This window comes from Hordeum vulgare, chromosome 4H (genome assembly GCF_904849725.1).
Source record: "Hordeum vulgare subsp. vulgare chromosome 4H, MorexV3_pseudomolecules_assembly, whole genome shotgun sequence".
Classification (NCBI taxonomy): domain Eukaryota; kingdom Viridiplantae; phylum Streptophyta; class Magnoliopsida; order Poales; family Poaceae; genus Hordeum; species Hordeum vulgare.
This window is the reverse complement of record NC_058521.1, coordinates 463,505,171-463,577,259: the sequence shown is the minus strand read 5'-3', so window position 1 is coordinate 463,577,259 and position 72,089 is coordinate 463,505,171. Positions and strand designations below refer to the sequence as shown.

Below are 72,089 nucleotides of genomic sequence, written 5' to 3'. Positions count from 1 at the left end.
TAGACTTTGGAAGAACTACTTGATGGTCATAGGACTATTGAGTAAAGATGGATCTTTAAAAGGAAGACAGACGATGATGGTGATAAGTCACTATTAAGAAAAGCTCGACTTGTTGCAAAGATGTTTCCGACAAGATCAAACAGTTGACTATGATGAGACTTTCTCACTCGTAGCAATGCTAAAAGTCTGTTGGAATTATGTTAGTAGTTGTTGCATTATTTATGAAATATTGCACATAGGATGTCAAAACATTGTTTCCTCGACGGTTTCCTTGAGCAAACATTGTATGTGATACAACCAGGAGGTTTTGTCGATCCTAAAGATACTAGCAAGTATGCAAGCTCCAGCGATCCTTCAATGGACTGGTGCAAGCATCTCGGAGTTGGAATATACACTTTGATGAGATGATCAAAGATTTTGGGTTTGTACAAGGTTTATGAGAAACTTGTATTTCCAAAGAAGTGAGTGGGAGCACTATAGAATTTCTGATAAGTATATGTGGTTGACATATTATGGATCAGAAGTAATGTAGAATTTCTGTAAAGCATACAAGGTTGTTTGAAAGGAGTTTTCAAAGGAATACCTGGATTGCGCTACTTGAACATTGAGCATCAAAGATCTATGGAGATAGATCGAAAGCGCTTAATAGAAGTTTCAACAAGATGCATGCCTTGACAAGTTTTTGAAGGAGTTCAAAATAGATCAGCAAAGAAGGAGTTCTTGGTTGCGTTGTGAGGTGTGAATTTGAGTTAGACTCAAAACCCGACCACGGCAGAATAAAGAGAATAGACGAAGGTCGTCTTCTATGCCTTAGTCGTAGACTCTAAAGTATGCCATGCTGAGTACCGCACCTGATGTGTGCCTTGCAGCAAGTCTGTTAAGAGGAACACAGAGTGATCCAGGATTGAATCACTCATCAGCGGTCAAAGTTATCCTTAGTAACTAAATAGACTAGGGAAAAAATCTCGATTATGGAGGTGGTTAAAGAGTTCGTCGTAAAGGGTTACGTCGATGCAAGCTTTGACACTAATCCGAATAACTATGAGTAGTGAAACGGATTTGTATAGTAGAGTAGATATTTGGAGCATTTCCGAATAGCACGTAGTAGCAGCATCTATAAGATGACATAAAGATTTGTAAACAACGCATGGATCTGAAAGTTTCAGAACCGTAGACTAAAACCTCTCTCACGAGCAAGACGTGATCAGACCCCAGAACTATATGGGTGTTGGATTCGTTGAAATCACATGGTGATGTGAACTAGATTATTGACTCTAGTGCAAGTGGGAGACTGTTGGAAATATGCCCTAGAGGCAATAATAATTAGTTATTATTATATATTTTTGTTCATGATAATTGTTTATTATCCATGCTATAATTGTATTGATTGGAAACACAATACTTGTGTGGATACATAGACAAAACACTGTCCCTAGTAAGCCTCTAGTTGACTAGCTCGTTGATCAAAGATGGTCAAGGTTTCCTGGCCATAGGCAAGTGTTGTTACTTGATAACGGGATCACATCATTAGGAGAATCATGTGATGGACTAGACCCAAACTAATAGACGTAGCATGTTGATCGTGTCATTTTGTTGCTACTGTTTTCTGCGTGTCAAGTATTTGTTCCTATGACCATGAGATCATATAACTCACTGACACCGGAGGAATTCTTTGTGTGTATCAAACGTCGCAACGTAACTGGGTGACTATAAAGATGCTCTACAGGTATCTTCGAAGGTGTTCGTTGAGTTAGTATGGATCAAGACTGGGATTTGTCACTCCGTATGACGGAGAGGTATCTCGGGGCCCACTCGGTAATACAATATCACGCACAAGCCTTGCAAGCAATGTAACTTAGTGTAAGTTGCGGGATCTTGTATTACGGAACGAGTAAAGAGACTTGCCGGTAAACGAGATTGAAATAGGTATGCGGATACTGACGATCGAATCTCGGGCAAGTAACATACCGAAGGACAAAGGGAATGACATACGGGATTATATGAATCCCTGGCACTGAGGTTCAAACGATAAGATCTTCGTAGAATATGTGGGATCCAATATGGGCATCCAGGTCCCGCTATTGGATATTGACCGAGGAGTCACTCGGGTCATGTCTACATAGTTCTTGAACCCGCAGGGTCTGCACACTTAAGGTTCGACGTTGTTTTATGCGTATTTGAGTTATATGGTTGGTTACCGAATGTTGTTCGGAGTCCCGGATGAGATCACGGACATCACGAGGGTTTCTGGAATGGTCCGGAAATGAAAATTGATATATAGGATGACCTCATTTGATTACCGGAAGGTTTTCGGAGTTACCGGGAATGTACCGGGAATGACGAATGGATTCCGGGTGTTCACCGGGGAGGGGCAGCCCACCACGGGGAAGCCCATAGGCCTTGGGGGTGGCGCACCAGCCCTTGGTGGGCTGGTGGGACAGCCCAAGAAGGCCCTATGCACCATAGATAGAAAATCGAAGAGAAAAGAAAAAAAAGGGAGGTGGGAAAGGAGAGAAGGACTCCACCTTCCAATCCTAGTTGAACTAGGATTGGAGGAGGACTCCTCCTCCCTTGGTGGCACAGCCCTTGGGGCTCCTTGAGCCTCAAGGCAAGCCTCCCCTCCCCTCCTCCTATATATATGGAGCTATTAGGACTGATTTGAGACAACTTTTGCCACGGCAGCCCGACCACATACCTCCACGGTTTTTTCCTCTAGATCGCGTTTCTGCGGAGCTCGGGCAGAGCCCTGCTGAGATTAGATCACCACCAACCTCCAGAGCGCAGTCATGCTGCCGGAGAACTCGTCTACCTCTCCGTCTCTCTTGCTGGATCAAGAAGGCCGAGATCATCGTCGAGCTGTACGTGTGTTGAAAGCGGAGGTGCCGTCCGTTCGGCACTAGATCGTGGGACGGATCGCGGGACGGTTCGTGGGACGGTTCGCGGGGCGGATCGAGGGATGTGAGGACGTTCCACTACATCAACCGCATTTGTTAACGCTTCTGTTGTGCGATCTACAAGGGTACGTAGATCGGAAATCCCCTCTCATAGATGGACATCACCATGATAGGTCTTCGTGCGCGTAGGAAACTTTTTGTTTCCCATGCGACGTTCCCAACAGTAGCTAGATGGCTTCTTCTCTCTCTTGGATCTTCTATACAAAGTTCTCCATGATCTTCATGGAGATCTATCTGATGTAATCCTCTTTGGCGGTGTGTTTGTCGAGATCCGATGAATTGTGGATTTGTGATCAGATTATCTATGCATTATATTTGAGTCTTTGCTGATTTCTTATATGCATGATTTGATATCCTTGTAAGTCTCTCCGAGTCTTGGGTTTTTTTTTGGCCAACAAGATCTATGATTCTTGCAATGGGAGAAGTGCTTGGTTTTGGGTTCATACCGTGCGGTGACCTTTCCCAGTGACAGAAGGGGCAGCAAGGCACGCATCTTGTTGTTGCCATCAAGGGTAACAAGATGGGCTTTCATCATAGATTTGAGATTGTCCATCTACATCATGTCATCTTGCTTAAGGCGTTACTCTGTTCTTATGAACTCAATACACTAGATGCATGATGGATAGCGGTCGACGTGTGGAGTAATAGTAGTAGATGCAGAAAGTATCGGTCTACTTGTTTTGGACGTGATGCCTATATGTATGATCATTGCCATAGATAACGTCATGACTTTGCGCGGTTCTATCAATTGCTCGACAGTAATTCGTTCACCCACCGTCTACTTGCTTTCATGAGAGAAGCCACTAGTGAACACTACGGCCCCCGGGTCTACTCACAATTATCATCTCCGCTTTCACTTTTAGTTTTCTTTGTTTACTTTTTGCTGTCAGTTCTCACTTTGCAAACAATCTATAAGGGATTGACAACCCCTTCATAGCGTTGGGTGCAAGCTCTTTGTGTTTGTGCAGGTACTTGTGACTTGACGCGATCCTCCTACTGGATTGATACCTTGGTTCTCAAACTGAGGGAAATACTTACCACCGTTGTGCTACATCACCCTTTCCTCTTCAAGGGAACACCATCGCAAGGATCCAAGGCCGCGGGGGAATCCTTTGCATATTTGCCAAGGAAATCCCTATAGGCGTAGCCAGCAGGAGAAGGATTTCTGGCGCCGTTGCCGGGGAGAGATCAAGTGAAGATCTATCCAAGTAAGTGTCACAAACTCATCTCTTGCATTTACCTTTTTTGCGAGTTGCCTCTCGCTTTCCTCTCCCCCACTTCACATTTGTCGTTTTCATTTGCCTTTCTCCTTTGCCGTTTCCATTTGCCTTTTGCCGTTTTCCTTTGCCAGTTTTCTTGCTTGCTTGTGTTCTTGTTTGTTTGTTGAAATCATCATGGCTGAAAACACCAAACTTTGCGACTTCTCGAATACTAATAATAATGATTTTATTAGTACTCCGATTGCTCCCGCCACTAGTGCGGAATCATATGAAATCAACGCTGCCTTGCTGAATCTTGTTATGAAAGAGCAATTTTCTAGCCTTCCTAGTGAAGATGCCGCATCCCATCTTAATACTTTCATTGAACTTTGCGATATGCAAAAGAAGAAAGATGTGGATAATGATGTTGTTAAATTGAAGTTTTTTCCGTTCTCTTTGCGAGATCGTGCAAAAACTTGGTTTTCTTCTTTGCCTAAAAATAGTATCGATTCTTGGAATAAGTGCAAAGATGCTTACATATCCAAGTATTTTCTGCCGGCTAAGATTATCTCTCTCCGTAACGATATCATGAATTTCAGGCAACTTGACCATGAACACGTTGCACAATCTTGGGAGAGGATGAAATTAATGATTAGAAATTGTCCCGCTCATGGCTTGAGTTTGTGGATGATTATACATATCTTTTATGCTGGTTTGAATTTTGCTTTTTGAAATATCTTGGACTCCACCTCAGGTGGAACGTTCATGGAAATCACGTTAGGAGAAGCTACAAAACTCCTAGACAGTATCATGACCAACTACTATCAGTGGCACACTGAAAGGTCACCTGCTAGCAAAAAGGTACACGCTATAGAAGAAATTAACTCGCTTAGTGCTAAGATGGATGAGTTGATGAATTTGGTTGCTAGTAGAAATGCTCCTTTAGATCCTAATGACATGCCACTATCTTCCTTGATTGAGATTAGCAACACTAGTTTGGACGTTAATTTTGTTGGTAGGAACAATTTTGGCAACAACAATGCTTTTAGAGGAAACTATATTCCTAGGCCTTTTCCTAGTAACTCCTCTATCAACTATGGCAATTCCTACAATAACACTTATGGAAATCATAATAAATTACCCTCTGATTTAGAGAGTAATATCAAAGGGTTCATCAACTCTCAAAAGATTTTCAATGCGTCCATAGAGGAAAAACTACTAAAAATAGACGATTTGGCTAAGAGCGTTGATAGGATGTCTTGTGATATTGATGCTTTGAAAGTTAGATGTGCTCCTCCCAAGGTCAACTTGGAGGAAACTTTAAAAGCTATGCGTGTCTCCATGAATGAGAGCAAAGAAATAACCGCCCAAATCCGCGCTAGGCATGAATGGTTTAAAAGGGTGCGTTCTAGTGATGCAAATCACGAAGATCTTAAAGTGCTTGGTGTGACTCCTCATGAATATTTGTTTTCGCGTGTCAAACCTATTGATGAAGGGGCTGGATATGAATCCACTTTGGTTGAAAAACGCCCCAATGATTCGGAGTCCACCTCTCTTGATGATAAAGGTGTGGAGAGTGGAGTAGAAGAAATCAAAATATTGGGTAGTAATGAAACTCCCACTTTGGATTTCAAGGGATTCAATTATGATAGTTGCTCCTTGTTTGAATGCATTTCCTTGATGCAATCCATTGCAAACTCTCCACATGCTTATAGCCAAAGCAAAGCATTTACCGCACATATCATAGATGCTATGATGAAATCTCTTGAAGAGAAACTCGAATTGGAAGTCTCTATACTTAGAAAACTTAATGATGAGTGGGAACCTACTATCAAAATCAAAATAAAAATCAAAAACTATGAATGCAATGCTTTGTGTGATTTGGGTGCTAGTGTTTTCGTGATTCCAAAGTCTTTATGTGATATTCTTGGTTTTCATGAGATTGAAGAGCCTTCTCTTAATTTGCATCTTGCGGATTCTACTGTCAAGAAACCCATGGGAAGGATCAATGATGTTCTTATTGTTGCAAATAAGAACTATGTACCCGTGGATTTCATTGTACTTGACATAGATTGCAATCCTTCATGTCCCATTATTCTTGGTAGACCTTTCCTAAGGACTATTGGTGCTATCATTGATATGAAGGAAGGGAATATTAGATTTCAATTTCCTCTAAATAAGGGCATGGAGCATTTTCCAAGAAAGAAATTAAGATTGCCTTATGAATCTATGATGAGGGCTACTTATGGTTTGAGCACCAAAGATGACTATACGTGATTCCATCACCTTATGCCTAGCTAGGGGCGTTAAACAATAGCGCTTGTTGGGAGGCAACCCAACGAATCTATCCTTTTTCTTTCTGTTTTGTGTTTTCCACACTTTCATAATTCTGTTACGATTGTGTTTTTTGTGTTTCTTTTGCGTTTGTGCCAAGTAAAACCGTTATGATTAGTCTAGGGGATGATCGTTTAATCATGCTGGAAAAGACAGAAACATTCTGCTCACAAAACGAATTTTCATTTTTTTTTCTATGAGATATTTTGAGTTGATTCTTTTTTCTGCTGATTTCTAAGCAAATTTTTCAGACTGTCGTAATTTTTCAGAATTTTTGAAGTAACATAAGTATAAGAAGTATACAGATTGCTATAGACTGGTCTGCTGTTAACAGATTCTGTTTTTGTTGAGTTGGTTGCTTATTTTGATGAAACTATGGATAGTATCGGGGGGTATTATCCATGGAAGATTGAAAATTCAGTAACCCAACATCAACATAAGTAGAATTTAAGTTTTCTACAGTACCTAAGGAAGTGGTGATTTGCTTTCTTATACTAATGATATCACGAGTTTCTGTTTAAGTTTCTTGTTGTGAAGTTTTCAAGTTTTGGGTGAAGTTCTTATGGACAAAGAGATAAAGAGTGGCAAAAGCTCAAGCTTGGGGATGCCCAAGGCACCCCAAGTTGATTCATGGATGCTGAAAAAGCCTAAGCTTGGGGATGCCCCGGGAAGGCATCCCCTCTTTCGTCTTCAATCCATCGGTAACGTTACTTGGGGTTATATTTTTATTCACCACATATTATGTGTTTTGCTTGGAGCGTCTTGTATCGTAGGAGTCTTTTATTTTTGTTGTGTCACAATCTTCCTTGCTGCACACCTAGAGAGAGAGACATGCACTCACCATGATTTTGTCGAGCTTCACTTATATCCTTTGGTTAGGCAATTCAGCTCACATGTGTTTCACTTATATCTTTTGAGCTAGTTGATTTTGCTCCATGTGCTTCACTTCTATCTTTTGGAGCACGGCAGTGCGTGGCGTGGTAGTTGATCTATGATATGAAAGTAGTCTCAAAAGGGGTAGTTATCCAAAGGGATATTAAAACTTCCACCTTCATGTGCATTGAGTAGTTAGAGAATTTTGATTCATCTCAATTAGTTTTGAGTTGCGGTTGTGGTAATATTGAAGTTATACTAGTAAGGTGTTGTGGATCTAGAAATACTTGTGTCGAAGTCGGTGATTCCCGTAGCATGCACGTATGGCGAACCGCTATGTGATGAAGTCTGAGCATGATTAGTTTATCGATTGTCATCCTTTGTGTAGCGGTCGGGATCGCGCGATAATTTATACCTGCCAACCCTTCCCCTAGGAGTATGCATTGAATGCTTTATTTCGATTACTACTAAAACTTTTGCAACAAGTATATGAGTAATTCATGACTAATGTTGAGTCCATGGTTTAGATGCACTTTCACCTTCCACCATCACTATCTTCTTTAGTGTCGTGCAACTTTAGCCGGTGCATAAAACCACCATTAGCCTCCCTCAAAACAGCCACCATACCTACCTACTATGGATTTTTTGAAGCCATTCCGAGATATATTGCCATGCAAATACCACCATGACATGTGCCACAGCTTCTACATTGCCATTGCATGATCATAAGATAGCTAGCATGATGTTTCCATTGATGTCTATGTCATGCTAGATCATTGTCACGGTACACTACCGAAGGCATTTCATATAGAGTCATCATTGCTCTAAGTTTTGAGTTGTAAGTGTGATGATCATCATTGATGGAGCATTGTCCCATGTGAGGAAATAAAAGAGGCCAACGAAGCCCATTTACAAAAAGAGGCCAAATATGCCCACCAAAAAAAAGAGGCCAAAGAGCCCACCAAAAAAAAGAGAAGGGACAATGCTACTATCTCCTTTCCACACTTGTGCTTCATATTAAGCACCATGATCTTCATGATTGAGAGTTTCTCGTTTTGTCACCACCATATAGCTAGTGGGAAATTTTCATTATGTAACTTGGCTTGTATATTCCAATGATGGGCTTCCTCAAAATTGCCTTAGGTCTTCGTGAGCAAGCAAGTTGGATGCACACCCACTAGTTTTCTTTAAGAGCTTTCACGTACTCCTAGCTCAAGTGCATCATTTGTATGACAATCCCTACTCATTCACATTGATATCTATTGATGAACATCTCCATATCTCATTGATATGCCTAGTCAATGTGACCATCTTCTCCTTGTTTGCCTTGCAACCTCCACCACACTCCATTCCACTTATAGTGCTAAAACCATGGCTCACACTCATGTATTGCGTGAGAGTTGAAAAAGTTTGAGAAAGTAAAGGTGTGAAAACAATTACTTGGCCAATACCGAGGTTGTGCATGACTTAAATTCATTGTGCAAGGATGATAGAGCATAGCCAAACTATATGATTTTGTAGGGATAACTTTCTTTTGGCCTTGTTATTTTGAAAGTTCATGATTACCTTGCTAGTTTGCTTGAAGTATTATTGTCTCCACGTCAATAGCAAACTATTGTTTTGAATCTGACGGATCTGAACATTCATGTCACATAAGAGGAGTTACAAAGGACATCTATGCTAGGTAGCATGAAAGCATCAAAAATTCATTCTTTATCACTTCCCTACTCGAGGACGAGCAGGAGTTAAGCTTGGGGATGCTTGATACGTCTCAAACGTATCTATATTTTTTTTATGGTTTCATGCTGTTATCTTGTCAACTTTGGATGTTTTATATACCTTTTATATCTTTTTTGGGACTAACTTATTATTCAGTGCCAAGTGTCAGTTCCTGTTTTTCTGCGTTTTTGACTCTTTTCAGATCTGATTTTGGAACGGAGTCCAAACGGAATAAAATCCCTGAAATGAATTTTTCCAGAACAGAAGAAGATCGGGGGACTTGAGGGCCAAGGCAGGAGGCCCACACGGAGCCCACAAGCCCTGTAGCCGTGGCTAGGGGGGCCCGCGGCTACCAGGCTTGTGCCCCCCTTGGAGCTCCCCTGCCCTAGCTCTTTGGCCTATATATTCCCTAAAATCCCAGAAAAAATCAGTGCGTCGACGAAACCACTTTTCCGCCGCCGCAATCTTCCGTTTCCGCGAGATCTCATCTGGAGACCCTTCCCGGTGTCCTGCCGGAGGGGACTTTGGAGCTGGAGGGCTTCTACATCAACATCATTGCCTCTCCAATGACTCGTGAGTAGTCTACTTTAGACCTACGGGTCCGTAGTTAGTAGCTAGATGGCTTCTTCTCTCTCTTGGATCTTCAATACAAAGTTCTCCATGATCTTCATGGAGATCTATCCGATGTAATCCTCTTTGGCGGTGTGTTTGTCGAGATCCGATGAATTGTGGATTTGTGATCAGATTATCTATGAATTATATTTGAGTCTTTGCTGATTTCTTATATGCATGATTTGATATCCTTGTAAGTCTCTCCGAGTCTTGGGTTTTGTTTGGCCAACTAGATCTATGATTCTTGCAATGGGAGAAATGCTTGGTTTTGGGTTCATACCGTGCGGTGACCTTTCCAAGTGACAGAAGGGGCAGCAAGGCACGCATCATGTTGTTGCCATCAAGGGTAACAAGATGGGATTTCATCATAGATTTGAGATTGTCCATCTACATCATGTCATCTTGCTTAAGGCGTTACTCTGTTCTTATGGACTCAATACACTAGATGCATGATGGATAGCGGTCGACGTGTGGAGTAATAGTAGTAGATGCAGAAATTATCGGTCTACTTGTTTTGGACGTGATGCCTATATGTATGATCATTGCCATAGATAACGTCATGACTTTACGCGGTTCTATCAATTGCTCGATAGTAATGTTGGGTAACGTAGCATAAATTCAAAATTTTCCTACGCATATTCAGATCTTCCTATGGAGAGACTAGCAACGACAGAGGGGTAAGAGCATCTTCATACCTTTGAAGATCGCTGAGCGGAAGCGTTGCTAGAACGCGGTTGATGGAGTCGTACTCGCAGCGATTCTGATCTAGTGCCGAACTACGGCACCTCCGCGTTCAACACACGTGCAGCCCGGTGACGTCTCCCGCACCTTGATCCAGCAAGGAGGAGGGAGAGGTTGGGGAAGAACTCCAGCAGCACGACGGCGTGGTGTCGATGGATAGACGAGGTCTCCCGGCAGGGCTTCGCCAAGCACCGGCAGAGAGGAGGAGGGAGAGGAACGGGGCTGCGCCGAGAGATAGGAAAAACCGTGTGTCTCAATGGCCAAAAGTGCCCGATATATATAGGGGGAGGGGAGAGGGGGTGCCACCCCTAGGGTTCCCACCCTAAGGGGTGCGGAAGCCCCCCCAGATGGGAGGTGCGGCGGCCAGAAGGGGGAGGAGGGGGTGGCGCACCATCTGGTGGGCCTTAGGCCCACCTGGCCTAGGGTTTGCCCCCCCCCTTTTCTCTCCCTTGCGCTATGGGCTGAGTGGGGAGGTGCACCAGGCCACCTAGGGGCTGGTTCCCACCCCCACTTGGCCCACCTTATCTCCTGGGGTCGTTGCCCCCTTCGGTGGTCCCCCGGGGCCACCTCCGTTGGTCCCGGTGGTCCCGGTACGTTACCGGTGATGCCCGAAACACTTCCGGTATCCGAAACCATCCGTCCTATATATCAATCTTTACCTCCGGACCATTCCGGAGCTCCTCGTGATGTCCGGGATCTCATCCGGGACTCCGAACAACTTTCGCTAACCTCGTATAACAATTCCCTATAACCCTAGCATCATCGAACCTTAAGTGTGTAGACCCTACGGGTTCGGGAGACTCGCAGACATGACCGAGACACCTCTCTGGCCAATAACCATCAGCGGGGTCTGGATACCCATGGTGTCTCCCACTAGCTCCACGATGATCTCATCGGATGAACCACGATGTCAAGGATTCAATCAATCCCGTATACGATTCCCTTTGTTTGTCGGTATAGAACTTGCCCGAGATTCGATCGTCGGTATACCTATACCTTGTTCAATCTCGTTACCGGTAAGTCTCTTTACTCGTTCCGTAGCACGTCATCGTGTGACTAACTCCTTAGTCACATTGAGCTCATGATGATGTTCTACCGAGTGGGCCCAGAGATACCTCTCCGTCACACGGAGTGACAAATCCCGATCTTGATTCGTACCAACCCAACAGACACTTTCGGAGGTACCCGTAGTGCACCTTTATAGTCACCCAATTACGTTGTGACGTTTGATACACCCAAAGCACTCCTACGGTATCCGGGAGTTGCACAATCTCACGGTCGAAGGAAAAGATACTTGACATTAGAAAAGCATTAGCATACGAACAATACGATCTAGTGCTAGGCTTAGGATTGGGTCTTGTCCATCACATCATTCTCCCAATGATGTGATCCCGTTATCAATGACATCTAATGCCCATGATCAGGAAACCATGATCATCTATTGACTAACGAGCTAGCCAACTAGAGGCTTGCTAGGGACACATTGTGATCTATTTATTCACACATGTATTATTGTTTCCTGTTAATACAATTATAGCATGAACAATAGACGATTATCATGAACAAGGAAATATGATAATAACCATTTTATTATTGCCTCTATGGCATATTTCCAACAGTCTCCCACTTGCACTAGAGTCAATAATCTAGTTACATTATGATGTATCGAACACCCATAGCATCATGGTGTTGATCATGTTTTGCTCGTGGAACAGGTTTAGTCAACGGGTCTGCAATATTCAGATCCGTGTGTACTTTACAAATATCTATCACTCCACTCTGGACATGGTCCTGGATGGAGTTGTAGCAGCGCTTGATGTGCTTCGTCTTCCGGTGAAACCTGGGCTCCTTGGCTATGGCAATGGCTCCAGTGTTATCACAGAAGAGTGTCATAGGACCCGACGCGCTTGGAACCACTCCAAGGTCGGTGATGAGCTCCTTCATCCAAATTCCTTCATGAGCCACTTCTGAAGCAGCTATGTACTCCGCTTCACATGTAGATGCTGCCATGACTTCTTGCTTGCTGCTGCACCAGCTCACTGCCCCACCATTCAACACATATACGTATCCGGTCTGTGACTTAGAGTCATCCGGATCTGTGACGAAACTAGCGTTGACGTAACCCTTTACGACGAGCTCTTCGTCACCTCCATAAACGAGAAACATTTCCTTAGTCCTTTTCAGGTACTTAAGGATATTCTTGACCGCTGTCCAGTGTTCTGTACCGGGATTACTTTGGTACCTCCCTGCCAAGCTTATGGCAAGGTTTATATCAGGTCTGGTATACAGCATGGCATACATTAGAGAGCCCACGGCTGAAGCGTAGGGGACAGAACTCATCTTCTCTCTATCTGCTGCCGTGGTCGGCGACTGAGTCTGACTCAATCTCATACCTTGCAAAACTGGCAAGAACCCTTTCCTTGAGTTTTCCATATTGAACTTCTTCAATATCTTGTCAAGGTATGTACTTTGCGAAAGACCTATGAGGCGTCTCGATCTATCTCTATAGATCTTGATGCCTAATATGTATGCAGCTTCTCCAAGGTCCTTCATTGAAAAACTCTTGTTCAAATAGGCCTTTATGCTCTCCAACATCTCTATATTATTCCCCATCAATAATATGTCATCCACATATAGTATGAGGAAAGCTACAGAGCTCCCACTCACTTTCTTGTACAGACAGGCTTCTTCGTAAACCTGTATGAACCCAAACGCTTTAATCACCTCATTAAAGCGAATGTTCCAACTCCGAGATGCTTGCACCAGCCCATAGATGGAGCGTTGGAGCTTGCATACTTTGTTAGCACCCTTAGGGTCGACAAAACCTTCTGGTTGCATCATATACAACTCTTCCTTAAGGTTCCCGTTAAGGAACGCTGTTTTGACGTCCATTTGCCAAATTTCATAATCATAAAAGGCGGCAATTGCTAACATGATTCGGACTGATTTCAGCTTCGCTACGGGAGAGAAAGTCTCTTCGTAGTCAACTCCTTGAATTTGTCAAAAACCCTTTGCGACAAGTCGAGCTTTGTAAACGGTTACATTACCGTTTGCATCAGTATTCTTCTTGAAGATCCATTTATTTTCTATGGCTCGCCGGTCATCGGGCAAGTCCACCAAAGTCCATACTTTGTTCTCATACATGGATCCTATCTCGGATTTCATAGCCTCAAGCCATTTGTTGGAATCCGGGCCCGCCATTGCTTCTTCATAGTTTGAAGGTTCACCGTTGTCTAAGAACATGATTTCCATCACAGGGTTGTCGTACCACTCTGGTGCGGAGCGTGCCCTTGTGGACCTTCGCGGTTCAGTAGCAACTTGATCCGAAGCTTCATGATCATCATCATTAACTTCCTCTTCAGTCGGTGTAGGCGCCACAGGAACAACTTCCCGCGCTGCGCTACTTTCCTGTTCGAGAGGGGGTGTAATTACCTCATCAAGTTCTACCTTCCTTCCACTTACTTCTTTCGAGAGAAACTCTTTCTCTAGAAAGGATCCGTTCTTGGCAACAAAGGTTTTACCTTCGGATCTAAGATAGAAGGTATACCCAATAGTTTCCTTAGGGTATCCTATGAATACGCATTTCTCCGCTTTGGGTTCGAGCTTTTCTGGTTGAAGTTTCTTCACATAAGCATCGCAGCCCCAAACTGTAAGAAACGACAACTTAGGTTTCTTGCCAAACCATAGTTCATACGGTGTTGTCTCAACGGATTTAGACGGTGCCCTATTTAAAGTGAACGCTGCAGTTTCTAATGCGTATCCCCAAAATGATAGAGGCAAGTCGGTGAGAGACATCATAGATCGTACCATATCTAATAAAGTGCGATTACGATGTTCAGACACTCCGTTGCGCTGCGGTGTGCCAGGCGGCGTCAGTTGTGAAACGATTCCACACTTCCTTAGGTGTGTGCCAAACTCGTGACTCAAATATTCTCCTCCACGATCAGATCGTAGACATTTAATTTTTTTGTCACGTTGATTCTCAACCTCACTCTGAAATTCCTTGAACTTTTCAAACGTCTCAGATTTGTGCTTCATCAAGTAGATATACCCATACCTACTCAAATCATCGGTGAGAGTGAGAACATAACGATAACCACCGCGAGCTTCAACGTTCATTGGACCACACACATCAGTATGTATTATTCCCAATAAGTCGGTTGCTCTCTCCATTATTCCTGAGAATGGAGTCTTAGTCATCTTGCCCATGAGGCACGGTTCGCATGTGTCAAATGATTCAAAAGTCAAGAGACTCTAATAGTCCATCAGTATGGAGCTTCTTCATGCGCTTAACGCCGATATGACCAAGGCGGCAGTGCCACAAGTATGTGGGACTATCATTATCAACTTTGCATCTTTTGGTACTCACACTATGAATATGTGTAACATCACGATCGAGATTCATCAAGAATAAACCATTCACCAGCGGAGCATGACCATAAAACATATCACTCATATAAATAGAACAACCATTATTCTCTAACTTAAATGAGTAGCCGTCTCGCATTAAGCAAGACCCTTATACAATGTTCATGCTTAAAGCTGGTACTAAATAACAATTATTAAGGTTTAAAACTAATCCCGACGGTAGATGTAGAGGTAGCGTGCCGACGGCGATCACATCGACCTTTGAACCATTCCCGACGCGCATCGTCACCTCGTCCTTGGCCAGTCTCCGCTTATTCCGCAGTTCCTGCTTTGAGTTGCAAATGTGAGCAACAGCACCGGTATCAAATACCCAGGAGCTACTACGAGCGCTGGTAAGGTACACATCAATAACATGTATATCACATATACCTTTAACGTTGCCGGCCTTCTTGTCCGCTAAGTATTTGGGGCAGTTCCGCTTCCAGTGACCCTTTCCCTTGCAATAGAAGCACTCAGTCTCAGGCTTGGGTCCGTTCTTTTTCTTCTTCCCGGCATCTGGCTTACCGGGCGCGGCAACAGCTTTGCCGTCTTTCTTGAAGTTCTTCTTGCCCCTGCCTTTCTTGAAACTAGTGGTCTTGTTGACCATCAACACTTGATGCTCCTTCTTGATTTCTACTTCTGCAGACTTGAGCATCGAGTACAACTCGGGAATGGTCTTCTCCATCCCTTGCATGTTGTAGTTAAGCACAAAGCCTTTGTAGCTTGGTGGGAGAGACTGGAGGATTCTGTCAATTATAGCATCATCCGTAAGTTCGACTCCAAGTGAAGTCAGACGACCGTGTAACCCAAACATTTTGAGTATGTGCTCACTGACAGAACTGTTCTCCTCCATCTTACAGCTAAAGAACTTGTCAGAGACTTCATATCTCTCGACACGGGCATGAGCTTGAAAAACTAGCTTCAGCTCCTGGAACATCTCATATGCCCCGTGTTGCTCAAAACGCATTTGGAGCCCCGTTTCTAAACTGTATAACATGCCACACCTGACCAGAGAGTAGTCATCACTCCGCGTTTGCCAGACGCTCAGAATGTCCTGGGCTGCTACGGGAGCGGGAGGGTCACCTAGCGGTGCATTAAGGACATAAGCCTTTTTAGCTGCTTCAAGGATGATCTTCAAGTTGCGAACCCAGACCGCATAGTTGCTACCATCATCTTTCAGCTTGTTTTTCTCTAGGAATGCGTTGAAATTGAGGTTGACGTTGGACATCTACAATATTTATAAAGACAACTTTTAGACTAAGTTCATGACAATTAAGTTCATTTAATCAAATTAAGTATGAACTCCCACTTAAATCGACATCCCTCTAGTCATCTAAGTGATACATGATCCATGTTGACTAACTCGTGTCCGATCATCACGTGAGACGGACTAGTCACCATGGTGAGCAACTTCATGCTGATCGTATTCAACCATACGACTCATGTTCGACCTTTCGGTCTCTTGTATTCGAGGTCATGTCTGTACATGCTAAGCTCGTCGAGTCAACCTAGGTGTTTCGCGTGTGTAAATCTGGCTTACACCCGTTGTATGCTAACGTTAGAATCTATCACACCCAATCATCACGTGGTGCTTCGAGACAACGAACCTTCGCAACTGTGCACACTTAGGGGAATACGTTCTCGAAATTTTAAGAGGGATCATCTTATTATGCTACCGTCATTCTAAGCAATAAGATGTAAAACATGATAAACATCACAATGCAATCATATAGTGACATGATATGGCCATTATCATCTTTGCTCTTTTGATCTCCATCTTCAGGCATCGCGTGATCATCATCGTCACCGGCGTGACACCATGATCTCCATCATCATGATCTCCGTCATCGTGTCTCCGTGAAGTCGTCACGCCAACTACTACTATCGCTACTACTATAGCTAACCGTTAGCAATGAAGTAAAAGTAGTAAGCACATGGCGTTGCATCTCATACAATAAATTAAGACAACTCCTATGGCTCCTGCCGGTTGTCATACTCATCGACATGCAAGTCGTGAAACCTATTACAATAACATGATCATCTCATACATCATACATGCAACATCACAACTTTGGCCATATCACATCACATGTCAAACCCTGCAAAAACAAGTTAGACGTCCTCTAATTGTTGTTGCAAGTTTTACGTGGCTGATTTGGGTTTCTAGCAAGAACGCCTTCATACCTACGTGACAGCCACAACGATGATATGCCAAAGCTATTTACCCTTCATAAGGACCCTTTTCATCAAATCCAATCCGACTAGAGTAGGAGAGACAGACACCCGCTAGCCACCTTTATGCACGATGTGCATGTCTGTCGGTGGAACCAGTCTCACGTAAGTGTACGTGTAAAGTCGGTCCGGGCCGCTTCATCCCACAATACCGCCGGAAAAGAATAAGACTAGTAGCGGCAAGCAAATTGACAAATCATCGCCCACAACTTTTGTGTTCTACTCGTGCATAGAATCTACGCATAGAAAACCTGGCTCGGATGCCACTGTTGGGTAACGTAGCATAAATTCAAAATTTTCCTACGCATATTCAGATCTTCCTATGGAGAGACCAGAAACGAGAGAGGGGTAAGAGAATCTTCATACCTTTGAAGATCGCTGAGCGGAAGCGTTGCTAGAACGCGGTTGATGGAGTCGTACTCGCAGCGATTCTGATCTAGTGCCGAACTACGGCACCTCCGCGTTCAACACACGTGCAGCCCGGTGACGTCTCCCGCACCTTGATCCAGCAAGGAGGAGGGAGAGGTTGGGGAAGAACTCCAGCAGCACGACGGCGTGGTGTCGATGGAGAGACGAGGTCTCCCGGCAGGGCTTCGCCAAGCACCGGCAGAGAGGAGGAGGGAGAGGAACGGGGCTGCGCCGAGAGATAGGAAAAACCGTGTGTCTCAATGGCCAAAAGTGCCCGATATATATAGGGAGAGGGGGTGCCACCCCTAGGGTTCCCACCCTAAGGGGTGCGGAAGCCCCCCCAGATGGGAGGTGCGGCGGCCAGAAGGGGGAGGAGGGGGTGGCGCACCATCTGGTGGGCCTTAGGCCCACCTGACCTAGGGTTTCCCGCCCCCCTTTTCTCTCCCTTGCGCTATGGGCTGAGTGGGGAGGTGCACCAGCCCACCTAGGGGCTGGTTCCCACCCCCACTTGGCCCACCTTATCTCCCGGGGTCGTTGCCCCCCTTCGGTGGTCCCGGTACGTTACCGGTGATGCCCGAAACACTTCCGGTATCCGAAACCATCCGTCCTATATATCAATCTTTACCTCCGGACCATTCCGGAGCTCCTCGTGACGTCCGGGATCTCATCCGGGACTCCGAACAACTTTCGGTAACCTCGTATAACAATTCCCTATAACCCTAGCGTCATCGAACCTTAAGTGTGTAGACCCTACGGGTTCGGGAGACTCGCAGACATGACCGAGACACCTCTCTGGCCAATAACCATCAGCGGGGTCTGGATACCCATGGTGGCTCCCACTAGCTCCACGATGATCTCATCGGATGAACCACGATGTCAAGGATTCAATCAATCCCGTATACAATTCCCTTTGTCTGTCGGTATAGAACTTGCCCGAGATTCGATCGTCGGTATACCTATACCTTGTTCAATCTCGTTACCGGTAAGTCTCTTTACTCGTTCCATAGCACGTCATCGTGTGAATAACTCCTTAGTCACATTGAGCTCATGATGATGTTCTACCAAGTGGGCCCAGAGATACCTCTCCGTCACACGGAGTGACAAATCCCGATCTTGATTCGTACCAACCCAACAGACACTTTCGGAGGTACCCGTAGTGCACCTTTATAGTCACCCAATTACGTTGTGACGTTTGATACACCCAAAGCACTCCTACGGTATCCGGGAGTTGCACAATCTCACGGTCGAAGGAAAAGATACTTGACATTAGAAAAGCATTAGCATACGAACAATACGATCTAGTGCTAGGCTTAGGATTGGGTCTTGTCCATCACATCATTCTCCCAATGATGTGATCCCGTTATCAATGACATCTAATGCCCATGATCAGGAAACCATGATCATCTATTGACTAACGAGCTAGCCAACTAGAGGCTTGCTAGGGACACATTGTGATCTATTTATTCACACATGTATTACTGTTTCCTGTTAATACAATTATAGCATGAACAATAGACGATTATCATGAACAAGGAAATATGATAATAACCATTTTATTATTGCCTCTAGGGCATATTTCCAACAAGTAATTCGTTCACCCACCGTCTACTTGCTTTCATGAGAGAAGCCACTAGTGAACACTACGACCCCCGGGTCTACTCACAATTATCATCTCCGCTTTCACTTTTACTTTGCTTTGTTTACTTTTTGCTTTCAGTTCTCACTTTTCCAACAATCCATAAGGGATTGACAACCCCTTCATAGCGTTGGGTGCAAGCTCTTTGTGTTTGTGCAGGTACTTGTGAGTTGACGCGATCCTCCTACTGGATTGATAACTTGGTTCTCAAACTGAGGGAAATACTTACCGCCGCTGTGCTAGATCACCCTTTCCTCTTCAAGGGAACACCAACGCAAGGCTCCAAGGCCGTGGGGGAATCCTTTGCATATTTGCCAAGGAAATCCCTATAGGCGTAGCCAGCAGCAGAAGGATTTCTGGCACCGTTGCCGGGGAGAGATCAAGTCAAGATCTATCCAAGTAAGTGTCACAAACTCATCTCTTGCATTTACCTTTTTTGCTAGTTGCCTCTTGTTTTCCTCTCCCCCACTTCACATTTTCCGTTTTCATTTGCCTTTCTCCTTTGCCGTTTTCATTTGCCTTTTTCCGTTTTCCGTTGTCAGTTTTCTTGCTTGCTTGTGTTCTTGTTTGTTTGTTGAAATCATCATGGCTGAAAACACCAAACTTTGCGACTTCTCGAATACTAATAATAATGATTTTATTAGTACTCCGATTGCTCCCGCCACTAGTGTGGAATCTTATGAAATCAACGCTGCCTTGCTGAATCTTGTTATGAAAGAGCAATTTTCTGGCCTTCCTAGTGAAGATGTCGCATCCCATCTTAATACTCTCATTGAAGTTTGTGATATGCAAAAGAAGAAAGATGTGGATAATGATGTTGTTAAATTGAAGATTTTTCCGTTCTCTTTGCGAGGTCGTGCAAAAACTTGGTTTTCTTCTTTGCCTAAAAATAGTATCGATTCTTGGAATAAGTGCAAAAATGCTTACATATCCAAGTATTTTCCGCCGGCTAAGATTATCTCTCTCCGTAACGATATCATGAATTTCAAGCAACTTCATCATGAACACGTTGCACAATCTTGGGAGAGGATGAAATTAATGATTAGAAATTGTCCCGCTCAAGGCACCCATCGTGTTGTTGCCATCAAGGGTAACAAGATGGGCTTTCATCATAGATTTTAGATTGTCCATCTACATCATGTCATCTTGCTTAAGGCGTTACTCTGTTCTTATGAACTCAATACACTAGATGCATGCTGGATAGCGGTCGACGTGTGGAGTAATAGTAGTAGATGCAGAAAGTATCGGTCTACTTGTTTTGGATGTGATGCCTATATGTATGATCATTGCCATAGATAACGTCACGACTTTGCGTGGTTCTATCAATTGCTCGACAGTAATTCGTTCAGCCACCGTCTACTTGCTTTCATGAGAGAAGCCACTAGTGAACACTACGGCCCCCGGGTCTACTCACAATTTAGAGTTGCTCAAATTTGGATCTGGACAGATAAGGTTTTAGAATAATTAGGGGAATCAAATCAACTTGTATTGAGATGAAATTTGGCAAGATCATCACATATATCATAGGTGACATGCTGGAATTTTACAGGAATTTATTGAGAACATTTCTTATAGAAATATTCGAAAAGCTTAAAATAGGCAGGAAGGGTTTTGAAGGGGTTTGCCCAATATTTTGAACATAACCATGTGTTGAAACTCATGTATATGACATAAATATGTCCAATGAGTTTCCCTAAATTTTCTTAAATATTTTGAAAGCAATAAAAATAATTTTCCTTCATAAGATACCATTTCTATCCTCACAGGAAGGCATTTAAATAAAATAGTAAAATAACTTTTAAAATAATAATATTGTGGTTTTGGGAAGTCATTTTGATAATGGGTTTTAAATAAAATAATTGGTGCAAAATAAATTCCCTAATTTGAGGACTTGTAGTACAAATCCCATCACGCGGGTTTTGAAGGCTTAATCCAAAGAAATGCTTTTTGGTGAAAATAATATTTGGTAAAAAATAGTTTCTGGTCCTAAACACATGGCATGAACAAGGTAATTAATGCATATTTGGACATCGTCCCATTTTTGTTTCACTCCATATCCATAGATATTCTTGCATATGTTCCTCATGCTTTGGGACTAACCCATGTAGGTGAGAAGAGTATGAAAACAACAAGGATTGCTCCCAACTCAAGATGATCTTCATCAACATTGAGCATCCACCACTACTTCACCTACTTGAAGTCTTCTACGACAAAACCCAAGGTTAGTTGATCCCTCTTAGTGGGGATATCATATCAAGGGGGAGCTTTACTCTAAGACTTGAGTATAAGAATCTCCTAAGTATATCAACGCATTAATGCTTATGTAAAACTGGTAACCCCGCTTGTGCTTAACGATAAGTATGATCTATGATCAAGTATTCTTACTTGGCTCCTATTCTAGTATACTCATATATAGATGACTTTGTCATCGCCCAAGTGCTTGATAGATGCTAGGATGTTTGTGCATGTTCATCATGTTTTTCTCTATCATTCTTATTGTGTGAGCATGTTCGTCTGCATGTGTTTGATCATTCGAGGCCATCCAATTGTTGTTATTTGCCTCTTGATTTATCTTTTGCCAATTGTATGGACAATTATGCCTAGGGCCCTTCTCTAGCTATCTATGCTATCTCAACTCAAGTTCTATTCATGCTTCATCACAAAACTTGAACAAGAACTTGTCGATCCCTGTGTGTGAAGGTGCACTCGGAGTTCCGTATCGTCAATGTCTGACCTCCAAAACCTCTCTCTTAATGAAGTCAGTGAAACCAACTTTTCACAAACCCGGTTCCACCAAATTCTAGAGTTGATCTAGGTTTTCCATCTAGGTACCACCGGAACCACAAACTTGGCTCCACTGAGTTTCTGTGTCAACTAATAGTAGAGGAACTCGGTGACACCAATTTCGTAATCTCGGTGACACCGACAGCGAATGGGTATATATTCCAGCGGATCGAATCTTTGATTTCACTTCGTCAAAGCCGTTTCGACCCAAAACCCTACGCTGCCTCTGGACCCCTAGTCATCGCCCTTGAATCCCAGTGCTTCTTCGCCGCTGGGAATCGCCGCACCGACGAATTCCTCACTGCTGTCGCCGCTGTAGCCGGACCACCGCCGAGTTAGGGTATGGTTTGGATCCCGTGTGCGTTCCTCCATCTAATTCTTACGCAATGGGATGATATCCATAAGCCACCATGTGCATCCTCTCCATCCACCAGATGAATCCATAGATTATAGAACTACGGAATTTTTAGGGTTAACCCTCTGCACACCCCATCTCGGTGCCTCCGAGTTGCAAAACTCGGTGCTACCAATTTTGGACCTAGGGTTACAGAGAATGAACTCGGTGAGACCGAGTTATCATTTTCGTTTCTACCGAAATGATGACCATGTTTCCGTTAAGGTGCTCATGTGTCTCGGTGACTCCGAAAGTTCAAACTTGGTTCCATCGATATGTTTTCTGCAGAAAGATAAAACTAAGGATTTATCTGTTCAAATTTTCAAAAACATCTAAATTATGTGATGATCATCTTTTCGGTCTTACTTATATCCACTTCAGAGGTTTTGTTGCTTGGTGCTGAGTTTCTGCTTGTGTGTCAGATATGTCTCATTCAAAAGATAGTCGAAATGACTTCAGAGAGAGTATCATAGAGATGGACTCAGGCACTAGTCCACAGAAGTCCACCTCTGACCCAAGTTCTCCTAGCTCCCATGGTTTGCCCAAGGCAGCCACCAGGCAAAGGAAGAAGCTAGATTCTGATGACGAGGACCCAGAGAAGCTAGATTCTGATAGAGAGGTCCACTGTTTAGGTTGCAGCATCCTAAGCATTTATGGTGGCTAATTTACTTAGAGCAGGTTATATATGTGGTCTATGCTAGCGGTCGAAGACTAGCTGATCACTAAGTGATCCTGAACACCTACCTACGTCAAACATAACCCCACTGTGTTCCCGATCGAAGAGAGGTCTTCGAAGGGGACAATCACGGTTACGCACATAGTTGGCAGTTTTATTAGATAAGTTCAAGTTATGTATAAACGGATGTTAACAAATATTCCAAGTTGCCACATAACCGCGGGCACGGCTTTCCGAAAGATTAAACCCTGCAGGGGTGCTCCAACTAGTCCATCACAAACGGTCACGGGCCGCAAAGTAATCCTCTATCACAGATCTCATGATCTCGTTGGATTCCTTAGAGGAAAACCTCAACTCTGGGGAGAACCAAAGCTTCACCGGGATTCCTATACGCAAGATATATCACTAAGGTAAGACAAGACTAGCAGGACCTCTGGCGTGTCGACGACCCCGATAAGAGCCGCGTATCTCAGTCTCAGGACACGACGGATGAGCTAGATGTCGGGATGGCTAAACCTCTGGGTGACCAGGGGGCCCCAGACATCGCTCAGGTGGGACCAACACTCATGAGGAGCACTGGCCCGGGTTGTTGATTAATTCCTCGAGGTAGCTATTCCCTATGAAGATTTTTATTAAGTAATTAGCAGATTAAAACCAATGTTGGGTCCTGCGAGACAAGTCTTAACACTACACAATTTATCAAGGGGGTCCCCATAACAACCTCGAACGTGTTAGGAGCGATCAGTTATGGAATCAAACACTGGTAGCCGGAAACTATGGTGGCAATAACGGAACAAAACACCCGGCAAAAGGCTAGGCCTCCCTTCATATACCAAGTATATAGGTGCATTAATTAAATAACACATTTAACAGAATGATATCAAACCCATGTTATCACATGATACAATTGCACCTGCAACTAGCAACGCTAACATTAGAAGCTGAGCAAGCCTACTTAGCCTACTTAGCAAGTGGGGGGAACCCACACACACACACACTCACACACTTGCACAAACTAGTGCATGAGCTCAACCTCATGAACATGAGTATCACACACACATATACACACACTACCCTAGTGCACCACACACATATTAACACCCACACATACATGGAAGCTTGCTCACACATACACTAGCACATCCACATGCATAAGCATCAAGTGCTACTAACTAAAACATAAATGAAACCTATTGGTATAAATGTTTTAGGCAACAAGATTATTGCTCACAAGCATATAACAACAAACCACATTTTAAACAGCAAGCAACACAAAAGAAAATAAAAAATACAAAGGGGCAGTGGGGATTCGAACCCTTAACCTGCTGGTTCCAACACACATGCACAACCACTAGGCTGCACCTCTTGGCTCGACAGAACTAAGGAAGGGAGCAGGGTAAGCTATCCCCTGTGCTACTGTGCCCAAGAATTAAAATAGCAAAAGGGTGTCTCCACTGGGTCTCGAACCCATGACCAAACGCTGCGCAAAACACCCCCTACCACTACGTTGTGCTATCGAGAGTTAACAGAGAGGGGGGCTCTGCTCTTTTGAGCAACCCCCTCTGGATCTACCTCTGCCCGACGATGGCCGAACAGGGGAGGCTCACCGCCGGCGATCCACACCAAATTGAGCTCGGGCTCATTGCCGGGAGGAAGAGGGAACATCCCTTGTTCCATTCCAACACTCAACTTGCCACGAGAAGGCCTACACCTACTGCTGCAACAAGCACGGTGGCGCCGGCGACAGAGAGAAGACGGTGGCGATGATACGGCCCTATACGCGTGATCTAGCTACGGGGGAAGGGAAAGCTTGCTCTGCTCACCCACTGGTCGAGGGAGCCGAGCCTGCCGGAGAGGAAGTAGGGGAAGAAGCCGAGGCGGAGGAGATCGTCGACGCGGAAGAGGAAGAAGGGGACGGCGTCGGCGTCGTGGAAGCAGACCCGATCTGCTCCTCCTAGTTGCGGGAATGGATTCCCTTGAGGTCCCGCGTGCTCCTGGGCTGCTCGAAGAGGGCGAAGACGCACGGCAACTACGGCGAGGAGCTCCTCAAGTTACGGCCATGGCGGAGGAGGAGCTCGGCCCGACTGCTTTCGATATGGGGAGAGGGAGGAGGAAGAGGAAGGGAGTGGCGGCGGCTTGGAGGAGCCCTAGGCCCTGCACGGACGTCAAGGGGGCTTTATAGGAGGAGGGGGAGGCGAGGGACGCGCGACCTCGACGTCCATGAGCACGACATCGTGTCTGTCACGCTGTCTCCGAAGAAGACTGACGGAAAGGCGAGAGGAAGGAGACGCCGTCTACACGAGAGGGAAACAGGTGGGCTGCGCGCGAGGAGGTGTTACTCGGCCAGCTAGGGGAGAAAGCCTGCTCGAAGGCGCCAGGTAAATAAAAAGAAAACCCACTGGGGTTTTCTATTTTAAAATAAACAGAGGCAAAAACAATTACACAGGCAACAATCTTGACCCTAAAAATAAAACAAAAATGCCCCTGGTCATAAGGAATTATGACCTATTTAAATAAAATGAAAAGGGAATTTTTGGAGCATCTAAATATTTACAAAACAGAATTAATTAATCTGTTTTGTGAATATTTACACCACTCAAACAAAGTTTCAAACCACTATAAACCTAGCATCACATCCACCACAACAAACAATAAAATATGAACATTTTTGAATCAGGGATGGAGCAAGGAAACTTGAGCTTTGAGAAAATGGAGAGGGGGGTTTGAAACCTATTTGAAAACTAACATTAATGCACCACACTTTCAAATGCACCACACATCATCACATCACATACTACATACATGGATTCACAAGGCAACAAACACAAAGAGGCATGGATGAATGGATGCATGAATGCAAAGGAAACAAGGCATGCACATGAAATACCACATGGAATATAACTCTCATTGCACTGACAAGATGGGCCCACATACAAGAAGGTTCACAAAGGTTGAGCTTTCTGAAAGATTCACAAAGGTCAGGCTGGAGAGGCTTCAGAATGAGACTATTGTAGTAAGCCTCCCTGCTCAAAGCATCTGCCACGACATTAGCTTTGCCTGGAGTGTACTCAACGCTCGGATTAAAATCTTGGAGCATTTCCACCCAACGAGTTTGCCAGAGATTCAGGTTAGGCTGGGTGAAGATGTACTTGAGACTCTTGTGATCGGTGAACACTTCAACCTTTCGTTCCAGCAAGAGGTGTCTCCAAGTCATCAGAGCACGTACCACTGCTGCCAGCTCAAGATCATGCACATGATAATTCTTCTCAGCTAGCTTCGACTGCCTCGAGGTATAAGCAACCACTTTCTTCTCTTGCATCAGAACTGCACCAAGACCTTGAAGATAGGCATCGCAGAACACTTGGTAAGGTTTGGAATCATCAGGAGGAACCAAGACTGGAATAGAGGTTAGCTTCTCTTTGAGTGTGTCGAAGGCCAACTGGCACTCTGGAGACCAGGCATACTTCACACCCTTCTGAAGAAGACTTGAGAGAGGCTTAGCAATCTTGGAGAAGTTCTCAACGAACCTTCTACAATAGCTTGCAAGCCCGAGAAAGCTTCGAAGCTACTTCACATTTTGCGGAGGCTCCCACTCAACAATGGCATGCACCTTCGATGGATCAACTTTGATGCCCTCGACAGAGATGATGTGCCCAAGATAGACGACTTCTTTCAACCAGAACTCGCATTTGGAAAACTTGGCATAGAATTTATGCTCTGTCAGCTTATCAAGAACCAGCCTGAGATGTTCTTCATGTTCTTCCTCAGTTTCCGAAAAGACCAGAATATCATCGAGATACAGCAAGACAAACTCATTCTTGAACGGAGAGAATATGTAGTTCATCATTCGACAAAATGTTGGTGGAGCATTTGCCAGACCAAAAGACATGACCGTATACTCATACGAGCCAAAACTTGTCCTGAAAGCAGTCTTCGAAATATCCTCTTCGCGAATGCGAATTTGATGATAGCCCATCCTGAGATCGAGCTTGGAGAAGATCTTAGCCCCTTTCAACTGCTCGAACAACTCATTTATGTTCGGAAGTGGATACTTGTTTCTGATTGTCTTCTTATTCAATGGACGGTAATTGACACACAATCGGTCTGTGCCATCCTTCTTCTTGACAAACAACACTCCACAGCCCCAAGGAGACTAGCTTGGTCTGATCAGACCCAAACGCTCCTGCTCATCGAGTTGCCTCTTAAGTTCCTTCAGCTCTTCTGGACCCAATTTGTACGGTCGTTTGCACACAGGCTCAATACCTGGTTCAAGCTCAATAACAAATTCAACTTCTCGGTGCGGAGGCATTCCTGGCAGTTCTTCTGGAAACACATCTTCATATTCGCAGACCACTGGGACTTGCGAAATAGGATTAATCTCACCTTTTCATTCAAAGAGAACAGACGGATTGTGTCATCGCGCGCTGCGAAGATAATCACGTCCTCCGAAGAGTGAGTAAGCTTCACTTCTTTAGCTTCACAATCAATCGATGCCTTGTTCATAGCCAACCAGTCCATACCAAGGATCAAATCGATGTCAGACTTTCCAAGAACAATAGGAGACGCCAGAAAAGAATAACTACCCATCTTGACAGAAACATCTGGAGCTCGAGTACTAGCATGCATGAACTTTCCCGGAGAAACTACTGACAATGGTCTAGGAAGCTCTTCCACATGAACATTATGCTTGGATGCAAATGGAATGGAGAGGAACAAATACGAAGCACCGGAATCAAACAAAACCTTAGCAGGAATATCATTAACGAGGAGGTTACCCATAATCACATCTGACGAGTTTTCTGCCTCAGCCGCATTCACCATGTTGACTCGAGCAGACCTGGGGTTGAACTTCACGAGAGCATTGCTTGGAGGTTTGCCTGGCGGAGGAGGCGGAAGATGGAGCTGAGAAGTGCAATTGTTGGCATAGTGACCCTTCTGCCCACACTTGTGACAAGTAACATCTGGCGGCTGACGGTACTGTGCCTGAGGAGGCCCTTGCTTCTGCTGCTGGAATCTCTCCTGGAAAGCTGGGTTGGGTGGGTGGGAAGAACCACGACCACCTAAATGCTTGAACTGCTGCATGTGCCGAGGAGGAGGAGGAGACACCCAATACTTCTGTTGCTTCTGAACCACCTGAGTTGAGGAAGACGAGCTGGAATCTCTGAAGCGCTTCTTAGAATTCTCCACCCTGAGCAAAGTTGCCTCAGCCCTGAGAGCTAAGTTGTAGAACTTATCGAACTCCTCAGGATCGTGCAAAGCGAGAGCTAACTGCAAATCTTCTTTCAAGCCACCTCTGAACTGATAAATCTTGCTCTTCCGATCAGGGATATCCTGCAAGGCGTATCGGGCTAGCTCGTGGAACTCGATGTTGAACTTGTACAAGGAGTTACCACCTTGCTTCAAGCGCCTGAACTTCTCATGCATCTCCTCCACAAAGCTGGACGGGATGTAGTGGGATCTGAAGTCTCTGCAAAACTCATCCCAAGTGATCACTCTAGCACCCCTGGAATCCTTCAACTGCTGCCACCAGATAGATTCTTGCCCCTTCAGCTGGAACATTGCAAACTTGACGAAATCCTCTGGACGAACATTGCTACATTCAAAGTGCTTGTTCATGTCGCGGATCCAATCCTCAACATCAAACGGCTGGTCACGCGAAGTGAAGGTCTTCGGCTGATTTGACAGGACCTGACTCAGATTAGCAAACTGATTGCCACCATGATTGAAGTTGCCTTGCTGCTGATTAGTCCTCTCTTGCAACAACTGTGTCAGCATGTGAGTGTTTGCATTTGTAGCAGTCATCACCGCTTGTCAAGCCTCTGTAGGAGGAGGCGGTGGCGGAGGAGGATTCTCCGGAGGAGGAGGTGGTGGCGGCACATCCTCACGGCCTAGATTCTGACGAGTTGGTGGAGCCATCCTGAAGACGGACAACACATTAGCCCACAGAATAAATTGAAGATATAGCTGAATCAAAAAGGCAGGAATATCTGAATAGGAATATTAGCAATTGCACTCGAACAAAATAGTAAGAATGCTTCCTCAAAGTGACTGTCGACAAAATTCTGATTAAGACCACTTGCAAACAAGTATGAGCTAGAACTGCTCGGAACAAACATATGATCGATATTTCATCTCATATCTTCGTGGATAAGATCGCACGGGCTCGAATTTACAGTATCCATCCTGCGCAAGGTAGTGCACACGACTTACGAAGTATCCCGAGTCGTAGCAAGCTACAAGGACTCTTTAAGACACAACGAGAACCGCTGTAAGACGACCGTGAACAAACATACCCACTGAATGTTGAATCCCAACCTCGCATCATACATCTGTAGGAAGATTGTCCTATAAGTCACTACTTGATATCCCACCTATGAATTCCCGAAATATCTGGTCATGCAATCTGGTACACGGATACAAGGAGTAATATTCACACAACTCCTATACTAACCCGTCCAATGTATCACATCTGTCAACACATAACCAGAATCTCGGACCTTCATCAATTACAGACCCTCGTGATCGCAATGATACAAAGTATGCAGTACTCCCGAATAATCTGCACCAGTACTGGGGACATCGGGGTTATCTCGCCACTACTAGTATTGAAGCAATTACGAACATCCTTCGTTCTGCGATACTCAGAAATCTGAATGATGGCGATGTGCACAAGAATCCCCTGGAGCTCAACTCCCCAGAAGAAATCAAGGCAAACAGGAGGCACCAAGACAGAACTCCGTCACATCGATATCATAAAGATTTCAAAAATACCCGCGTGATCTTAAAAAAATTGAGCGAGAAGAGGAGTAGAATTAAGATTTCCTAAGTCGAGAACCTCACCAGAGCATGGAAGAGGAGAAAAAATAATCCTACTCTTCGACATAACTAAGACTCAAAACATTTTACTAGACTCGACTCGGCCAAGTACGATCACATAAAGGCTCCTATGGTCATAAGGCTCTGATTACCAACTTGTAACGACTAAGATGAGGTCCTTTCCGATTTAGGGAACAAGGCCCCAAAATGGAAAGAAGTGCATCTAAGCGTTTCGCAAGCATGATAACATAGCACATACATAATAAAAGAATGACAAATAGGGAATCGTTTGCCATCTCATAGATAATATCAGAGTTTACATCACACATTTATTCAGACAAGGTAGTTCCGCTATGGACTACATAACATGAGAAAAGGCTATGCTACCCTGCATGCTTGCCCACGATCACGACCATGCCTCAGTCTTCTGGATAGTTCACGTACAGGCGGTCGTTCTCCTCATCATATTGCCACGCCAGCTGCGTGCAATCGGGATCACCTGTGTCGGGTGTACATGTACCTGTTGGGGTGTTGAAGTAATCTGTGAGCCACAGGGACTCAGCAATCTTTGACCTCGGTACCGAAACTAGTCAAGTTATTAGGTGAGGAAGGTCCAGTGTTTAGGTTACAGCATCCTAAGCATTTATGGTGGCTAATTTACATAGAGCGGGTTATATATGTGGTCTATGCTAGCGGTCGAAGACTAGCTGATCACTAAGTGATCCTGAACATCTACCTACGTCAAACATAACCCCATCGTGTTCCCGATCGAAGAGAGGTCTTCGAAGGGGACAATCACGGTTACGCACACAGTTGACAGTTTTATTAGATTAAGTTCAAGTTATCTATAACCGGATATTAACAAATATCCCAAGTTGCCACATAATTGCGGGCACGGCTTTCCGAAAGATTAAACCCTGCAGGGGTGCTCCAACTAGTCCATCACAAACAGTCACGGGCCGCAGAGTAATCCTCTATCAGGAATCTCATGATCTCGTCGGATTCCTTAGAGGAAAACCTCAACTCTGGGGAGAACCAAAGATTCACCGGGATTCCTGTACACAAGATATATCGCTAAGGTAAGACAAGACTAGCAGGACCTCCCGTCGTGTCGACGACCCCGATAAGAGCCGCGTATCTCAGTCTCAGGACACGACGGATGAGCTAAACGTCGGGATGGCTAAACCTCTGGGTGACCAGGGCGGCCCCGGACATCGCTCAGGTGGGACCAACACTCATGAGGAGCACTGGCCCGGGTTGTTGATTAATTCCTCGGGGTAGCTATTCCCTATGCAGATTATTAGTAAGTAATTAGCAGATTAAAACCAATGTTGGGTCCTGCCGGACAAGTCTTAACACTACACGATTTATCAAGGGGGTCCCCATAACAACCCCTAACGTGTTAGGAGCGATCAGTTATGGAATCAAACACCGGTAGCCGGAAACTATGGCGGAAATAACGGAACAAAACACCTGGCAAAAGGCTAGGCCTCTCGTCATATACCAAGTATATAGGTGCATTAATTAAATAACAGATTTAACAGAATGATATCAAACTCATGTTATCACATGAGACAATTGCACCTGCAACTAGCAACGCTAACATTAGAAGCTGAGCAAGCCTACTTAGCCATTCAATATTTGCTACGAGGGGAAAGTGTTTGGGTTTCATGGCAATATCAGGAGGCAATTATTTCAGTGGTAGGCAGCGAGCATAAGACGAAGGAAACGTGAATCTAGGCACAACAAGACTAGAGATGGTATCAAGGTCATGTCATCTTGCCTCTGATGTCTTCAGCTTGGAACTGCTCTTGTTCGTCCTGCACGTACTCTCCCAGATCCACGTACTCGCTCTTCGATCTCGGTGCTACCCAACATAAATAGCATCCAATGAACAACAACACCACGTGATGCAACAAGCACATGATGCATGAGATGAGAATGTAGCATGCATCTCTATTCTAGTCACTTGCTTATGCATGAGAAGAAAATACAAACTTCTAGACAGAACTGTACTCTAAACTAACTTGACATGCATGAATATGACATGAATAGATGCATCACGTGAAAACGATGCAAAAACATATAAAGAACGTTACGAACGGAGCTACGGATCAACCGGAAACAACGAAATAAGAAATGGAGTCCTACGGATCAAATCTACCACAAGCACTCTCCAATGGCATACTTCTAGTATTCCCAGGTTGCCACATCACCAAACAAACAAGCATAGATGGGGTGGTGCAAAGAAACTCACCACACCATCAACTATGCACTCACAAGCATCAAAACATCAAAACTATACAATTTGTCCTAAACAGCGACATAGCAGTTTAAGAGCAATATGCAAAGCACCTACAGCCACCCAAATGTGCCAAATAGGATATGTGGCAAAAGCTATTCAAAAGCTCTACAAGCATCTACAAAAATATAATACAAAGGAGTTACACACGGAAAGATATACAGCTGTTAACTTGGACAAAAATATCAATTTTCAGGGACTTAGTGAAATTCTCAGATTCTCACAAGTTGTTTATGCTCCGAGGCATTGTGACAACACCCAAAACAATATCTACAGGAAGTCAAATGGAATGAAAATTGACAGAGAGCTAGACAAACACAAAAGCTACAACTCTCCAGTTGATTGCAAGGACTGATTCCCAACACATGAACTTTTGCAAGCACAACTACAAGGGAAGAAAATAAGAGTAGTTTCTCAGACTTAGTGAAAATCACACTAAGCTGAAATTTCAGCCACATGCCTACTTTGACAAAGCACAACTTGCACATATAAACTCCTAAGCATAAAAAAACCACCATGATGTAGAGGAGTTCACCCTCTACTGCCACAACAAGGAATCATCCTCTTGGGCTCATCACATCACATCACATGGAACCAAGCTCTAAACATAGAATAAAACAGAAAAATGACATTCCCAGAAAGTATTCCAAAGGTAAATCTGATTCCACCACTGGATTCCTGGGATGATTCTACCCCCAAAAACATATATAATACCTAGGTACTTGCATAGAACAAATGGGCACAAAGTAGAAAGGAAAATCCACATGGAATCACATGGAGGTAAATAGTGCTATATCACATGTGTTGCACACAAGTTCATCACCTACACATGCACTTGCACATCTCCACAACACCAATGGTGACATGAGGGTTTAGACCTCATGTAGGTGTGCCATAGCACATCACCATACACACACACACGCATACCTCAAGCACCTACACATGCTAGTTCCACACACACACACACTTACTTACACTCACATCATGCATACCTACACCTACACATACAAGCTTGCACCAAGTGCACTCTAAAGCAAACCATGCCTTGGCATGTGGGTGTCACACACACACACATGCACACACACACACACACACTCCACATGATCACCTACACACACACAAGAATCACTACTCCTACACACAAAGTATGTGGGGGGGGGGGGGGAACCCACACACACACACTCACACACTTGCACAAACTAGTGCATGAGCTCAACCTCATGAACATGAGTATCACACACACATATACACACACTACCCTAGTGCACCACACACATACTAACACCCACACATACATGGAAGCTTGCTCACACATACACTAGCACATCCACATGCATAAGCATCAAGTGCTACTAACTAAAACATAAATGAAACCTACTGGTATAAATGTTTTAGGCAACAAGATTATTGCTGACAAGCATATAACAGCAAACCACATTTTAAACAGCAAGCAACACAAAAGAAAATATAAAATTTTTACAAAGGGGGCAGTGGAGATTCGAACCCTCAACCTGCTGGTTCCAACACACATGCACAACCACTTGGCTTCACCTCTTGGCTCGACAAAACTAAGGAAGGGAGCAGGGTAAGCTATCCCATGCGCTACTGTTCCCAATAATTAAAATAGCAAAAGGGTACCGCCACTGGGTCTCGAACCCACGAACAAACGCTGTGCAAAACACCCCCTACCACTACGTTATGCTATCGAGAGTTAACAGAGAGGGGGGCTCTGCTCTTTTGAGCAACCCCCTCTGGATCTACCTCTGCCCGACGGCGGCCGGAACAGGGGAGGCTCACCGCCGGCGATCCACACCAAATTTAGCTCGGGCGCGTTGCCGGGAGGAAGAGGGAACATCCCTGGTTCCATTCCAACACTCAACTTGCCATGAGAAGGCGTACACCTACTACTGCAACAAGCACGGCGGCGCCGGCGAAAGAGAGAAGACGACGACGATGATACGACCCTATGCGCGTGATCTAGCTACGGGGGAAGGGAAAGCTTGTTCATGCTCACCCACTGGTCGAGGAAGCCGAGCCTGCCGGAGAGTAAGTAGGGGAAGAAGCCGAGACGGAGGAGATCGTCGGCGCGGAAGAGGAAGAAGGGGACGGCGTCGACGTTGTGGAAGCAAACCCGATCTGCTCCTCCTAGCTGCGGGAACGGATCCCCTTGAGGTCCCGCGTGCTCCTGGGCTGCTCGAAGAGGGCGGAGAGGCAAGACAAATATGGCGAGGAGCTCCTCAAGTTACGGCCATGGCGGAGGAGGAGCTCGGCCCGACTGCTTTCGATCTGGGGAGAGGGAGGAGGAAGAGGAAGGGAGTGGCGGCGGCTTGGAGGAACCCTAGGCCGTGCACGGACGCCAAGGGGGCTTTATAGGAGGAGGGGGAGGCGAGGTACGCGCGGCCTCGACGTCCGTGAGCACGCCGTCGTGTCTGTCGCGCTGTCTCTGAAGAAGACTGACGGAAAGGCGAGAGGAAGGAGACGCCGTCTACAGGAGAGGGAAAGAGGTGGGCTGCGCGCGAGGAGGTGTTACTGGGCCAGCTAGGGGAGAAAGCCCGCTCGAAGGTGCCAGGTAAAGAAAAAGAAAACCCACTGGGGTTTTCTATTTTAAAATAAACAGAGGTAAAAACAATTACACAGGCAACAATCTTGACCCTAAAAATAAAACAAAAATGCCCCTGGTCATAAGGAATTATGACCTATTTAAATAAAATGAAGAGGGAATTTTTGGAGCATCTAAATATTTACAAAACAGAATTAATTAATCTGTTTTGTGAATATTTACACCACTCAAACAAAGTTTCAAAACACTATAAACCTAGCATCACATCCACCACAACAAACAATAAAATATGAACATTTTTTAATCAGGGATGGAGCAAGGAAACTTGAGCTTTGAGAAAATGGAGAGGGGGTTTGAAACCTATTTGAAAACTAACATTAATGCACCACACATCATCACATCACATACCATCACATCACATACCACATACATGGATTCACAAGGCAACAAACACAAAGAGGCATGGATGAATGAATGCATGAATGCATAGGAAACAAGGCATGCACATGAAATACCACATGGAATATAACTCTCATTGCACTGACAAGATGGACCCACATACAAGAAGGTTCCAAATAAGGCAAGTTACACTCTGGGCCATTACAGTTGTAGCTCCCAGAAGGACTACCAAGGACATATGTGCAGCTGCCAAGAGCAAAGGCCATGCATCCAGTGCCCATGTTGCAGAGGAGGTAGAAGATTAGAATGCTACAATTATCACAAATCTTAGACCAACCCTGCCTATACACAATGCTGCTCATCCAATAACAGGAGATATGAAGAAGAGGAAGGATGTCGGACTAAGAAAGTGGAGAGCTAATGATCCATATGATGCCAGGAGAAGAACTGTTGTTGATCCAAGGTTTCACACCAAGGAACAACAAGATTTTTATGAGACTGTCATGTTTGACAAGAGTCCTGTTGTCGGTGATATGAGGTATGTCGACTGGGCATATCTAAAGGAAAATGAGAATTTCTTTCCCCATGTCCAAGAAAACTTCAGGCTAGTGGACATTGAAAGTTTGTTGTCAAAGAGATGACCCCATGGAATGGCGAGCTGATCATGGAATTCTATGCAACTGTTCATTTCTATGGAGATGGTTCTTTAGTCTGAATGACCGATGGTCACAAGTATGAATCCACAATTGATGAATGGGCTACTATCATTGGTGCCCCCAAGCAGGAAGATCGAGATGTAGTTTTGTACGCAGAAGTGAAGCAGAGTCACAACTCAATAGCCAATATGTACAAGACAATTCCACACAAGTACTTGGCTAGTCACATGATGGGTTTTGTGTACTTTCTGCAAGCAGGCATTCCTACTACAAACACTATTCTGAGACACACCCTGATGCCTAAATCAGGATTTGAAAAGATGATCACATGACATTCAGCAGAAGCCTTCGCAGACGCTCTTCTGTCGACTCCGTCATAAGCTGGCCAGAGGGACAACTAGTTCTATACTTTTCAAATTTTTGGTAACTTGTTGCCAAAGGGGAGCAATGTATAGATCATAGACTTCGAGAGAGATATATATATATATTTTGACCTTATTTGCTCTCATTTGGTTTTAAATAACTTTGGTCTTTTGGATGACTTTATCCTTTCTGTGTGATTGATCATATACTTTGCTTTTTGATGCTACACTATTATCTCTTAGTTATCTTTCTGATGATCATTCACTTATCTTGTTGGTGCCATGTACATTGCTATTCATTCCTATTTTGTTTGTGCACCACCAAGATGTATGTGACATGGAAGAGTGACTCATGATCCTAATCAATTTTGCATTTGCATTCAAATGCAAATTTTAAATAATGCACAATTTAGGGGGAGCTCTTGCTTTTCACATACTTCTCAAAGTGTCGATGCTAATCATTGATTATATATGTTGTCGAAGCTTTGATCTATATGTTGTCATCAATTACCAAAAAGGGGGAGATTGAAAGCATAATTTCTCCCTAGGGTGGTTTTGATAATTGATCACAACATATGCATCACTAGACTAATATGTTTTCCAAGTATATTTCAGAAAAATTTCAAAAGATGTTATGGCTTAAGGTTTATATGGAGATGCCCCTGGATGCAAGAAAGGAACAATGTTGGCTCAAGCTTCAAGCTATAATACTCTTCATTTTATATTTGTGAGAAATCACTTTTGAGTCCATAGGAAAGCCAATACTATTAAACGGGGGTGAGGTAGTAAAATGAACTGATTGCTCAAATGCTCAAAGTTAGCCACCAAAACACTCAGTCATTTTTCCCACATATCCACTCTGTCAAGATCCACATACACAAATTCGGTGTCACCAACATTTCCATATTGGACCCACCGAGTTTGACCACACACAGAAACCCTAGCCATTCCCACCAAATCAGTGCTACCGAGTTCACTCTGACCAACATTCTGTTGCCAAGATACGCAAAATCGGAATTTCTGAGTTTGAGTATCGGCACCACCGAGTTTGGCCATCTGACCGTTAGTCACCTTTTTGGTGCCACAGAGTTTCGTATATCGGTCTCACCGAGATTCAAAAGTGCACACTTTTAGTGCTAATCGGTACCACCAAGTTTTCAACTTTGGTGTCACCGAGTTTGCCCTTTTGTGTGTAACGGTAGGATTTTGGCTGTTGCCTATATATACCCCTTCACCCACCTCTCATTCGTGGGAGAAGCACTCAGAACACACACTTCATTGCTAGATCCATTTTCTGAGAGAGAGCCACCTACTCATGTGTTGAGACCAAGATATTCAAATCCTATCATTTGAAACTTGATCTCTAGCCTCCCCAAACTGTTTTCCACCAAATCAACCTCTCCTACCCATGCATATTTTGTGAGAGAGTGATTTGTGCTGAGGAGACTATCTTTAGAAGCACAAGAGCAAGGAGTTCATTGATCTACCACATCTATTACCTTTTGGAGGGTGGTGCCTCCTAGATTGGTTAGGTGTCGCTTGGGAGACTCCTACTTCGTGTTGTGGAGTTGAACCAAGATGTTTGTAAGGCCAAGGAGATCGCCTACTTCGTGAAGATCTACCGTGAGTAAGGCTAGTCCTCCATGTGGATGGAAGCCGTGGTGGAATAGCCAAGGCCGCTTTTTTGTGGACCCTTCGTGGGTGGAGCCCTCCGTGGACTCTCGCAGCCATTACCCTCCGTGGGTTGAAGTCTCCACTAACATGGACGTACGATAGCACCACCTATCGAAACCATTCCAAAAATCGCTGTGTCAACCTCATGCATTTGATCTCCCTACCTTACTCCTCTACTTTACAGTTGCATGTTTTACTTTCCGCTGCTATACTATTATAATTGCATGTGTAGGGTGTACTTGACTTGTTATAACTGCCGTAAGTGACTCTCAAGTAAAATTGCGAAAAGGCAAAATTTTATCTTCTCAAGTAGTCTAATCACCCCCCCCTCTAGACATACTTTCGATCCTACAGATGAACATCCACCACCAAGTCCTTGCTTTTGTTCGTATGATTTGTCGCCCCGCTATCAAGTAACCATGACAATCCACCGGAAGCAAACTCCTACATAAGATCAATGCTTGGATTTAGGTACCCATTTTTAATGGGTCCTTTCAGGTTAGTAACAAGGGTCTTAGGAACCCAAATAGACCATTCAATGTACTCATGAGGGGAACCAACAAATTTAGCAAATACATTTCCATCGCTAGCACGACATATAACATAAGATGGGTTAAAGTCGCCAACATTGTTGGGATGTAGAGTTTTGCCCTTCTTGGCATTACCACCCTTCGCTTTGCTCTTCCTCTTTTAGTGAATACCCTCCCCTGCCTTGACAAAGGTTTCTTTAAGCAAGGGAGATTTCTTGGTATTGATCTTCTTGTTCTTCTTGGCCTTGGGTGCAAACCCAACTCCCTCCTTAGCAACCACCTCCTTTTGATTGCTTAGAAGGTCATTGCGATTCTTTTCGCCTTGAATGCATGTCACAAGGCCTTTCTCAAGATGCTCCTTTAATTTGGCATTCTCATCCACAAGATGTACGTGCTCACAACATGGGTTAGTAGCATGTGCATTATCAATTAAAACAAACAGAGAACACGTGGATATCTCCTTAGTAAGTTTTACTTGAAATTTATCATGAGACTCTTTCAACGAAGCATGAGCACTTTTCAAAGCCTTGTGGGCCTTGTCAAGTATGGCAAGCTCTTTCTCGAGTCTAGCATGGTCAATCCCAAGTGCAACCTTTTCGGATTCAAGCACACGAGTCGGAACAAGAGCATGATCATGCTCTTTTTGCAATTTATCAAGGTCATCATTGTGTGACTCCTCAAGAGCCAAACGAAGCCCTTGCTCTTCCTCAAGAGCAATGGAGAGATCCGCTATCTCATCGACTTAGTCATGACTATGTATTTATAAAGTAGAGATATTTTCTTCATGAGTTTCGATTAGGTCATTAGCCTCTCCTAGTTGTTCTAAGAGAGCAACAAAATGCTTTTTCGTTTTACCCTTGACTTTTCTCATGAATCTATCAAAGGAGTTTTCTTCAACATTAACCTCCTCTTTTTCATCTCCACTAACCATAGGAGAGGGGGTAGTGGAAATGACAGTTTTGATGTTGGAGGTTACCTTGTTGGATGCCTTGGCCATAAGGCACTTGGCAATACGGTTCTCGTTGGGGCGTTGAAGAGGGACATTTTGCTTGGGGAAGAGGATGCAATGGCTACCGTGGCCATTCCCATTACTTCATCACTTGCATCATCATTGTTATCCTCATCGGAGAGATACTCTTCTTGAGCCACCAACACCTTTTGGGGCTTGTTCTTGGAGAAGTTGTTCTTGTTGGGAAGGGCTTGGCCTTGTCTTTGCGAATAAGTTTGCCACCATTGTCTTCCCTCTTCTCATAAGTATAGTCAGCCACAAAGTGACTCACATTGCCACATTTGTAGCAAGTCCTCACTCGTTGCTTGCCTTTGTACCCATTTGAGTTGTTCTTGGAGAAAATGGGCTTTGAGTTTCTCTTGTTGCCCCAAAACTATCTTGACGCAATAGCCATATGCTCGTGATAAGCATACTTGGTGTCTTCGGGGCACAATTCATCTTCTTCATCATCTTTCTCCAAAACTGTCTTGGCCTTCAAAGCAAGGTTGGGAGAGTCTTTTCTTGACCGTTGGACACGAGCTAGAGCATTGCCAGCGGTCTTGTTCAATATGTTCATGGCAATGAACTCATCCAACACATAGCTTGAGGACATGGAGTGAAAATCTGGCCTCTTAGGGATGACGGAGGACATGCTGAAAGTACAATTTCTCCCTAGGGTGGTTTTGATAATTGATCACAACATATGCATCATTGGACTAATATGTTTTCCAAGTATATTTCAGAAAAAGTTCAAAAGATGCTATGGCCTAAGGTTTATGTGGAGATGCCCCTGGATGGAAGAAAGGAACAATGTTGGCTCAAGCTTCAAGCTATAAGACTCTTCAATTTATATTTGTGAGAAATCACTTTTGAGTCCATAGGAAAGCCAATACTATTAAAAGGGGGTGAGGTAGTAAAATGAACTGATTGCTCAAATGCTCAAAGTTAGCCACCAAAACACTCAGTCATTTTTCCCACATATCCACGCTATCAAGATCCACATTCACAAATTCGGTGTCACCAACATTTCTGTATTGGAACCACCGAGTTTGACCTCAGACAGAAACCCTAGCCATTCCCACTAAATCGGTGCAACCGAAACCAAGTCGGTGCTTCCGAGTTCAGTGTGACCAACATTCTATTGCCAAGATACACAAAATCGGAATCTCCGAGTTTGAGTATCGGTGCCACCGAGTTTGGCCATCTGACCGTTAGTCACCTTTTCGGTGCCACCGAGTTTCATGTATCGGTCTCACCGAGATTCAAAAGTTCACACCTTTGTGCTAATCGGTACCACCGAGTTTGCCCTTTTGTGTGTAACGGTTGGATTTTGGCTGCTGCCTATACATACCCCTTCACCCACCTCTCATTTGTGGGAGAAGCACTCAGAACACACACTTCACTGCCAGATCCATTTTATGAGAGAGAACCACCTACTCATGTGTTGATACCAAGACATTCCAATCCTATCATTTGAAACTTGATGTCTAGCCTCCCCAAACTGCTTTCCACCAAATCAACCTCTCCTACCCATGCATATCATGTGAGAGAGTGATTTGTGTTGAGGAGACTATCTTTAGAAGCACAAGAGCAAGGAGTTCATTGATCTACCACATCTATTACCTTTTGGAGGGTGGTGCCTCCTAGATTGGTTAGGTGTCGCTTGGGAGCCTCCTACTTCGTGTTGTGGAGTTGAACCAAAATGTTTGTAAGGTCAAGGAGATCGCCTACTTCATGAAGATTTACCGTGAGTAAGGCTAGTCCTCCGTGGAAGGAAGCTGTGGTGGAATAGACAAGGCCACTTCTTTGTGGACCCTCCGTGGGTGGATCCCTCCTAGGACTCTCGCACCGTTACCCTCCGTGGGTTGAAGTCTCCACTAACATGGACATACGATAGCGCCACCTATCGGTACTATGCCAAAAATCATCGTGTCAACCTCATGCGTTTGATCTCCCTACCTTACTCCTCTACTTTACACCTGCATGTTTTACTTTTTGCTGCTATACTATTAGACTTGCATGTGTAGGGTGTACTTGACCTGTTAACTGTCGTAGTTGCCTCTCAAGTAAAATTGGGAAAAGGCAAAAAAATTATCTTGTCAAGTAGTCTAATCACCCCCCTCTAGACATACTTTCGATCCTACACATGCATTTGTTGAAAGGCATGATAACCTTGATAAACTTACGTTTGATCCAATTGTCATCCACATCTTTGCTTCCATGATCTTGCAGAGCAACTTCAAGCATTGTCACCCTTCGGTAGAGCTCACGTGGGTCATCATCCTCAATCATAACAAATTCATCGTCCTCATCAAGTATCACTTCATAGTTATACCGTTGAATACTAGAGCTTCCCTTGTACATGGAAATGATGTGCTCCCAACAATCTTTGGCACGAGTGAAGGGACACAAATGTGCAAGATCTTCCATGGGAAAAACTGCGTGAAGGATGAACAAGGCGGAGTGATTGAGCTGATTGTCAACCTCTTCTCTTGGAGTGAGGTTTCTTGGATCATGTAGGTAGTAGCCTTGCTCAATGATTCTCCAAAGCTATGTTGAGTTGTGATTCAAATGAGCATTAATATGAAAACCCAGTTTGCAAAATTATTCTTAACAAGCTTAGGTGGAGGACCGAGGTTAATAATATGTGGTGGGTGAACCAGTCCTCCATAGACCACGGGAGGAGGAACCGAGGCAAAGGTATTTGCCCCACTCGTTGCTTGAGGCAATTTATTTCTATCACTACTAGCATTCTCCTTTTCAGAATTGGTCCCTGCGTCCAAATTTGTGGGATTAACCACATGCAACGGATCGGTAGACAATTTGAAGTTATCAAGGAAATCTTCGAGCATGTTCTTGACCTCGATAGCCACTGAGGATTTAAAAGTGGACATGGCCTCATTTAGGTCCTCTCGAGGAACCGAGTTCGCAACAACTGCCTCGGGCAACTCCACAGCCCGAACCTCGTCGTCAACCATACTCTTTGGGTGGTGGAATCCTTAATAAAGATACGAGGCTCCGATACCAATTGTAAGGATCGATATGGTTGACTAGAGGGGGGGGTGAATAGGAAACTAATAATTTTTAAACTTTACTTAATAAAATTAAGTTCTAGCAACAAATAGGTTGTCTAAATACACAACTAAGAGAGCAACCTATATGATGTTAGCAACAAGAATAACAAGTAAGTAACTAATACAAGTAAAGGTAAGAAGTAACCACAAGTGGAACCGATGAACACTAGGATGTGTTCCCAAAGTTCCTTCCCATGAGGTGAAGTACGTCTCTGTTAGAGCGGTGTGGAGGCATAATGCTCCCCAAGATGCCACTAAGGCCACCGTATTCTCCTTGCGCCCTCACACAATGCAAGGTGCCGTGATTCCACTAGTGGTGCCCTTGAAGGCAGCGATCGAACCTTTACAAACTAGGTTGGGACAATCTCCACAGATGAATTAAAAGGCTCCCAACAAGACTGCGAAGCTTCACCACAATGGAATATGGCTTCGAGGTGACCTCAACCGTCTAGGATGCTCAAACACCCAAGAGTAACAAGATCCGCGAGGGATTAGTGGGTGGAATCACATTTCTCTTGGTGGAAGTGTAGATCAAGGCCCTCTCAACCGAATCCTAGAGTATCAACAAGTTTTGTTGGGTAGGGAGAAAGATCGGGCGAAAATGGAGCTTGGAGCAACAATGGAGCTTATGGTTGGGAAATGTGAAGTTCTGTGGAAAGAAGAACCCCTTTATATAGTGGGGGAAAGAATCTAACCGTTACCCACTTGTTTTGCCCGTACCAGAGCAGTACTACCACTCCTGGGAGCGGTACTACCGATGATAAGAGATAGTACCGCTCCAGAGTGAGCGGTACTACCGCTCAGGCGGAGGGCAACAATCTGAGTGGAGAGCAGGGGTTGGTAGTACTGCCGGAGCGGTACTACCGCTCATAAGAGGTAGTACCGCCTACTATATCCGCTCAGGATCAGCTGCGGTCCCACCCGAGAAGAACCGAGGATTTCCAGCACGATAATAACAAGCGGTACTACCGCCCTATACTACCGCTTCAGAAACCGCAAAGTCCTACACGAAAAGTGTCGAGACCCACGGGCAGCGGTACTAGCCAGCGGTACAAGCTGGGCTACTTCCGCCCTAGAGTGGTACTACCGCCGGCCTGGGCAGTAATACCGATGATAAGAGGTAGTACCGCTCACGAGAGCGGTACTATCGCTTGGGTCCTTCTGCGTAGGGTTGGGCAAGGAAAGAAGCTCCATTGATGCGAAAAAGAGGGTGCGAGGGAAAGTCTATGTGATGATTCCACCCAGACTTTTCCGAGGCAGACCCTCTCTTAATAGTACGACTTTTCTTATGACTCAAGTCCACTCATAATGAAACGTAAGAGAGAAAGCCGTCTTCATATCAATACATCGAGGGGCATGAATCATCTTTGTGCCAAATGAGGAAATACTTGAAAGGCTTAGTGCACACGATTAGTCCGCAAAAGTATTGTCATCAATCACCAAAACCATCAAGGTAGAAATATGCCCTTACACCTGCAACACACAATCCGGGTGGTCCAGCTCCCAATCTACCGATACCAACGCTCTATCAATTTTTGTGAGCGTGGGCACCTCTCTTTCATTACTCCAAGTGAACGTGCATCCATGCAGCAAGAGCTCCTTAAGGCCGTTGGAATCCACGAATCGTCTAAACTTGCTCATCATCCTCGTGTCCAGGTTGGTATTATTCTTGCCATCCGCTTGCAAAATGAGATTAAAATCTCTAATCACAAGCTACGGGCGAGGACAAAGCAGGTGCCGTGCCGAAAGCTCCTCCAAGATTTTTTTCCTGGTCTTCTGGCGGTCCGTAAACCACACATAGCCACCAAGACGAGCCCTCCATTGGCTGCACATAGGTTGTGATGAAGTTTGTATTACACACATGATTAGATATGTGTGCCACCGAGGAATTCCACACCAAAATGATATCATTCCTGGTCCCAACGATCGGTAAGTACGAGAAGCCATCATACGATGGCCCAAAGCATTGCATAATTATAAACTGATCAACTACATCAAGTTTGGACTCCTCGATGTAACATATCCTCGGTTTAAAGGAATCTATAAATTCTCTCAGCGCTTTTCTCTTCGTCGGACTGTTCAAACCACGAATATTTCAGCTCACCAAATCTAACTTTGCTCGTGACATAAAAAATGTCAACAACTCCAGGCCAAGCCACCAAATCTAAGTAGCTACCATCGCATGTCTCTTCATACCCAGCTCCATGGGCAGAGACTTGCCAAAGATCGCTGCAATGGTACGTAGATGCTTCTCCTGCAGAGGCGAGTCAAACATTCCCGGAGCTGACCAAGAGCCCCATGTGTGATCGCAAGTTCATCTCGGACAATACCAAACACCTTGAGAAGAACAACCTCGATTGCCGATGCCTTGGAACTCGTGGAACTAGAGCTGATCGATCGAGTGTTGCGACGTGATGATACATACAATCAAACTATATATGGATGATTTTTTTTGACCTGTTTTACATAGCCAGGTCCAATTAAGACACACGCAAAAAGGAAAAAAGTGAGACAGGTAATCAAACACGTCCATAATCCATCTGTTGACCCACATTCTAATACCATAGTCTCCTATTCTTCAGACGTAGTCTTGACCTCGTTGAAAATTAAGTTGTCTGAGAGCTCTATCAATGGAACACTCACCAGAAAAACAGCTAAATCCGAAAGTTACCTGAAAAAGGAATTCGATCCAGGAAGCAACTCGGGTTGTGAACTGACTACTGTACTGAGCTCTGGCCACATCGATTGACTTTACCTAATTTGGTTGCTCGGTCCAGTCAGCCCCGTACTCCCATGGAAACTCCGCCCCACAACCCCATCTCGCCTCCCTCCCCGCCTCCGGTCGCCGATGGCTCCCCGGCGGCCGACGCTGGGGCGGACGGAGAGGAGCCGGCGGGGGAGTTCAGCGCGGGGCTGGAACCCTTGTGGTCGCTCCTCTTCGGCACCCCGGAGGAGCTGGAGCCCATGTGGTCGCCGCCCAGGGGTTTCGACGTCGGCGCCGAGTTCGCCGCCGCGGCAGCGGTCCCGGATCCCCTGGTGGACGACGGAGGAGGGCCCTGGGACGGCGCCGAGTGGAGGTCAACGGGGCTCGTCGCCGGCGAGGGCGTGTCGGCGACGACCCGGGCGCCATCCCCGCCCACCGCGGCGCCGGGCTTCGCGGAGTTCGAGCCCCCAGCATCCGATTCCTCGGAAGGCGCTCCAGGGGTGAGGCCGCTCGAACACCTCGATGATTATTCACATATGCCGGAATCTCCGTCTACTCCTGTTGCTGTAGACATGCGGGAAAAGCTCGTGTTCCTCTCTGACACTACGCCGGTGCCGGGGTCTCCTCCGTCACCACGGGGGTCTTGGTTGGAAGCCAATCTAGAGGAGAATGCACCGACGTGCACGCTGAACACCACGTCGTCGCCTCCACAACTTCCGCCGGATGATGACGATTTGGTGGAGGCTCCCAAGTATTTCTCTCCTTTTTCAGAGAATATTGCCTCAGCAAGCATGGCTGCTGTTGATTTGAACGCAGAGTATGACCCCGAGGCGAATGCCCATGGTTGTGGTACTTCAGCTGCTACCAGTACAAATGACACATCCCTTCGGGGATCACGGAGGATTGCGAAGACCACGGCGGCAGCAAATGCCACTCCTTCAGAACCGAAAGCAGGCTCATTTAGATCCTCCAAACGGCGCCCTGTGGACTCAGACCTGGGAAGAAGCTCTGTAAGGCACAACCTTTCTGTATCCACCACTAAGCCGATCAGTGAGACCACCACTACTGCACCAGACACAGTTGATAAGCTGATCAAAGAGATTACCACTACTGCACCAAACACAGTGGATAAGCCGATCAAAGAGGCCACCACTACTGCACCGGCCACAGTTGATAGGCCGATCAAAGGGACTACCACTACACCGGACACAGTTGACTTGCGCAACAGGGTGGAACAGCATAGATCACCAGAAAATGTTAAGATGCAAAGCACCTCCAATGGCCATGAGAACAAAGGAGGTGGTCTCAGTAATCAGGTTGTGGTGGCTTTACCAGCGGTGAATTATAGGTGCGCCAAGCGCGGCGGAGTCTCTGTTCGCGCCCCAAGGAAGACTAAGACGGCTTTAAAGACATCATCGGTGGATTCAGACAGGGTACCACCTATTTCGCCAGTGGTAGACAGTGAACCTTCAACGCATAAAGCAGAGTCTTATCCTCATGTACGACCTAGCAAGTGTGATCTTGACGATCTTGACCCTGGGAACTGCTTGCCATCGGACAAAGTGGACAGTACTGCCATTTTACCGTGCAATGCAGTGTTAATGAGTGCGGAGTCGCACGTGGTCAGTGAGATGTCTCAACAGCACGATGGAAAATCTTCTAGGCCTCCAAAGGCAAAGAGGACGAGGGTATCGACAGGTAAATGCTCGCCAAATTTGAAGAGGACAAAGAAAAATAGTGGCTCAATTTGTGAGTCGCCAACTGTCACAATGATGCCAGATCCAAGCAATAGTCCCAAAGTCATCTTGGATAAGAAATTGGTTGATTCGGAGATGGTGGATAGTGTTAATGAATCCTGTTGTTTTGTGGGGGAGGCTGTGCCGGAGGAGGAGGCTAGACAGAGGTGGCCTCACCGCTACGAGAAGAATCGTCACTTTGTGGAGAAGGTAGGCATTTGGCTCCACTGTCTGCTATTTGCATGGCTGCATCATATACTTGATATAAGAACGGAATATTTGTTGGTGCAGATCGATTCAGAATAAACAAATAGTTCTGTGGATTTTAAGTCTTGTGAAGAGTAGAATCATTTACTAGAACAAATATAGCAAGGAGTGCTGATTAGTACACATGCAATTCAATACCTTCCTTGCAACAATATTCAAGCATGTTGGACATATCAAATGGGGTACATGTTAGAATTCACAATAGGTAGTAGCAAGTAGCATCATAGAAGGTAGTGTAGTCGTGTAGATAGACGTTAATGTTAGAGATGTACTCCCACCGTTCCTAAATATATTTCTTTCTAGAGATTCCACTACGGACTACATACGGAGCAAAACGAGTGAATCTACACTCTAAAGTATGTCTACATACATCCATATGTAGTTCATAGTGAAATCTCTAAAAAGACTTGTATTTAGGAACGGAGGGAGTATATAATTTCCATTCTGGTTGTATAATATCCTGTTGTATAAGTGGTTTTCCTGCACATTGACCACACATGTAGGTCTATACTGAAACAGAAGTTAATTTGAACTTCAAACCTAGAAAATGAAGCCTTAATCATTGTTTTTTTTGCAAGTCTTCGAGCCTAATTGGTTTGGTGCCAACATTTGACATTGCCAATATTTGGCAAGCCAACATTTGGTAAAATCAAAGTTGCCAAAAATTTGCAACTTTTTTAGAGACTAGCAAGAACAATTCATAGCAAACAATTGGCATGCCAAATATTGGCATCAAACCAATTCAGCTCTTCACCTTTTATGCAGCTAGAGACACATGAGTTACAAATAAGCTTGGACAATGGTTCGAGCAAATGGACATTGAATGCCATATGATAAGAGAAGTGAACAAAGTTCTTAAATCACATTGCTAGTGAGGTTGACTAGGTAAAACCGAAAGAATGTTTGACTTGTGTAACATGAAGCACATAATTGTAGGAGAAATTGTATGAATAAACAGGAAAGGACCAACAATATCTCTTGTGTGCACAATAGCACAATCTTGTTATAAGTAATACCCATAGGCATGCTGGCTTCACAATCTTCTTCTATGAAATTTGTTATTCTAATACTATACATACTAGAATTTATAGTCTGCCTTATGTTGGACTTGTAACAATTGAATTTATGTAAATAACGTTTTCTACTTGTGGTTTATCTGTTTGAAGGATAAGAGGAGTGATATCCAACCCCTTGCCAAGTGAGCAAACCTGCATTGTCTCTTTTACTTCATGAATAATTAGGTTGCTCCTGTTATACCAGGCTAACAGCTATACACCTATCTTGCATTACAGTGCTGACAATGCTGTCTTGGATGTCAAATGTCACTATTTGCAAGCCAGCATATCTGGATCTACTTTATGCGTTGGAGATTGTGCATTTGTGAAAGTGAGTTCATATTTCTACGCTAATATTTCTTTTATAGTTTTATGTACCTTTATAGTTTATGCCTTCATTTTTATATCTTCTGAACTTATTAAATGTTCAAACAAGTTTCCAAAAATAATAACTCATTGATCAATCTCCTGCATTCCTTTTCCATTTTGTAGAGTTTTGCATCTCAGTGATCATGTTCATGTATTCTTTTTGCAGAATCTTTATCTTTGGTTATCTAGACCTGATGCTTGATTACAAAGTATAGCTTACATGTCTTTGTTATTATTTTATATCAAACTAGTATTATTTATGATGATGTCAACCACTTTGTTCTTGCACAACTCTAACAGGGTTAATCTTTTGCAGGGTCCAGAGGGAAAGCCAAATTACATAGGCAAGATACTGGAGTTCTTTGAAACAGTTGCCGGTGAATATTACTGCAGAGTGCAGTGGTTTTTCAGAGCTGAAGACACGGTGAGTTTTGTTATCCTGGCTATTTGACTGAGAATTACATATGTCTTAAAAATCATTTTCATCTTATAAGTATGAAAGTTGATAATGCATTTTTTTTTTTTTGAAGTTGATAATGCAGTTTATTTTAGGATCTCTAACCATGTTTTCAACCTCTTAATTGATCTCAGATCATGGAAGACCAAGCACAGTCTCATGACCCACGGAGGCTCTTTTACTCAGATCTGAAGGACGACAATGCTCTAGACTGTATTGTCTCCCAAGTGTCAATTGTGCAAGTTTCTCCTTGTGTATGGCTTCGTCTTGTACCTTAGATATTTTCTGTGATGATTGCTATCCTGATATTTGTTCCAAGTGACAACTGAGAAGTAATGTTTTTGATTTATTTATGTTACAGGTTGATAACGAGTCAAAGTCAATTTCTTCATCCCAATATTACTATGACATGAAGTACTCTCAGGACTACAGCACATTCTCTACCTTGGAAACGGGTTTGTTTTCTCAAAAAAACAGTGATACACATGTGGCTACGCATGAATTTAAGAGACCGGAAATGCTTTATAGTGCCAAACAATTATGACTTGGATTTGAGAGCGGCTCTCCAAAATTTTGCATTTGTTTCAAGTAGCTTTCAGATTTTGTTTTATTATTGTCGCGCTGGTCATTATCTTGTTTTGCAATTCGCACTTTGTGTAGTTTCTGTTGCATCGTTTGTTTTATTGTTGTTATGAGCATGCAGAAGTCCAGTAAGTAGTTTTACCTCATTAGTTTTTCGTTTCACGAAATGCAGAAGATACACATGCCATATTGCAGTCAAGTCCAGTAAGTAGTATCAGTATGAAAAAGGCAGACTTCAATAAGAAGCAAAAGTCTCATGTGCCAAATAAGAAGGATCTCTCTTTGTTAGATCTGTACTGTGGTTGTGGTGGAATGTCAACTGGACTTTGCCTTGGGGCTCATGGTGGCGGTGTGAATCTTGTGACGGTACTTCTACATGAACATCATATATGTGTTATAACTCAGTTGGAATGCATGCTTTTTGAATGTTTTGCTCATTGTTTACAGAGATGGGCTGTTGATAATGATGAAGTTGCATGCGAAAGCTTCAGAATGAATCATCCAGAAACTCGGGTACCATGGCTTTCATAATTTCATGGCCCATGCTATATTTTTCTTTCAGTACAGTTTTAATGCAATTTCTGGCCCATTTTATACACACTATCATGCTGCTTCAATAGGTCCGCAACGAAACTACCGATGATTTCCTTGAATTACTGAAAGAATGGCACAATTTATGCAAACAATATGTGAAGAAAAGTGAAGTAGAGGACCATGCTGACGCTATAACAGAATTCAGTAATGGGATTCCAGATGATTCTGCAGTCCCTCCTGAGGAGCTTGAAGTATGGAAGTTAGTTGATATTTGTTTTGGTGATCCCAATAATGTCGGAAAGCGCTGCTTATATTTTAAGGTTTGAAACGATTTATTGATTTTTCCTCTTCTTTTTAAATTATAACAGAGGCAGCTGAATTACTTGTCGGATCTACCAGGGGAAGCAGACATTTCAAATCCCTAATTCCATTTGGATCAAACTAACACGCAATTGCTCCTGGGCCATATTTTATATTTGCAATGGAATATACATGTCTCATTAGGCTTTATCCAAACAAAGGTAGAGATAATAATATGAGCTACTTTAGTACTCTAAATATCTCTCCACCGTGACTAGTCCTATTTGTCAAAGTGCCCACCAAGTATTTCCTTTTAGATTTTTTACCCACAACGGAACATATTAATGATTTCCTATCAAATAAGTAAGTTCACTCTCTCGCCTTAACCCTTTAGCAAAGCTCTTCCATATGTCCATAGATCACATACTTTTCTTCTTTTTGTTCATATATGCTTTTACGCTGAACTAAATTTGCTATTTTACGCAATATGTATGCAGGTCCGTTGGAAGGGTTATGGCCCTAATGATGACACGTGGGAGCCAATTGAAGGATTAGGGTATGCAATGTTTTATCTTATCAAGACTCATTTCACGTAATATGAACAGTCTCACTTTTAAAATGCAGGAACTGCAATGACGCAATTAACGATTTTGTTGTTGAAGGTCATAAGCGAAAGATACTACCACTTCCTGTGAGTATTATTCTTCAAGTTCAGCTTTGGTGAAATTAAGTATACTGAGTATATATGGTTGTCTAGTATAGATTAGATCCTTTCCCTGAAAAAGGGAACTAAATATATATATAAAAAACAAGTATGATTCAATATTTGACAATCAAATAGAGATCCAAGAACACCTCTATGCAATTTTGATATGATGCAGATTTTTTTTTGAAGAATATGATGCAGAATTGTTGTGGCTATGCCTTCCCTTTGTGCTGCCATGTTATAAATAGTAAGGGAGATCAATTCTTCATTCCATGTGGGTTCTGTTATGTGGGGACATCAGTATAGGATGGCTACCCCATAGGTGCATCCAGCACAGCCTGGTGCGGCCCACACAGCTAGGGGTGCATCCCTTGTGTTGCCCTCCAAGAACATATATCTTTTTGATATCCCAAAAAAGAATTGCCCTCCGATCCAAATTAATTGACGCTGCTTTAGTACAACTTTGTACTAAAGTTATACTAAAGCTCCTCAATTAATATGTTTCGGAGGGAGTATTTCCTTATTCTGCGCCTGTCTCCATCTATATGTAAAGGACCCCGACAATTGAATAAAGCAGATGAGAAGTTGCCCTAATCTTTCCAAGCCCGCAGCCTGCAGCAACAACGCCAGGCCAGCGGCCCAACCGAAGCCCTCTCTCTCTCTTTCATCACAGCTCCCAACGATTTTGATATCGAAGCCGGCGATCTCTGTTGCACGTGTTACCATGGGTGAACGCATGAACTTGAACTACCACGTCTCTGTTACCACACTCAAGGAGTTCACCGAGCACCCGGATTGCACACCCCAAAAAAATCCAGGTCTGGAGGTTTCTCCGCATGCATCTGCCACGACAACCGCCATCGTCGACATTGCCAACATCCAGCGACGCCCCACTCCTGCCCCCTGCCAGCTTCATCCACCGCCGGTCCTTGAGGCTAGGTTGGATGCATAGGAGAAGCTCGTGCCACGCCGATCGATGTTGCTGGAGGGGTGGCGTGGGTGAGCCATCGACGATCACGGTGATAGTCACCCTCAGCGGTTTGCAAGTTGGTGTTCCTAACCTATGGTGTTGAGGGTGACACATTGCCTTGGCTTAATCAGAGTGAGCAATGCTTTGCAGGTCAGCGCACATTGGCAAGCGCGAAGGCGTGGTTGGCGTCCTACCACCTAACGTGTTTGGCAAAACCATAGTATTGTCACAAGGAGTGCAAGCATGGCCAACCTCCTGAGAGTATTTCACCTTGCATATCAGCCAATAATTTGGCCCACCCTCGGGCAACAACCGATTCGGCGAGCTTATTTTGCCTACCACTTTGGTATGCCGACTACCAGAAACAATTTCTAGCCCTCAATCTCGCGTTTCAAGGTTTTCCCATGAGATGAATGTTAGGAAAGCAACTTATCTCTATTACATAGCTCATGGGGCATATATATATTACACATGACTTGGGTACAAGGGAAGGAAACAGAGCCTAATAGGACTCCTAGACCAATACACTTCCTAACCCCCCTACTGAAATGCAAAGCGTACGCAATAGCATTGCATTTGAAGAAGTGTAACACTAGAAAAAATGATAATCCAAATCCGCGTCTTGAGAATGTCGCCGTAGCATGAAGGGTCTTCAAAAAGTGCCGAGTCAACCCAAAGGGGATAACGAAGAGATGACACATCAGAGGAAGACACCGCATCAATAGAAGATAAAAGATAAGTATCAATAGAAGATGGGTTGTCAAAAGAAGATCGCACATCAAGAGAATAAAGCATTGCGCAGAAAATCATAGTCCACGACAACCGACAGCGAAAGAAGCTCGGCGGTTAAAGGCACGATGGGCGTAGGTCGACAATGCAAAAGGAGTCCAGAAAATCCTATAGAAAACAACAAGGGCATGTAGGCCACAAAAAGTTGTATAGAATCAGGATCAGAGAAAGGCTGACGGACAAAGATATGGTGGACCCGCATGGCATGAGAAACACACAATATCAACGGATTTGGTGAACGCAGCGGAAAATATAGAAATAGAAGCTAGGAAACACATTCGAAATGAAGATGCTTTACAATCATTAGCATGTGAGCAGCGGTAGTTGCTTATAGAAAAGAGCCAACAAGCATGTAGGCAAGCAACACATGGTAGCAGGAGGAGAGCAACACACTGGACAACACGAAGCCATTCAAGCAATGGGTAACGATCGCATGGACAGCTGTATCTGTTAGGAAGTATTAGTATTAGTCTAGGAGTCCTTATTAGTCTATTAGTATTAGTCTAGGAGTCCTTATTAGTCTATTAGTGTTAGTCTAGGAGTCCTTATTAGTCTATGTTTACTTTCCTTGCACCTCAAGTCATGTGTAATATATATATGCCCCTTGGGCCTTCAATAGAGACAAGTTGCTTTTCTAACATGGTATTAGAGCTTAGGTTATTTTTTTCGGGCGCCGCAACTCGCCCTCCCGATCCAATCTCGCGCGCTCCACGCCGCCGCTCTCCTCTCTGGCTCGTTCCCGTCGGGCAGCGGCTCCTCCTGCATGCTCGCGCGTACTCCAGATCAATCATGTTGAAGCTTGGTGGGTGGCCTCTCAGCTCGTGGATCTCGTCCAAGGTCTGCGAACCGCTGGTCAACTTAACGTCAATCAACTGGCCCAGTCCCGCCCGTCTGTTCTCTTGCCTGATTTGGGCGTCCTAGGCTCCTCAGGGGTTGCTCTTCCCTGTGCATGCGTGCTGCTAGCGTGTTGCATGATTTTGCTATTGCTTGCGTGTTCCTTTGCCTACTGCCGCAAGCTGGTGCTATTTCCAATTGCTTCTGATTTTGTACGCAAGATCCCGTTGTGTACGTGGGCACTTGGCCTCCTGCCACTCTGTTGTGTTTTTCTCGCCGCCATAAATTTTCCGATTTTCTTCCGCTGCCATCATCCCTAATCTAGTGTGTGTTTTCTAGTTTTCTTTGTTTTCCGCTGCGTCCACCAAATCCGTTGATATTTTGTGTTTTCTCATGCCATGCGAGTCCACATACCTTAGTCCGTCGGCCTTTCTCCGGTCCTGATCCTTTCTATGCAACTTTTGTGGCCTACCTGCCCTTGTTGTTTTCTATAGGATTTTCTGGACTTCTTTTGCATTGTCGATCTACGTCCATCGTGCCTTATCCGCCGAGCTTCTTTCGTCGTGCCTTATCCGCCGAGCTTCTTTCGCCGACGGTTGTGGTGGACTATGATTTTCCGCGCAATGCTTTATTCTCTTGATGTGCCATCTTCTTTTCACAACCCATCTTCTCTTGATACTTATGTTGTATCTTCAAGTGATGCGGTGTCTACCTCTGATGTGTCATCTCTTCGTTATCTCCTTCGGCGACTCGACAAGTTTTGAAGACTCTTCATGCTACGACGACACTCTCAAGACGCGGATTTGGATTATCATTTTTTTTAGTATTACACTCCTTCAAATGCAATGCTATTGCATACGCTTTGCATTTGAGGGGGGGGGGGGTTAGGAAGTATTAATATTAGTCTAGGAGTCCTTATTAGTCTATTAGTATTAGTCTAGGAGTCCTTATTAGTCTATGTTTACTTTCCTTGCACCTCAAGTCATGTGTAATATATATATGCCCCTTGGGCCTTCAATAGAGACAAGTTGCTTTGCTAACATGGTATTAGAGCTTAGGTTATTTTTTTCGGGCGCCGCAACTCGCCCTCCCGATCCAATCTCGCGCGCTCCACGCCGCCGCTCTCCTCTCTGGCTCGTTCCCGTCGGGCAGCGGCTCCTCCTGCATGCTCGCGCGTACTCCAGATCAATCATGTTGAAGCTTGGTGGGTGGCCTCTCAGCTCGTGGATCTCGTCCAAGGTCTGCGAACCGCTGGTCAACTTAACGTCAATCAACTGGCCCAGTCCCGCCCGTCTGTTCTCTTGCCTGATTTGGGCGTCCTAGGCTCCTCAGGGGTTGCTCTTCCCTGTGCATGTGTGCTGCTAGCGTGTTGCATGATTTTGCTATTGCTTGCGTGTTCCTCTGCCTACTGCCGCAAGCTGGTGCTATTTCCAATTGCTTCTGATTTTGTACGCAAGATCCCGTTGTGTACGTGGGCACTTGGCCTCCTGCCACTCTGTTGTGTTTTTCTCGCCGCCATAAATTTTCCGATTTTCTTCCGCTGCCATCATCCCTAATCTAGTGTGTGTTTTCTAGTTTTCTTTGTTTTCCGCTGCGTCCACCAAATCCGTTGATATTTTGTGTTTTCTCATGCCATGCGAGTCCACATACCTTAGTCCGTCGGCCTTTCTCCGGTCCTGATCCTTTCTATGCAACTTTTGTGGCCTACCTGCCCTTGTTGTTTTCTATAGGATTTTCTGGACTTCTTTTGCATTGTCGATCTACGTCCATCGTGCCTTATCCGCCGAGCTTCTTTCGTCGTGCCTTATCCGCCGAGCTTCTTTCGCCGACGGTTGTGGTGGACTATGATTTTCCGCGCAATGCTTTATTCTCTTGATGTGCCATCTTCTTTTCACAACCCATCTTCTCTTGATACTTATGTTGTATCTTCAAGTGATGCGGTGTCTACCTCTGATGTGTCATCTCTTCGTTATCTCCTTCGGCGACTCGACAAGTTTTGAAGACTCTTCATGCTACGACGACACTCTCAAGACGCGGATTTGGATTATCATTTTTTTTAGTATTACACTCCTTCAAATGCAATGCTATTGCATACGCTTTGCATTTGAGGGGGGGGGGGGGTTAGGAAGTATTAATATTAGTCTAGGAGTCCTTATTAGTCTATTAGTATTAGTCTAGGAGTCCTTATTAGTCTATGTTTACTTTCCTTGCACCTCAAGTCATGTGTAATATATATATGCCCCTTGGGCCTTCAATAGAGACAAGTTGCTTTCCTAACAGTATCAACGCAGCAGCACACGTGCGGACTACCAGCAGGCACCAGGCAAGTAGCTTGCATGGGCAGCAGGGACTGGCTTGTTGGAGGCTGGCAGCAGGGACTGGCCAACTGGCGAACGCAGCAGTCCGATAGGCAAAACCGGCGGGCAGGCGGCCGGATCCACGCGTTAGCGATGAGGGCTGAATCTACACCGGCCTCGGTCAAATCAGGCAGCGACGACACAAGATCGAACATCGGTGAGAAGAGCAACAGCTAGACGGATAGGGGAGGAGGTCGGCAGCAGATGAGATCAACCCAAAAACAGATCGATCGAGGAGATGGAAAGAAAAAAAATGGATCATAAGGACGAGTTGCGGCGTTCGGAGACCTAAACGTAGGCTCTAATACCATGTTAGGAAAGCAAATTATCTCTATTACATAGCCCATGGGGCATACATATATTACACATGACTTTGGGTACAAGGAAAGGAAACATAGCCTAATAGGACTTCTAGACCAATACTAATACTTCCTAACAATGAGAAATGCAACATCTTTAGGAACAACCTTGACGAGCTCCTCGAGGTCCAATTTCTCATCCTCAAGTCAACAATGCTTGTGGATGCAATCGAGTCACATGTGTGGAAGTGTATATGTAGATTGCCTAGCCCTTTTCATCAGTTCGGACTTTTGGTAGTGTTGGCTAGTGCATGAAGCTTAACGTGGTATCAGAGCTAGGCCTAGGCATTCTCCGGGCCGGGCTTCACAAAGCCCGGGCCCGGCCCAGCTAGCAGCCCACAAAACGTCTATTTTTGCATTTAATAGTAATAATAATAATAACCTATTTCGGGGTTAAATAATACAATGTTATACATATTCTTTATTTAAAATCCCAAAAATACATGTTTGTCGGGCATTTTCCGGGCTTTGGGATGGAAAACGAGGCTTGAGCTTGGCCCGGCTGCCGGGTCACCATGCCCAGGTTTAATCAAAGCTAAGGTCTTGAGTTCAAGTCCCGGCTTTCGCAATTTATCAAAAAATTGCTACTCCCCCTGTCCACGTATAGGTCTCTTCAGCCATACTCTGAGTCTATTCACGTGTTGACTTCCCGCATCACACGTGAGAGGGGGTGTTGAAGTGTATATGTAGATTGCCTAGCCCTTTCCATTAGTTCGGGCTTTTGGTTGCGTTGGCTAGTGCATGAAGATTAACAACATGCTCGTCTGAGCGACTGGTGCCGCGCATGACCGCCGCCCAGGTAGCTCATCCCATCCCGCGGTCGCTTGGGGGCCCCAACTAAGGACTTCCTTGGTGTGCTATGTTGCCTCTTGGCCATTCAAGAGCTATCTTTGACTGGTAATACGTTATCACTTTCCCAAGCAAAAAAGAGCGACTATAACCCCTTTAAATGTTCAAATTTTAGCTTGAAGATCTGTTATAAATATTAACTTATTTCTTTATTTTCCCTTCTATTTTTGAGGGGATACTCTTTTCTCTCTCGCGCACACACACACACACATACACACACACACACACACACACACACACACACACACCGTTCCAGCCACTGCCAAGCCGCCTCCTCAACTTCTTCCACTGGCTCATAGCCTGGTCCCAATCTTCCCTCACGACCTCACGTCATGATCACTTACGACATGATATCTGGGATATCACTGGGTGCTTATCTAATGAAGAAGCTTATCTCCCCTAATAATAAAGCGCGCAGCGCTTCTATCGTCCATCGTCGTGTATTTTGCATAAAAGTCCCCGCACTTTTGGTAAATCATCCCGCGGTCCCGATTTAAGTGGTCCTGCAGTAGAGCATGAGCTGCAGGCGGCGCTCACCCCTTGAGGATCAGCAGCAGAGCAGCGGCAACGGCGCCATGGGCGAGCGGCGGCGACAAAAGAGGAGGCAAGGCATGGCCATGGCGGCATGAGAAGCCAGAAAAAGAGAGAGGCGCATGGGAGCTTGAGGTTGAGAGAAAAATGGAGAGAGACGCATGGGAGCTCGAGATTGAGAGGAAAACGGGGGGACGCCGCGGGACGGCAGCCTGCTGTGGTGGTTGTTGGCGACGAAGTCGGCCCGGGGACTGACCTCTCAGACATGGCGCGGGTGGCGGAGGTTGTGGGCGTCTGAATCAGGGTTGGAGGCGAGGCTGCTGGCCGGATCTCGGAGAACAGGGCCGACGGCTGGGCGGATGACCAGATCGGGCGACTACAGAGGAGAGCTTCAGGATGCCGATCAGATCGGGCGACGAGAGAGGAGAGCTCCAAGCGGTCGACCAGATCGGGCGACAACAGAGGAGAGCTCCAGGACAGGAAGGGGGAGCCGCCATCCACTAAGCAGCAGAATGAGCCGCCCGGGTGCAGAGGGAGGCACCGTACCGTCGAGCAGCAACAGGAGCCGCTAGACAGCCGAGCAGCAGCGGGAGCCACTGGGGTGGAGAGGAAGCTGTGAGGCCGTCGAACCATCGGGCAACAGCGGAAACCGCCGGGCCTCTGAGCAGCAGCAATAGCCGCCGGGCCGCTGAGCTGCAGCGCCGCTACGTGTTCATATCTGCATCAGTGCTTCATTCAGAGCAGCGAGCAGGACGAGTTGCAGGTTCAGTACGAAGAGATACAGTCGAACCAGGTAGGGAGTAGATTAGATCTGGCAGAGAAATTGCAAGCTGCCATAGGGGCACAAAGGTCATTCCACGTTGATTTTCTGAATTAAAATTATTAAGAACTCATTAGAATACAGATTAGGGCAAATGATAAAAGGATAAAAGAAAAATGAGGCAAATCATCTAATCCTAACTAAAGTGGGGCAAATCATCTAACCACAAAGTAAAGTGTGGCAAATCATCCAATCTCCGGGTGGAGATGTGGTGGAGATGTGCAGAAGTGAGGGCAGAGGCATTGCGCGAACCTCAAAGTAGCGGAGAGCTCGAGGGTTCAGAGGAAAATGGCGACAACGGATGGGGCGGTGGATGGATGGGTGAGGAAGAGAGATGAGGATAGGCTTGGAAGGGGAAGCCAACGAATTTGACTAGATTAGACGAGGTGTACACGTGATGGTGTACGTGGCCTCCATCTAAAATTTACTAGATAAGTATGTTTTTCTATGATGATGAGGGAACTGTGTGTGGTTCGGTCTTCAGATCTACTTCAAATAGTGCCAAAAATTGTTTGCTAGCATTCTTCATAGGTAAAACATGTTTTCGTTTGATGGTTAGCTTTCTGCATAGTTAATACATGTTTTCGTTTGAATATTAACAACAACAACTATATAGAAACAATCTCACTTCAATCCCCACTGCTTTTCCATCCAAAATAAATTCGTTTGCATTTAAATCTTTTGAAAATCCTAAGAAAAACATTTTAAAAATCATTTAAAATTGGTCACGTAATTTTCAAAATTCATATTTAAAAACGTGTGTCCCCTGCCATTTTAGCATATTAGTAGCCCAAATGGCTAGAACTCAACCCTTTTACCCCATAATCCTCGATTCAATCCCACATAAGCTTATTTTGTTATTTTTTCTATTGAGCATGTATTTTTTATATTAATAAAACAAAGAACTGTGGGGCGCTTTTAAGGGTTTTTGTTCCACGCACAAATTTAAATATATGGCGCACAAATTTTAAAACGGAGTGAGTACTCAAAATGAAAGTATATGGAACACTGGTGAGCATAATAAAATGTGTTGATAACCTATCGAGGTATTTAACGTGCTTCATAAATTAAGCTGGTCTTTTTTTCCTCTCCGAAGAGCATATGCGAAAACCGTAAGAGTCTAAAGATTTTTTATTCAGTTGTAACACATGTACGTGTGACAAACTGAGACGAGAAAGGAGGGAAATAGCTGTAGTCATAAGACATGTAACAATGTCTCCCGTTGCAACGCACGGGCATTTGTGCTAGTAAAAATAAAATGCATTGTGACTTCCTGTTTTATGATTTGCATTCAAGTAGATAAGAGAAGCTTGTGGGGATCGTCAAGAACAAAATTAGACCAGTTCATATACAGTGGATCGGGAGTCAAAATGCACAATACATCTAACTAATATGTAGAGCTCTCACAGTGGCAACCTACGTGGGGCTTGTTTCATGGGTGAGCCTTTTTGCTGCCTGTTTGAAGACAGAAACTTTTTGGCTTGATCATCCATTGCATGCACACGGACACTAGCACTACCACGACAAGTCAAAATTCACATAACATCTTCACATAAGTAGAGCTATTACAGCAGCAAGCTATGTGGTGCTTGTTTGATAGGTCACACATTTGAAGAAACCGCTGCCACATCGCTGCCACTGACACCTCTGCGCCAAGTGTGTGGTCATCTGCCCTTTCAAGGTGGATTTGTCAGGCACACCATGTCCCTCTCTGCCTAGGTGGATTTGCCACTGCCCACTGGACCACCAGAACCTCTCCTCCATGGTGTAAAGGTCAGTACTTGTCATGACTGTTGTCACTCCGCGGTATAGTTTGTACAGTGTGCTTGCGAGTTCAGTCTGAAACAAGGACATGGGGTAACACAGGAGTTTTAGTGGGATTTGGCATGGTGATTGGCAGTAATGGATGCAGTGGGAGAGAGATGATCAGAGGAATACGAGGGAGAGAGACTTGAGAGAAGACGGGGAGAAAGACTGACATGCCACCCAGTTTTTTATTGGCTGTTTCGTTAGAAGATGTCTTGGGTGATGGGCAAACATGTTGCATCGGTGTCGGTTAAAACCGTTCTGGAATGAGTCAAGATTGAAATCTAGATAGGTTTTGTTCACCGCCCCTCCCCCTACCCAAACAAAATCCATTTTGCGTTCCCGTGCCGTAATTTAGGGACGAAAAAGGATCTTCTAAATTAAAGCTATGCTATTTCTTCTCTTCTATGATCACACTTATATCAAATTAGGACCATGTAACTATGGCCTCATTGGTTAATATTTCTTTTCTCATATCTTGTTTGTGTATGTTTTCAGGGTGCTGTTGATGTCATATGTGGTGGTCCACCATGCCAAGGCATTAGTGGCTACAACCGCAATAGAGAATTTGATGAACCATTTAAATGTGAAAAAAACAAGCAGATTATTGTCTTTATGGATATCGTGCAATTTTTGAGGCCCAAATACATCTACATGGAAAACGTCCTTGATATATTGAAGTTTGCTGATGCAACACTTGCAAGATATGCTCTAAGTCGCCTAATTGGTATGCATTACCAAGCCAAACTAGGGATTATGGCTGCTGGATGTTATGGCCTTCCACAATTTAGGATGCGTGTATTTTTATTGGGCTGTCATCCTGAAGAGGCAAGTATGATTTTCTTGTATTTTATTAACTGGGACACTGCAAGAAATTATGTTCTGATATTGGAAAATTACTTTATTGTTGCTTAATTACCATTTTTACTCTGTAGAAATTGCCCCCATTTCCTCTGCCTACACATGGAGCGATTGTGAAGAATGGTTGCCCATTGGCTTTTGAGGTAACCATGAATTGACGAAATTCGGTCGGTGATAAAAAGATAGAGCGTGTATACCACCTTAGAAATGCATTTGTATGGAACGATTTCAGTTCATTCTTGGCATCTCACATTATTACCTGTCACAAATGAGGACGTGCTTTCTCCGGCATGCTTACTGCATTGTATGTTTACACTCATTCTGTGTGTTGTACTCTGGTTGTTTTGCTTGTCCATCATCTGGGAATTTCCACGTGTTGATGCCTCCTATGATATCTTTGTTTTTTCAGCTAGGCAGAGTATTCAGACCAACAGTGTAAGCCTGACACATTTTTTTTAATCTTGTAGCGTAATTTGGTTGGGTGGTCTGACAGCACGTCAGTACAACTAGAGAAGCCAATTGTCCTTGAAGACATTCTTTCAGATCTTCCGAAAGTAATTGACAATCTTAAGAGTTCTTAAATCTCTAATTTTAGTAACCTTTTGGTTCATAAGCTGTTGTAACTGTTAGGTGGGAAATGCGGAAAATCGTGATGAAATGCCATATGGAAAGGGCCCTCAAACGGAATTCCAAAGATACATTCGGACATTTAGTTCTGGTGGGTCCCTAAACTTTAATATTCTTCTATGTTATCTTCTGAAGCTACTAATTATTGTGATAGGAAATAGTTTAGGGCTGTTACTAATTGTTGAGATAGGAAATAGTTTAGGGTTGTTAGGCAAATCTGATTGACTTGAAGAAAAGTTTGAGTCACCATATAATGGGCCTGTCTACCGCGCGACGCTGCTCAGCCATCCCTGCATGACTACGCTCTCAGGAGCTTAGGTTGGAACCCTTTGGTGGAAGGAGGGAAGGGGAGTTTTTTTTCATTGTATAAAACTGATTTTGTTCACATTAATGGTGGGGAAAATCAGGACAAATAATTATAATTCAATTGAAAACAAAGCAAACAGTGAACGAAATTTGATAGCCAGCCAATTTTTTGGCTGGGCTAGTGTGGGCAGCAAACCAGACAGACCCTTTCATTGTACTGTATATTTAGGGATGCAAGCGGCGCGGGACAACCCGCTAAGCCGCAACGCCGCCCCGCATAATTAGCCCACTAAACACCGCCGGACTAACCGCATTAGGTGAAGCGGCTCTAACGATCCGTCCGCAATGTCCAGCGGGATCCTGCATGTCCCGCGTATGAACTGAATTTTTAGCTCAGTCAGCGTTGTACTAGGGCCAAGACCGATGGAATAAATTCTGCATGCAGGTTGTCAACCCTCTGAAACCACACGACGTCCAGCGCATGGCCGGAGCTTCCCCATCAGCGACTCCAGCGACGAGACCACATGTGGTCCCCTTGGTGGCTTGGTGCTCTGCAGACTCATCGTGCTCGTCCTCGTGTTGTGACAAAGACATGTGTTTGTGCGGATCGAGTTCGTACCAAGTGTTCTGAACGGCATTGCGAGCCTGCAGGAACCGGTGGGGAGGGCGAGCTTCTGCCGGAGCTCGCTCAAGTCCGGCCTGTACAGCCACACGTCGTCGTCGCGCATGACCTTGCACCTAAACAGGTTCGGGGCCGAGAAGATCTGGCCAACGACGATCACGTGCGCGGCCTGTCGGCCATGCTCCTCCGACCGGCCCGCGGCCAGCTGAAGGTGCAACCGCGGCACGTCCTTGGACCAGCCCGCCGCGCCACTGCACTGGAGCTCCACGGCAACCACGTCGTACCCTCCCTCCGGGACCGACGACGGATCAGGCAGGTTCGACAGCTCCTCCTCGTCGATCCACTCCGGGTACAGGTGCGTTCAGGTGACGTTGCTTGCCACGCGGTCCTGGTGCACCGCCGAGGCCTCCGGCAGCAGTGTCCTCCATTGATCCATCTCATCCCTGTCAAAATTCAGGATCCCCACACGCAATCCACCATCTCCTTCTCAAGCGACTTGTTGCACCGTCATGGAGACCCTCGACCAGTCGACCCTCAGGTTGGACGTGTAACCTGAGTCCGGCTCGTCGGCACTGGACGTCCTCATCACTGTTGACCTTGCTCACCGGCGAGCTACATGACCTTGCTCACCGGCAGCAACTTCTCGTAGGAGCCAGCAGTGGATGTGGTATATGTAGTGATGGTCCCTGATGCTCGGGGTACACATCCTCACTCGTGCGGCAAGACGCTGCAGGCGCCCAGGTTATTGGTTGTCTTCTGCTTACACATTGAATAAATTGCGGGTTTGTGGCGGGTTTATGCGGGCTGCCGCATTGTCCCACCTTAATCCTAGCGGACGGTGACGGACAGCCGCAAATGGCCGCAGAATGCGCTGGCACCCGCAACCCGGCCCGCTTGCATCCTGATGTATATTTGCCCTTCGGGTTGTTGGATATAAGCAGTCTTCATTTGAGCCTTTCTCCGGTATTGGCATGTTGGATGTCATAAACTAAATTTAGAAGGGTATCACATAATTTGCTCCTTTTGTTTTTCGCTGTAGTTTCTGTAATTTTTATTTAGTACCAAACCTTTTGTTAACCAAGTCTGTTGATGGTGCTTATCATAATTTTGGATTTTTGTCTGAAACTCGCATAAATTTCTTCCACTGCAGAAGTGCGGGGTCCCAAATCTCATGCTGCAAAAGCTAAGTCAAAAAAATCTAAACCAAAATTGTATGACCATCGGCCGTTGGCATTGGGTAATGATAACTACTTAAGGGTTTTGCAAATTCCCAAGAAAAAGGTTTGCCGAGAAACTTATGTGTTAGCATTTCATCTTTGATAAATCATTCCCTTCAATCTTACCAGTTCTATTCCAGGGAGCTAATTTTAGAGACCTTCCGGGAGTTGTAGTTGGTCCTGACAATGTAGCTAAACTGGATCCAACAAAGGAAAGAGTACTTTTACCATCTGGTCGTCCTCTGGTAAGATGCTCAAGATACACCATACTTCTCTGTATGTGCAATTTAAGACTTACCAGGTTGTGTTTTCATATTTTCATTTCAGGTGCTTGATTGTATACTAACATACGAGGATGGTAGATGCTTAAGGTTGGTTTCAATTGATTTTAGAAGTACACTGCTGTTTCATAGATATGGTTTCTTGTTTCTGATTTAACTATTTCTTGTATGATGTGCTGTAGACCTTTTGGTCGATTATGGTGGGATGAGGTAGTGGGAACTGTGCTGACGTGTCCAAATATTCATATGCAGGTTACTATGATTCTATCTTCTTTTTTCACTTGGCTCATAATTTTAAAATATCTCGTAAGAAACTAAGAGAGTATGTTTCAGGCCTTGATACATCCTGCGCAGGACAGACTGCTCACTGTTCGTGAAAGTGCTCGATTGCAAGGTTTTCCTGATAGCTACAGGTTTCGTGGAACAGTCAAAGACAGGTACTTGTTTACGTTGTTTCTGTAAGTTATCACGTCTAGACGCTTGACTACTATTTATTTTTTGTAATAATCTATTCCTAAATAGTTGCAACCCACTACTTTTTCCCCCTATCCATGCAGCCCTGCCACATCAGCAAGTCATGCATCCCCACTAAACTTATTTTCATGGCATCTTCTTAAGCCACATCATCAGGTCCACTAATTGCAATTAAAAGGCTGCTAGGTTTGGTGTCAAAAATTGGCTTGACAATCTTTATAGGCAAGCCAAAAAAAAAAAAAAACTGGCTGCCAATTGGTTGATCACCAACGTACTTAGCTAACCAATCAAAACTTACCAAAAATTGGCGAGATATGGAATTGCCAAATGCGTGCCAAAATTTGGTTCCTATGCTTAATGCAGTCTTTCCCCCTTCCCTTTAATGCATGTCTTGTCTTCTCCCTCCCCGATGGTTGCACATATACTCCTCTCATCCTCGGCTTCGCTGCCCATAATCTCCTTGCCTCTGCCTAACGACACCGCCACCACTTCCTTTCATATAGGTCATTTGCTGAGGCCATCAGAAAATTCTTGTCTTTGATTTGTCTAGTTATGAATGTATCTAGTCATGTATTAGTATTTAGATACATCCATTTCTAGACAAGGATGGAGGGAGTAGAATTCTCAGCATAGTCCATACGCCATACTCAGTATGAATTCAAATTGTTTCTAATGATTTCCCGCAGCAACAATGTGGGGGTATCTTTTAATGCACATAGGATTATATGATATTTAGGTACTGGCCTGTAGCATAAATGTTAACACGTGAGCCTGGCTGCAGGTATCGCCAGATTGGAAATGCTGTGGCCGTACCCGTTGGCCGTGCACTTGGGTATGCCTTGGCCATGGCCAATCTGAACAAGACTGAAAATTATCCCCTCATGGTGCTACCACCCAACTTCTCATTCTCTCACAATATAGAAGGCACTCCTTAGTCAGATTGGCAAAACCTAACGGTTGACATGTTTGCCTGGGTTTAAGTCCGTCATCTCTGTTCATTCTCCGCTAGAAAAGCTGGTCTATTGCTGCACCTCATGGTCGTGAATATCATTAGGGCTCATGAATATCGTTAGGGCATGCCCATTTTAACATAAGTTTTGATTCATTTTATTGCCATGTTGTACCTGGTAACATCTTAGTTTCTTAGAACTTTCCGGAGGCAGGTGTAAGTTGCTCAGTAAGGTTTCTCCTGAGAGAACCTTGTGTTGTACGGTAAAAGAATGTATGCATCATAACTTTGTCACATACATTTGTTAGAAGCTCAGATGGGCAGGTGTAGGTGGCTCCAGTGGAGTTCCTCTCCGAGAGAGCCTTTGTTGTACTATAAAAGTACATGTGTGTATGTAGCCTTTGTTGTACTAGAAAAGTATGTATGTATGTATGTATAGACAAGCTGAGTGGTCAGGGGAATAAAATGTACACCTTCTGATAGTGTTGGTGGTGCCGTATGTATTTTCCTGCGAGTGAACGTAAGAAATGCCTAAGAGCATCTCCAACAGATGATGTAAAATTTGGTTTTATATTATTTTACCTTCTATTGTACTCCATAATTGCATACATATTAAAACAGTACATGATACAATAATTAAAACTCATACAAATGAATCCGGAAGAAATAAAACACAAACAATACTAACTATAATGCGCAAAAAAATTGCACCTCAAGAATGAAAATCTACTGCTATCTATTTGTAAGAAAAAAAAACGAATGAAGGAGGACATAATTTGCACCTGAAAGAATGAAAATCGTAATGCTATCTATTTGTAAGAAAAAAAATGAATGAAAGGATGACATGTTGAAGATGGCTTAATGTGTTGCGATTGGAAGAAAGATGGCATGAATTTGAAGTTGGCATTAAGTGATGAATTAGAAACAGAAGATGGAGAGAATTCGATGCAGAAGAATGGTTGTACGAAGTATTAGTACATGAAATGAACATGCATATTGTGTGCTATGTACATGGTTCAAAATTTTCATTAGTTCTTTTAAGGAAATCCACCCTCCCCGTGTAATAAGTTTCCACATAACCATGCAGATCAACGGCTGTACAGGGCTGCACAGGTGCACCCGTAAATCCCGAATTCACCAAAAACCTATAAATCACATGTTAAGAAACATGCCACCTACATCAAGTTCTAGCAGTAAAAGAGCAAAGGTGGACAAGGAAACATTTGGTAATGACATTATATCGGTGGGCTCCCAGGAGGAGTGCCACCGGGATCAATGAATATAATTTCTTGGAACTGCAAAGGAGGAGGGAATCGTCGGACAGTTCGTGAGGTGTTGGCCCTCGCAAATGCCAATGTCCCGAGCTTGTCTTTCTTAGCGAGACTAGGCAAGCTTCAGAGAAGATGCTGAAGTTAAAGTGGAGGCTAGGTCTGAAAGGATATCATGGTGTGAATAGTGATGGAAGAAGTGGTGGGCTTGCGTTATTTTGGGACGGAAACATGTAGGTCAGAGTCCTTGATTCTTGTTGCTGATATATTGATGTTCTAGTATTTGATCACACTACTAATATTCAGTGACGTGGTAGTTTCATCTATGGACAGCCAATGGTAGAAAACCAATATATTATGTGGGCACATCTTCAACGGTTAAGAGGCCTATCAGAAGACCGCTGGTTTGTTTGTGGAGATTTTAATGAAACTCTCTCGCAGCACGAGCATCTGTCTAGCTCATTGCGTGCGGAGGACCAAATGACCGTGTTCAGAGATGCATTGATAATGTGTGAGTTAGTTGGTGTGGGATTTTCCGGTGTTCCGTACACACATAATAATGGCCAACGGAGAAATAGGGACGTTCAGGTGCGCATCAACAGGGCTTGTACAGATGAGAAGTGGCAAGATTTGTTCCTGGCAACTCAGGTTGTGCATCTCGCTACCAGCTGCGTGGATCATTGTTCTTTATTGATTCGTTTGACGATCGAAGAGGAAAGAAATTGGCAGAGTTCGCCCAGATATGAGATATTGTGGGAGAGGGATGCATCTCCCCCGAACGTGATTTCTTCGCCTGGTCAAGGAAAAGATCGGTAGACAATTTGGGTTCCGTTGCAAACTTGTTGAAATAGGTTATGAAGGAACTGAAGGAGTGGAGTTAACAACACTCCAGTCATGTGACTAGGGGCATAGAGAAGCTTCGCTCAGAGCTTGAAGTCGTACAATTGGGTCGGCTGACCATGGTATTATTAAGCAAAAAATATACGAGTTAGATGAATTGTTATATAGGGGAGAAATACTTTGGCTACATCACTCTCGCATTACATGGTTGAAAGAGGGAGAAAGGAACACCAAATAACTACATAGACATGTGGTGTGGAGAGCGAGGCGGAATTATATGCAACTCCTATGCAAGGAGGATGGCTCGTGGTGCTCGGTCCCATCTGATATGGAGAGGATGTCTTCGTCATATTTCCAGCAAGTGTACACGAAGGATCCAACTTTAAACCTTGATGTTGTCCTGGATTGCATTGTGCAGAAGGCTACAGATGAGATGAATGGCCCCTTTGATGCCCCGTATACAGAGCAGGAGATTTCATATACCCTATTTCATATTGCCCCCTATAGGCTCCAGGTACGGACAATTTCCCTCCATGTTTTTACCAAAGGAATTGAGGTGTTCTTAAAGCGAAATTATTGCTGTCATGATGGAGTTTTTTAGTTCCATGTCGGAAGGGGTTAACGACACGACTATAGTTCTAATCCCGAAAGTTCTCCTGCCTAAGGAACTAAAGGATTTCCGGCCTATTAGTTTGTGTAATGTGGTTTATAAAATTGTGTCAAAGTGCCTGGTTAACCGGGTCCGTCCTTGGCTTATGGGACTGATTTCGAAAAACCAGAGCGCTTTTATTCCTAGACAACTGATTTTGGATAATTCTATTATTGCTTTTGAGTGCATCTACCATATTTAGGCTCTCAAGGGCAATGCTATTCTTTGTGGGTGCAAGTTGGATTTATCAAAAGCTTATGATGGCATGGGATTGAACATTTTGGAGAAGGCTCTTTCCAAGTGGGGTTTCTCACAGGCCTGGATTTCTCGTGTTATGGCTTTTGTTACTTCGGTAAAATATTCTCTCAAGCTGAATGGTCAAATTCTGGATTCATTTACACCCTCTAAGGTTCTTCGCCAAGGTGATCCACTATCCCCGTTTTTATTTCTCTTTGTTGCGGATATGTTGTCTACATTGATTAACAAATCAGTGGCGCCGAATGGCCTGGAGGGAGTGAAAATTTGCCGTAATGCTTCGGTTATTTTTCACAGATATTATTCATGGATGACTCTCTTTTATTCTTTGAAGCTACTATACATTAGGCAGAGATAGTGAAAGGTTTGTTGAACACCTATGCGACATCGACGGGGCAACTTATTAACCCTTCGAAGTGTTCCATCCTTTTCTCTGACAACTGTACGATAGCTATTTCGGCGGATGTGAAGAATATTCTTGACATCACACAACAAGTTGACATATAATACTCAATTTTATTCTTGTAGACGTTGTTGGGCCTACAAGCCCAGAGTTTTGTAGGATAGCAACGAATTTCCCTCAAATGGATCACCTAAGGTTTATCAAATCTGTGGAAGGTGTAGGATGAAGATGGTCTCTCTCAAACAACCCTCCAATCAAATACAAGAAATTTCGTATGTCCCCAACACACCCAATACAATGGAAAATTGTATAGATGCACTAATTCGGTGAAGAGATGGTGATACAAGTGTAGTATGGATAGTAGAAATATATTTTTATAATCTGAATAAATAAAAAATAGCGAGGTAACAAGTAGTAAACATCGAGCAAAACGATTTATAGGAATTTTCAGCGTTGGAATCACGTCACCCGGAGCCACATGGGCCCCACAAGCTAACTTGACACACCTAGGGGGTGGGTGTTGTGGTAACGATTCCAATAATAGAAAGAGGGTAGGATAAAGGAGCATGATCTATCGAGATGCAAATGGGTGACGCGGTGGTTTTAACGAGTTCATGCCTCTCACGATGGAGATAACAACCCTACGTCTCGTGCTCCGGAGAGGCTTTGTTTTATTTGTCATGGACATGAGTTACATGGTATATAGAGAGAGCCAGAGCTCCAGGGAAAGAATGAGCCCATAGGAGGAGAAGAAGTTGGTCCCTAGCTATGTGGAGGGGGTGGCTTATATAGAGTGCGCCACCCCCTCACCTCTTATGTTACAAGATGATGCATTGATGCCATAATGTCAGCCCACTACAGATGTCTTGCCGACTGTTGGTATTTGCATGCCCGAGTGAGTCATACGGCCGAGTGGTTGACTGTCATCCAAGTGGATGGAATGTACTTGTCCGAGTGGATCCGTACCGAGTGGATTAGATGTTGTCACGATCTAGTAGGAATTTCCCTTGTAGTCCTTAAACTAATAATGAGATGGCCTTGGGTAGGACGTATAGGTCAGGCCTATGACCCTACCCTAGGGCTATATCCCCGCATTAACCCCCGAATGGATGAGGGTCCGAGTGGTCAAGGTGTCGATGTGAATCTTGTAGCAGCAGAACGAACTTGAACGTGCTTCAAGGCCTTGCAAAATTGTGCGTCGACTGAAGTCTTCAACATTCGCCCTGATCGATTTTGCTGACTAGTACGTTCGAGTGACCTTGAGAATTGAAGTAGATCCGAGTGACCAACAGGATCTTGAGACTCTGACTGATTGCTGTTCGAATCTATTGAACTTGGATGTTGTTGCTGGATCTGACCAAGCAGAATGTTTCTTTTTTGTATTTCTCTTCCACTGGGGGCACGCTCAGTGCATCCATTTGGTGTAGTTCCCGAGCCTCAGTCGGACTAGATGAGTCCGACAGAGGGTTTAAGTCTTCCAGTGCTCGTCATGTTGAATGTTTCTTGAATCTGCATTATATGATTTCTGGATCAAAGTCAAGTCTCTGAGTGTATTTTTTAACTTAGGCGATACGGGATCGCAGCTAAGTTCCCGAGTGTGGAGCGTGTCTGTACTCGGAGTAGTTTTTAACTTAGGCGATACGGAGTCACAGCTAAGTCCCCGAGTGTGGAGCACTGAGGTTCAAACGATAAAGATCTTCGAGAACTATCCAGACATGACCCGAGTGACTCCTCGATCAATATCCAATAGCGGGACCTGGATGCCCATATTGGATCCCACATATTCTACGAAGATCTTTATCGTTTGAACCTCAGTGCCAAGGATTCATATAATCCCGTATGTCATTCCCTTTGTCCTTCGGTATGTTACTTGCCCGAGATTCGATCGTCGGTATCCGCGTACCTATTTCAATCTCGTTTACCGGCAAGTCTCTTTACTCGTTCCGTAATACAAGATCCCGTGACTTACACTAAGTCACATTGCTTGCAAGGCTTGTGTGTGATGTTGTATTACCGAGTGGGCCCCGAGATACCTCTCCGTCACACGGAGTGACAAATCCCAGTCTCGATCCATACTAACTCAACGAACACCTTCGGAGATACCTGTAGAGCATCTTTATAGTCACCCAGTTACGTTGCGACGTTTGATACACACAAAGCATTCCTCCGATGTCAGTGAGTTATATGATCTCATGGTCATAGGAACAAATACTTGACACCAGAAAACAGTAGCAACAAAATGACACGATCAACATGCTACGTCTATTAGTTTGGGTCTAGTCCATCACATGATTCTCCTAATGATGTGATCCCGTTATCAAGTGACAACACTTGCCTATGGTCAGGAAACCTTGACCATCTTTGATCAACGAGCTAGTCAACTAGAGGCTTACTAGGGACAGTGTTTTGTCTATGTATCCACACAAGTATTGTGTTTCCAATCAATACAATTATAGCATGGATAATAAACGATTATCATGAACAAAGAAATATAATAATAACTAATTATTATTGCCTTTAGGGCATATTTCCAACAGTCTCCCACTTGCACTAGAGTCAATAATCTAGTTCACATCACCGTGTGATTTCAACGAATCCAACACCCATATAGTTCTGGGGTCTGATCACGTCTTGCTCGTGAGAGAGGTTTTAGTCAACAGTTCTGAAACTTTCAGATCCGTGCGTTCTTTACAAATCTTTATGTCATTTTATAGATGCTGCTACTACGTGCTATTCGGAAATACTCTAAATATCTACTCTACTATACGAATCCGTTTCACTACTCATAGTTATTCGGATTAGTGTCAAAGCTTGCATCGACGTAACCCTTTACGACGAACTCTTTAACCACCTCCATAATCGAGAAAAATTCCTTAGTCCATCAGTTACTAAGGATAATTTTTGACCGTTGTTAGTGATTCAATCATGGATCACCCTCTGTACCTCTCAACACACTTTGAGTCAAGGCACACATCAGGTGCG

The 72,089-nt window shown here is 44.4% G+C and overlaps 1 protein-coding gene across 2 annotated transcripts; it reads left to right on the top strand.

Moving 5' to 3' along the window:
• Nucleotides 1-44,917: 44,917 nt before the first annotated feature.
• LOC123448977 (DNA (cytosine-5)-methyltransferase CMT2-like) lies at nucleotides 44,918-66,174 on the top strand. 2 transcript variants are annotated; one of them, XM_045126037.1, is made up of 21 exons: nucleotides 44,965-46,980; nucleotides 48,204-48,235; nucleotides 48,330-48,423; nucleotides 48,778-48,885; nucleotides 49,053-49,172; nucleotides 49,280-49,373; nucleotides 49,673-49,866; nucleotides 49,948-50,013; nucleotides 50,121-50,354; nucleotides 50,832-50,890; nucleotides 50,959-51,025; nucleotides 60,854-61,183; nucleotides 61,291-61,359; nucleotides 61,684-61,770; nucleotides 61,847-61,934; nucleotides 63,922-64,052; nucleotides 64,129-64,233; nucleotides 64,316-64,359; nucleotides 64,452-64,521; nucleotides 64,603-64,706; nucleotides 65,525-66,174. In XM_045126037.1, exons 1-21 carry the CDS (start codon nucleotides 45,124-45,126, stop codon nucleotides 65,676-65,678), a joined length of 4,107 nt encoding a protein of 1,368 aa, XP_044981972.1. In that variant the 5' UTR covers nucleotides 44,965-45,123; the 3' UTR covers nucleotides 65,679-66,174. The 2 variants fall into 2 exon arrangements, 1 of the variants encoding a protein (XP_044981972.1); XR_006631945.1 differs by lacking the exons at nucleotides 63,922-64,052; nucleotides 64,129-64,233; nucleotides 64,316-64,359; ... (1 more) ...; nucleotides 64,603-64,706; nucleotides 65,525-66,174 and adding exons at nucleotides 62,595-63,126; nucleotides 63,229-63,458 and having other exon boundaries at nucleotides 44,918-46,980.
• Nucleotides 66,175-72,089: the final 5,915 nt, after the last annotated feature.

Excerpts from the sequence above, each read along its gene's own strand:
- LOC123448977 (XM_045126037.1), top strand. The coding sequence starts at position 45,124 with ATGGAAACTCCGCCCCACAACCCCATCTCGCCTCCCTCCCCGCCTCCG. Across the intron at positions 49,374-49,672 it reads ATTCTCTACCTTGGAAACGG|AAGATACACATGCCATATTG; the intron begins GTTTGTTTTCTC and ends CACGAAATGCAG. Across the intron at positions 50,891-50,958 it reads GAGCCAATTGAAGGATTAGG|GAACTGCAATGACGCAATTA; the intron begins GTATGCAATGTT and ends TTTAAAATGCAG.